Source organism: Ictidomys tridecemlineatus, chromosome 6, assembly GCF_052094955.1.
Source record: "Ictidomys tridecemlineatus isolate mIctTri1 chromosome 6, mIctTri1.hap1, whole genome shotgun sequence".
In the NCBI taxonomy this organism is placed as follows: Eukaryota; Metazoa; Chordata; class Mammalia; order Rodentia; family Sciuridae; genus Ictidomys; species Ictidomys tridecemlineatus.
Window position 1 is genome coordinate 69007794 of NC_135482.1, and position 72089 is coordinate 69079882.

At 36.6% G+C, this 72089-nt stretch overlaps 1 protein-coding gene and 1 long non-coding RNA gene across 2 annotated transcripts; one reads left to right on the forward strand and one right to left on the reverse strand.

The window, feature by feature from the left end:
* Positions 1 to 23043: 23043 nt before the first annotated feature.
* Positions 23044 to 23996, reverse strand: LOC120888324 (uncharacterized). The gene is made up of 2 exons (XR_005731864.2): positions 23857 to 23996; positions 23044 to 23685 (listed from the first exon to the last, which is right to left on the reverse strand). It is a non-coding gene; the product is annotated as an uncharacterized LOC120888324 (long non-coding RNA).
* Positions 23997 to 23998: 2 nt separating this feature from the next.
* Dbx2 (developing brain homeobox 2) lies at positions 23999 to 59244 on the forward strand. Its single transcript, XM_005324854.5, has 4 exons — positions 23999 to 24408; positions 37219 to 37314; positions 49403 to 49590; positions 54661 to 59244. Exons 1-4 carry the CDS (start codon positions 24009 to 24011, stop codon positions 54991 to 54993), a joined length of 1017 nt encoding a protein of 338 aa, XP_005324911.2. The 5' UTR covers positions 23999 to 24008; the 3' UTR covers positions 54994 to 59244.
* The last annotated feature ends 12845 nt before the right edge of the window (positions 59245 to 72089 follow it).

The window sequence follows — 72089 nt, forward strand, 5'->3', positions numbered from 1 at the left end:
TGAGTAAAATACTTGTAAACCAAATTCAATACCACATTAAAAAGATCAGATCCCATAATCAAGTTGGCTTCATTACAGGGATGTGTGATACATAGATCAATACAGATAATAAACTGCATAAATAAAATCAAAGATAAAAATAACAGAATCATCCCAATAGAAAGTCTCCAACATAATTCAACATCTCATCATAACAAAAGTCCTGAAGAAAATAAATATAGAACTATTTTACCTCAACATAATGAAGGCTCTTTATGAAAATAACCATAACTAATATCACATTGAATAGAGAAAAACTGAAAGCATTTTATCCAAAACCAGAAGTGAGACAAGGATGTCCACTCTTACCACTCCTATTTCATATAGTAGTTGAAATTTTAACTAGAGACATTAAGCAAGAGAAAGAAATAAAGAGAAACAAATAGGAAAAAGAAGCCAAATTCTATTTGCAGATGACGTATGACCCTATACTTAGAAGATCCAAATGAATTTAACAATACTTATCAAAAGAAGAAGTATAATGGCCAGTAATTACGTGAAAAAATGTACATCATTATCCATCAGGTAAATACAAATCAAAACTATATTGAGATGACATCTTACCCAAGTCCAAATAGCAGTGATAAAAAATGCCAATAGTAAACATTTCTGAGAATGTGGAGAGAATAAATACTCTGTTGGTGGGAGTGTTAATTGATACAGCTACTATGGAAATCAGTATGGACATTCCTCAAAAAATGAAAAATTGAATTAATATGACACAGCTATACCACTCCTGGGTATATACCTGGAGTAATTAAAGACAGCACACTCCGGAGACACTGCATATCCATGTTTATCATTGTGCATCTCACAAAAGCCAAGTTATGGAATCAGTATAGGTGTCTGAGAGTGGATGAACGGATAAAGAAAATTGTGGTATATATAAAATGTGTATGAAGAAACTGTCATAGAATACACAATGGAGTATTATTCAACCAAAAATAAGAACAAAATTATGTCATTTGCAGGAAAATGGATGGAATTAGAGACCATGTTAAGCAAAATAGGTCAGACTCAGAAAGGAAAGTATCACATGCTTTTCCTCAGATATGGAATCTATGAAACAAAAAGAAAGTAATAAGTAAAAACAAGTAATAAATCTATGAAAGTAATAAGAAAACTATTAGAGAGAAGAAGGGAATCAGGGGAGGGGAGAGAATAGGGCAAGAGAGGGTAATGGGGGTGGATATGATCAAGGTACAGTATTTGCATGCCTGAATATGCCCAATAAAACACATTATTTTGAATAATTTAAAATTCATTAATAAAAGAGGAAAATAAGCCCAGCACTATAGGGCACACCTATAATTCCAGCAACTCAGGAGGCTAAAGCAGGAGGATCTCAAGTTCAAAACCAGCCTCTGCAACTTAACAAGTCCCTAAGCAACTTAGTGAAATCTTGTCATAAAATAAAAATTTATAAGGGCTGGGAATGTGGCTCAGTGGTTAAGTGCCCCTGTTCAAACCCCGGTACCAAAAAAAAAAAGGTGATAACAGACTAATCACTAAATATACTAAATAGCTATTAAAAATGAAAATAAGAAAGGAAAGCTAGGTTATCTACAAAAGAATGACAATTAGACTTATGGAAGACATTTTTACCAACAGCAATGGAATCCAGACAATAGAATAATATCTCCAAAGGTTAGAGAAAATAATTGTAAATTTAAAATTCATATATAGCCACATCATTTAAATTCAAGGATGGCAAGGAACCAAAGATATTTTCAGGTAAGAGTTGCTATTCATTAAAAAAGCAAAAAAGGATGTACTTCTTAAAGATAGACTATAAACAGAAAAAGTTAATGATTTATAAAAAGAAACAGTAAGTTAAGAAATTTGTAGCTAGGTGAGTATTTGGAAATAATCATCACATTAAAGATACAAAAACATGATGAAACTAAAATAATGCAGAAAACTAACATGAAGAATTGTATTTAGACTTAAATTCTTCAGGAAAATCATAGAGATAATCTTTCACTTGAAACCAATGTTAAAACATTGATATTAGTCATTAAAGACATAGAAAAAACATACATATTGTTTGGCCCAGTAGAGAGGAAAAAGATAATAAATAAAACATTATTAATCCAATAGCAGTCAAAAAAGAAGGAACAAGAAAACACACTAAAGGGAAGGATAAGTAGAAAGCACACATAAAAAGGGTAGGAGGAAGTAGAAAAATATCAGTGATCACAGAGAATATAAATAAATTCATTAATTAGGTGACTGAAGTTGTCAGAAGAGGTTTCAAATTTCCAGCTGTATCTAGAACACACATGTAAAAACAAAGACACAGAATATCTAAACTTGGAAAAATGCAAAAATGTATACCAGGAAAGTAATAATACAAACCTGGTGCAACAAATAAATATTAATTCTAAATGACTGGAAGGAAGAAATACAAAGAGAAAACGATCAAAATAGAATAGGAGGAGGCTGGAATGTAGCTCAGTGATAGAGCACTTGCCTAGCACATGTGTGAGCACCACATAAAAAGAAATAAATAAAATAAAGGTACTGTGTCCATCTACAACTCAAACAGACAAACAAACAACAATAACAACAACAAAAAAAAAAAAACAGGATGGGAGATTTTAGTAAATCTCAATAATTGAAAAATCAAGCAGTAAATTATTCAGAAAGCTAGGAAGGATTTAATAACGTCCTGATTTTATAAACACACACAGGATCCTGTAACTAAAAAATAGAAATCACACACACACACACACACACACACACACACACACACACACTTTGGCCAACCAGGAAACAACATGTTGATGGCTAACACTAAAATAAAAAGCAGTTTGCTTATTTAAGATGGACATTGGAAATAGTTGGGATTGTTTCCTCGATCAGGCCTAATTCTGGGTATTCTTCTAATTTCTTCCTTTTTTGGTTTGGTAGGGGACTTGGGATATGTGTGTAGGGGTGTTACCCGGGATTGAACTCTGGATCATTCACACACTGAGCCACATCCCCAGCCCTATTTTGTATTTTATTTAGAGACAGGGTCTCACTGAGTTGCTTAGAGCCTTGTTTTTTCTGAGTCTGGCTTTAAACTCATGATCCTCCTGTCTCAGCCTCCTGAGCTGCTGGGATTATGGGCTGTGCCACCACTCCTGGCTAATCTCTTCTTAAATACATCTATGTAGATTTGTCTCACAGTTTTATGATGTCCATTGTCAGGCTAAAATACTTCTGTGCTGGTACTTTCCTGACAGATGACTTAAATGATTCCACACACATACAGGATAGAATCACCCTGATCAATGGTCACTCTAAAAAATCTCTGCAAACTATGTCTTGATTCAATAATCATAGTAAAATCTGGAAAGTCATTTGTTATCTTTTCTATAACTCTGTATGAATGAAAAAAAAAGAAAAAAGGAAGAACTGGGAATTTAAAAAGTTTCCAAAAGCATTTTCTAAGACAGATTGTTCTGTAACCAGGGTAACAAGTTGCCTCCTGAATTAGTTTGAAATCTTTTCAATATATGAATAGTTAATCTCCTCAGAAATGCCCTGTTTAAAATTTGAGCATCCTCCAAAAGCCCTTATCTTTGGTTTGTTCCCCAGCTTGGGGCTTTAAGGAGGTGGTAGAAACTTTTGAGAGGTAGGGTCTAATGGGAGACCTTTAGGTCGCTTGGGCCATACCCTTGAAGGGGATTTGGGATCTGGTCTTTCTTTTTCACTTCCTGATCATTCAAGGTCTTCCCACTATGCATTCTCCCATGATGTGCTGCATCAGGCCAAAAGGAAGGGGGTCAATTGATCATGGACTGAAACTTCCAAAACTGTAAACCAAAGCAAACCTTTTCTCTTTTTAAAACTTATCCAAGGTATTTGTTATAGTAAAAGAAAGCTGACTAATTCAGTGAACTGCACTTTTATAAGTCAAGCAAAGAGTATCAGCAATCTGCTTCAGAAAACCAGCTAGTGGGGGAGAGCTTCACTCAAAAAATATTACATATCAAGTGCCAACAAGTCAACTGTGGTCTTACCCAACTAAGCACATTACTACAACTATAGGTGATGTCAACTCCCTTATGTTTTCTAAAGTCTGCCAAACCCTGAACTTCATATTGCCAAAACCCCTACGTAAAATCAATAATTACTCCACTCTGAGAGATGCTGCCTGATCAGTAATAAACAGAGATATCTTTTTACACAATGTTAAGCAGTGGTTTCATTTTTTGACAAAGTAAATCCATATCCCAAACCAGACCCAAAAAGTAACTGCAGATGAATTAAATAGTTATAGGTGAAAAGCAAAAAAATTAAACTTCTGTGAGAAAATATAAGGTCATATTTATGAACTTAGATTCATAAAACAGGTTTCAGTCATAAAAATATAGGAAAGCGAGGATGTTTTTAATCACACAAAAACTCAAAGATTCACCAGGTACAAAGGTAAACACCTGTAATCTGAGGGACTGAAGGGGCTGAGACAGGAGGATCTCAAGTTTAAAGCCAGCCTCAGAAACTTAGCAAGACCCTGTATCTAAATAAAATATGATAAAGGTCTGGGGATGTAGCTCAGTGGTTAAGTGACACAGGATTCAATACCTGGTACCAAAAACAAACAAACAAAAAACTACAACAAAACAGGAAAACTCAAAGGTTTTACATAAAGAGACATTTAAAAATAAAAATAAAAGCTATCACCTGCATAACAAAATTGAAATATATATAACTGATTCATGATTATTATCTTAATCTGATTAAAAAGAACTGAAAACTAGGAAGATACAATCAAACAAAAACTAAAGTGCACAAAGGATATAAACAATCAGTACCGAAAAAGAAGTCCCAAAGATCAACAAAGAGATGGCAATATTCTTGACTTTACCAATAATTGGGGAAATGCATATAAAACAATAAGACATCATTTTATATATATATATAAAATGATGTCTTATTGTTATATATATATATATATATCAGATTGGAAAAAAGTCTTGAAATATCAAAGATACAAAGAATATGGGACTTTTACACACTGCTAGTGGGAGTATCAACATTAGAGGTAAACTTGGGAATGTTATTTAGAGGAGCACACATCTATCTTTAAAGTAGTCCATCATGAAATTGAAAAAACTATGCTATGTACATAAATGAATATGCCACAGTGAATTCCATGTTTATGTATACTTGTAAAGCACCAATTAAAAAGTAACGAATAAATAGAAGGAAGACCAGTAGAGTCTTATACCCCATGCATTATGATTAGGTAAAAATGAAACCCACTATTATGTATAACTATAATGCACTAATAAAACAATTAAAAAAACCATTCCGCTATCATATATAAATAAAAAAAATCTTAGAGGCACAAAGGTGAATAGTAGAAGGCTAGTAAGAATTGTTCTCCATTCATTCACTCAATAAGTATTTATTAACTGTTCTATTTTTAATATAAAGAAGTTAATAAGAGACAGATTCTGACCTCATGGAACATAAATGATGCAGTTCTTACAGTAGAACTGGCTGAAAATAAGAAAGGCTTGGATTAGGGTGCTATTGGATGCTGATAAGATGAAATCAACAATTGAAGAAATATTGAAAAGATGAAAATAAAAAAAAAACAGATTAGTGTTATGCTCGAATTTGGAACCCCCAAAGACCACCAGAGACCCAAGATTGATGTAAGCAGCAAAGAGGTGTTTATTGTGAGCTAGCTCGGTCCTTGGTCCTCCGGGCTCACACACAGCAACTGGAGACGCTGAGAGGCCCCGAGCCCAGGGTTTGCAGCAGTTTTATACATTCTTTGGAGAGGGCAGGGACTTCACATACATCATAGCAAATCATCACACACCTCAGGAAAATCAAATAACAACTCTAAAACATGATTAGCACATTCACTGGTGGGAACAAGTTGGGTAGGGGTGATTGGTCAGTACAAAAGGGGTATTCATTTGAACTGATTGGTTTAAGCCAAGAGGGGTGTATGTGCTGAACTACATGGTTTCCCAACATGTTATCAACCACCATAAACTACTGGGAGGGTCATCTGGCATCCCAGGTATTTCCCTGTCTCATGCTGATTGGTGGCTGGTAGGGGGCTGCTATGGATCCCCACCTAGCCTGACTGAGTCAGGGACACCTGATCTCTCCTGTAGATAAACAACTTAGCAGGGTGGGAATGTGCCTAGGGGTGCTCTGTGGGTTTTTCCAAGGACAAAGGTGATGTCCCTTCCTTGGACAGGCTTTCTTCTGAGGTAGAGGCTGGTTTTTTTAATTAGTTTTTAACTTTTAAAGGAATTGAATCAGTAGGTATAAATCTTCCCTTCAAAAAACACCAGGCCTATCAAATTATACAAAAAAGTTTTCACCCCAAATTCCTGAAACTGGTAGGGTAATCTCAAGCTCTTCACAGTAGTTCTTTTGTACAGCCAGGCTTGAAAATTATAGGGTTGGCTTCACAGTTTAGCTATTGTGAATTGTGCTGCTATAAACATTGATGTGGCTGTGTCCCTGTATGCTGTTTTTAAGTTTTTTGGGTATAGATGAAGGAGAGGGATAGCTGGCTCAAATGGTGATTCCATTCCCAGTTTTCCAAGGAATCTCTATACCGCTTTTCATATTGGCTGCACCAATTTGCAGTCCCACCAGCAATGTATGAGTGTATCTTTTTCCCCACATCCTCTCCAACACTTATTGTTGTTTGTCTTCATAATAGCTGCCATTCTGACTATAGAGTGAGATGATATCTTAGAATAGTTTTGATTTGCATTTCTCTAATTGCTAGAGATGATGAATATTTTTTATATATTTGTTGATTGATTGTATATCCTCTTCTGAGAAGTGTCTGTTCAGGTCCTTGACCCATTTGTTGATTGAGTTATTTACTTTTTTTGGTGGTTAGATAAAGAGTTCTTTATATACCCTAGAGATAGTGCTCTATCTGATGTGTGAGGGGAAAAATTGCTCTCTGTTCAACTCACAGATTGTTTCTTTTGCTGAGAAGAAATTTTTTAGATTGATTCCATCCCATTTATTGAGCCCTTCAGTGGATGAATGGATAAAAAAAATGTGGCATATATACACAATAGAATTTTACTCAGCAATAAAAGAGAGTAAAATCATGGCATTTGCAAGTAAATGGATGGAGTTGGAGAAGATAATGCTAAGTGAAGTTAGCCAAACCCAAAAATACAAATGCTGAATGTTTTCTCTGATATAAGGAGGCTAACTCATAGTGGGGTAGGGATGGGAGCATGGGAGGAATAGATGAATTCTAGATAGGGCAGAAGGGTGGGAGGGAAAGGGAGGGGCAGGGGATTAACAAGGATGGTGGAATGTGATAGATGTCATTATCCAAAGTACAAGTATGAAGACACCAGTTGGTGTCAACATACCTTATATACAACCAGAGATATGAAAAATTGTGCTGTATATGTGTACTAAGAATTGTGAGACATTCCACTGTCATTTATTTTTAAAAAATCAATAAAAAAAGAAAAGTATAGGGTTAAAAACCAGAGGAGGAGCACTGATTGTCCCTGTTGAATCTAAGCATCAACCTTACCCTCCCCTTCCTTATTGAACTTTCCTTTCCTTTTAAAGATCCTAAGTTTCATGATTCTTTTTCCAGTTTCATGATTCTTTTCTCATGTGAATCACTTTTTTATTTAGTACCATATTTAATAAAGGAAAAGACTCCCCTTTTTTTCTGAATAATTTAAAACCATCAAGTCAAACTAATTCAAAGTTAAACATGAATTCACATATAAAATGTCCCTTTACTGGTGATATTTTATGGAAAATGCTTATAAATGGTTAACATTGAAGCCAGATTTAAAGTTAGGTAGTCAGTGTAGTTAGGTAAATCAGGTCTAATACCGAGTGAAATCTAAAATGGAGGCCATGCTGGGAATGACTCAGGGAAAACACAGGACAACTCATGGAATGTTAATGAAGTCCTGAAGAGGCCCTAGGCCAAAGTCCACCTCAAAGAAGTATTAATGAATAACCCCCAGCAGATTTGAAGATAGCCCATCACAAAGAAGTGATAATGAAGTCCTTCCTGCTCAGACTACTTCTTTGGCCCACCTGTGTCCCACCCCTCGGGCCTTCCAACCTACATTCCGTCACCAAAACTATAAAAAGGGGAAACAACCGCACTTCCACGGATTCCACCTTCTGGGTCCCCTTCTTCCTCTGGGAGAAGTCTTCTCTGCTGTCCTTTAATAAACTTCTAATTTCTACTCTGACCTTGCCTTAGCGTGCTTCTTTGGTGTTATTCTTCAACATCAGGGAGCAAGAACTCGTTACTGGTCAACAGCCGTAACAACATCTCATTTAAATCTCCCCCCCCCCTCTCTCCCTCTCTCTTTCTCTCTCTGTATTGGAGATGGAACCCAGAGGTATTTAACCACAGAGCCACATCCCCAGTCCTTTTTGTATATTTTATTTAGAGACAGGGTATTGCTGAGCTGCTTAGGGCCTCACTAAGTTGCTGAATCTAGTTTTGAAATTGTGATCCTCCTGATTCTGCTGCCACAGCTTCTGGGATTATAGGTGTGCACCCAGCTACATTTCTCTTATTTTATAAGGAAGTCTCTACTTTCTATTATTCTACTGCTCTCTTACTATCAAAGTGGCCTGGGTTTCACTATGGACAAGTGTGATTCTCTGATTTCTTTACCCATTTTTAGCAGTCAGTGGCTCTATCCTATCCCAGCTCTTTGTACATGTTGGTGAAACCTCATTTTCTCTATGTACAAATATGATCAACTAAAAAGACTAAGAGTAATCAGATTATTAGACTGAATAATTAATGATTAAAAACTTGAACACAAGGCTCAAGTTTTTTCATAAACACTATTCCAGAATCTTAAAACATATTCTTTTAAAAATAGTTTTCCTTAAAATATATTTACTTTTCTACTTTCCAAAAAATAGCATTCTATTTCATATGTATACCTCCATCCTCAAGCCTCCCCTACCAGTTTGTTCCATCTCACATGTATCTGAATATATCAGTTATTCGGAAACTCATTTATCTTTCCATCACCAAATCAACAAAGTACTTGTATTAATTAATTTCTTTTCCAGAATCTGCAGAGTTACAATGGAGAGTGTGTTCTTCCAACAATCAGACCCATCCTTTCTCAAGTAATCTGGATCCTATCCTTCTCATATTCTGAAGGACAGAACTTTTCTTCATCTCTCTGACCTCAAGAACCTCTTTTGCTATTGAATTGTTCCCAGCAGTATGCAAAAATGCTCCAGTATTGGTCAACTTTTCTTTTAACCTTTCCTTATTTCATATTCTTTTTCAGCAACTTAGTTCTATAGCAAAAAAATTCTTGAAAGTTAAACTTCACAATTCTCATTGGATTCTCTTACTCTTCATTCTCCTCATTCTTCCTTCCAATCCCTTCGACCTAATGAATACTTTCCCATTCTTAGATTCATAAACGCTTCAGCAACATTTAATGCTTTGAACACTAACACATTCTGGAACCACTCACTCAGTCTCTGTGTGCAACTCCACACTCTCCAGTGCCTGGCTGGCTCCCACTGATTCACACTTTCCATGTGGCCTTGTAAGAGTCCCTCATTTTGATTGTGGGCTGGACTTAGGGACTTACTGCTAAATGAATAAAATATGGCAAAAGGGATGTGATGACATTTTTGAGATTAGATTACAAAAGACTCTAGTTTCTATCTTGTTCACTCTGTCTTGCTCTCTTTTTCGTTTTGTGGAAGCCAGATGCCTTGTTGTGAAAAGGTCTGCATGGTAGTGAGGATGATGATGATGAAGATGATGATGATGATGATGATAATAATAATAAACAAAATTGAAGGAAATCTTTGAGCAATAGCCAGTGAGGAACTGGATCCTGACAACAACCAACTGGTGTATTCAGAAGCACATCCACCCAAGTCTCGAGATGACGGTAGCTCCAGCTAATACCTCAACTACTACCTGTAATAATCCCTGGTCCAGAGGACCCAGTTAAGCTGAGCTTAGGTTCCTTATTCAGACAGGCTGTGAGAAAATAAATACTTGTTGGTTTACATTGTAAAATCTTAGAGTAATCTGTTAGTTAGTCATAGATAACTAAAATATGGGGCTACAGATCATGGACTAAATCTGGCCCACCACCTGGTTTTGTACTGCTTATAAGCACAGAGAGGCTTTTATATTTTTAAATGGAAAAAATGAATATAAAAAGAATAATACTACTTTATGAAATGTCAAAATTTATGTAAAATTTAAATTGTGTTCATAAAGAAAGCTTTTTTTGGAACACAGTCATGCACATTCACTTATGTTTTGTCTATAGCTGCTTTATACCATTACCGCAGAGAGAAAGCAGTTGTTAACAGAAACCTCTTATGGTTTGGAAAGCCTAAAATATCTCTACCAGAAAAGTTTTTTTTACTTCTTGTCCACCTTCTTTGCTAGTTCTACTTTCCTTTGTTATGGCTTTTATTGGGTGCATTATAATTATACATAATAGTGGGATTCATTGTGACAAGTCTATATAGTCACATAATTTGATCAATCTCATTCCCCCGTATCCTGCCTTTCTCTCTCCTCCTCCCTCCCAATCCTTCTATCTTTAACTCTTAAAAAATGGACAATGGGGGTGCAGTTAGCTCCTCTATTTTTAACTAAAATATTCTATTAAACTACATACTTTTAGAGAATAAGTAGTTGTTATAAATACTGAAGATGAAAACTAGCTAGGCACAGTGGCACCTTCCTGTAACCCAACAACTCAGAGTCTAAAGCAGAAGATTGTAAGTTTGAAACCAGCCTCAACAACTTCAGAGACTCCATATCAAAATAAAAAATACTGGAGATGTAGCTCAGTGTCAAAGCATTCCTGGGTTCAATCCCCAGTGTTCATCCCCCCCCCAAAAAAAAACAAAAGAAAGAAAAGAAAAAGAAATGAAGACTGTAGTTTATATAGAATAATCTACAAAATGTATAAAAGTCTGATGTAGCTGCCTCACTTCAGCCTTGCTGGTAACCTACCACACGCCTGCCCAGAGAGCTTTGATGTCCTAGCCCATGTGCCAGGGCCCTCAGCACCCACCACATCTCAGCACCCTTGGCAGGCAACCATGCTGCTAAGCAGGGAACTTCATCTCTGAGACTTGCCATGACCCCTGTGCTGCTCTCATGAGAGTCAATTCAAGTACCATGGAGCTACTGCTGCTGTTCTGCAAAGATGCAAAATATGACAATGAGAAACCAGAAAATAGAACTTTATATAATAACAGAAATCACTATAGTTAAAGTAAAGACATGGTTGAAACTCTTCCTAAAACACTAAAATCCAGACTTTTTTTTTTTCCTCTTCTTCCTTTTCATTACCTGATATATGGGTCTCAGGATCTTGATAAATTGCTGAGGTTGGCCTTGTATATGTAATCTCCCTGCCTTAGCCTCCCAAGTTGTTGGGTTTACAGGTATATGCCACTGTGCAGGGCTAACAGTAAGTCTGAAAATCTTCCACAGGAGTATGTTTGTCACTTATAAGAAATTTCAGAGTTAAGAGGAAAAATTTAGTATATGGACAAGTAGAATATGTGGTCTTTTTTATGAGTAGGTCAAGAACCTTTCCAGTGGCTAACCTAGAGGATGCAATAACCCCTATAATGGAAATTTTTTTATGAATAAAGTAGCAGGAATGAAGGATGCACACACATTTAAATCAACTTCCACGTGTGAGAGAAAATATTCAACCCTTGAGTTTGTAGATCTGGCTTACTTCACTTAGCATGATGTTTCATCCATCCATTTTCCAGCAAATGACATTTTATTTTTTTTATGGTTGAATAAAACTCTTGTGTGTGTGTGTGTGTGTGTGTGTGTGTTACTATAAATATTGGTATGCATATACTAATACGGCACTGTGAATCCTCACTATAATACACTAATAACATTATTAATATTCTGAAGAGCTTTTGTTTAAGTAGTTTGTATTTATTGATTTTTATTCTATTAGAAACTAAATATGAAATATTTAAAATACAAGCATGCATGGTCATATGTACCAATAGCCATTATGACCCAGGAATCACTAAAGCTATGATACCATGAGACATCACATATTTGAAAAACTTCACTGTGTACTATAATGAGAATAAGTGAAAATAAAAATGTTTAGTATTATTTGACCTCTTGGACTCAATGAATGAATCTTAAATTCTAGGGATTTTAGAACCATAGATATAAGTAATATATAAAGTTCATGGAATCAAATGATAAAGTGGACTTTAATGATGAAATGGTTCTGGGTGCAAAGTGATACAGAATATCAGGAAGGAAGGATTCAGTGGAGGAAAGCTATTCAGCTCATGTTGGACAGGAAGGAGAAGCGGGTTGGGGGAGACAGAGAGAGAGAAGAAAATGAATGAGAGCTGGATGGAGGTGTGTGTATGAGGAAGATCAAACCTTTCAGGGTACATCCCTAGTGATTCATCTCCAGATACACCTACCTGCATTTCACCTCTGAACATTTCTGTAATAACACAGGAGCTTTTGGGGGACACCTCATACCCCTACCATAAAAGGGGATTCATTATTTAGTTTTTGTTTAGTTTTGGGATGGGGTCTCTCTATTTTGCCAAGCTGACCTTTTACTCACAACCTTCCGCCTCAGCAACTTGAGTAGACAGTGCCCAGAGGGATTAATTCTTTTAATCTTCCTAAAAATGTCTATTATTTTGTACTTGGGACAAATTCTTACCAGAGAAATTACATTCTAAAGCAAAGGGAGTAAAGATATTAACACATCTGCATTTGGTTCAGAGTCTCCTCTTTAGAGCAGAGCTTCATGTGGGATTAACTTTTCTGTGTACACTTAGTAATTCTAGCAGATAATAGAAGCCATTTAATTTATGTTCATCTGAAAAGAATATTTTGGGTATAAATATTGGGGGACATAACAAAATTCATAATGCAATCCGTACTTTTGTCAAAGTACTAATTCAGGTGAAATTAGAAAATCTGGTAGGATTTCAGAGATACTTGTGACTCTGAAGACACTGAAATAATGAAAAACGGTTGAAAAGACTGCTGCTCAGCAGCATCCAGAGTAATTTCCTCAAAATCTTTCAGTAGTCTCACATTTCACTTTGGGCCAAGCAGCAGACATGGAAAAGTGGTTAGAAATGATCAATGAGCGAGTAATGCCAAAGAAACTGAATGGCCTGGAGAGAAACTGGGAAGTCTCCCAGTCACAGAAGAAAGTCAGTAAAATAGAGGTTGAGGTAGAATGCAGGGCACGGAGATGAACAAGGCCTGAGGCATGGCAAAATAATGCACAAGAAGGCCAACAGGGCCTGCCAGAAAAGACATGTGCAGGAAAAGGAGGACAGGAGCACGAGTCCTGCCCGGTCAAAATGGAGAATGCATTTATAAATGTCTTTCAGGTGAGCCAGCTTTTTAGAATGAATTTCAATGACAAAGGCATATTTGGGGGACAGGATGGGGTAGAGGAAACAGAATATTTAAGAAGGCACAGAGTTATATAAATTTAATCAAGTAATGATTCTTGAAATAGTTGAGTATTCTTCTTAATATGCTACTGTACTTTAAAATACGAGTGTTTTTTGTTCTTCAAAGAGAATTTGAGGATTACGGTATCCCCTGCCCACAGCCCTGAGCCGCAGTGAGGGTTGGGGCTGGGAGGGGAATTCACACAGTTAGCAGTCACTGGGAAATATCTCTCCCTGGGTAACTTTGCATCAGCTAGATTCCAGTGAGTTACTAAAAAGGCTGCTACAATGATTTTCTTGAACATTCCAGTTGAGAACAGAACCTAGCTCTTCACAATCTCATCTTCTTTTCAAGGGGGTCTGATTGTTGGAGTGGGTGCTCCGAGGTACCCAGCGAGAGGTAAGCAACCCATTATTGGTGTCACCTTTCAGAATTCATCTGAAAGGGTCAGGAGAAGGAGTCTCTCTCTACAACACACCAAGACATCTCTGCCCAAAGGGAAGAATTCATCTGACCAGGGAGAACAGGGAAGAGCTTCTTCAGACTTCTTTATGTAAGTCCAATTCCTGTGGAAAAACAACAAAAGACATACCTGCCTGTTGTATTTATTGTTTACAGGACTTGGCAGGGAAAGACTACATAGATACACACACACACACACACACACACACACACACACTTTTAAAAATGAACAAAAGATCTGAAGTCAAATAGAGAGGATAAAAATGAGAAAAATACAGACTAGGAGCATTACTGCAATTGCGCTCTAAAGTTAGCCTAATTTCTTGACAGTCAAAACACACCAGGAAACACAATGGACTATATATTTCTCGTGGTCTGATAAAATTGAGCATGCTAGTTCTCAGGAGTGACAATTTCCTCAGATTCTAGCTCAACTCTCAAATTCCGGCTTCTCTCTATCATCACTGATTCAAATCCAGTCCACTCCAAACTACCAGGATCTCTCATCTGGATTATTTTAACAGTCTCCAATTAGTGACTTCAGATTCTAGTGTAGTATCTAGGCTCACCAGTGCTTTTTAAAAATGCAAATATAATCACATCTCATTGCGTGAAGGACAGAATGTAAAATCCTAAGTGCTGCATACAAGGCCTGGCACCATCTGGTCCCAGCCCACTTCTCTAGCATAATGACAACATGAGTCCAGGCATGGGCTTTGCTTGGTGGGCACTCTCTCCTCTCCTTTAATAGCTAACTCACACCCCCATTGTTTTACCCCTGGATGCCCCATAGATTTTACTATCTGATCTGAACATCAACGATGTTCTTTTGGGAGGCCAGATTTCAGCACAGCCCAAAGTGGTTCTTAATCTGTAGTAAAAGTGTCTGAGCCTATTTATTAGATTATTATTATATTCTTTTAATCATTAGATTCTTTTCCTTGAATATCTGTAGCTTCTAAGAACTAATTAAGCTAATTAGTTTTTAGCTAATAATTAGTTATGAATCATTCTCATGATCCCACTAAGAGGTGTGAAAACAAGATTGCTGCTAACATCACGTTTGGTTTAAGCAACATGAGTTTGCTCAGTCAGCAGCTGAACAGAGGGACTGATATAGAATTAAGTGCTTTTCTCCACATCCCAAACACTTCGTATTTATCTAGTGAAATATCATTAATTATGTTCACTGTGGTAACAAAAATGTATTCTGGTGTTAATTGTAGATAAAGGTATTTGAAGTGCCATGGAAGTCTCTCTTTTTTATTAAATGCCAACTAACCAGCACTGAAGTATGTGTAACCACGAACTAAAAACACACTTCTATGGAGGCAGTTTCTTAGGCTAAAAAATTTTAAAGTAAATTGCTGACCACATTAAAGGCATGCAGCATTCCAGAAAGCTATAATAATACTGAAAGATAACTGAAATAGAATTTGGATGAGAGATAGATGAACATATTTCTTAGACATGTAATCAAATGTATAATTTTTCTTTACCTGTATTTTAATAGAATTTGCAGAGACATCAGTGTGATGGAATTTTCAAGCAGAATATTTCCTGTGTATGCTGAAAAATGATTGGTTTGCCTTTTTTTGGTGGCAAAATTGATATTAACTAAAAATACAGAAGCATTTTGGACAGAGGGCTGAATTTTAAGCTGTGAAATTCTTCTAGAGCAACAGTTGATACTATTCAGGGGCTGTACTAGGTATCATGCCGCAGTAAGATTTTCACAATGGTGTTCTGAAGCCAATTTTGGCCTGGGATATTTTAAGGTAAATATTCTGGCTTGGCCTTGATGAGAAAATAAATTTGCTGCACTTTCCACAGAATAACTTGTTCTTAACGTTGCTTCCAATGGGATAATTTGCAATCAAGTTGATTTTTCCCTTTCGGTCATTACATAGATTACTTAGGATCCACATTTTATCATCATTTACTTCATTGTCATCAACAGCACATCATGAGCAATGATATATTTCTCAAATTATTCCTAAGTGTAAGGCTATGTATAAGGCTTATATAGGGGTTCACAGAACATGCCAAACACATAGACTTTGAGGTTATTTTATTAAAAGTATGTTTAAATTTTATATCCTTAAGGAAATTATTTCAGAAGACTTCAAAAATCTTTTTTAAACATCTATTTGGTGAAGAGGGAGAGTGTACACTAGGCCTGTCTATCCATGACTCTAAAATATGTATTATCTAATTCAAAAATATATTTGTATTTATGGAGAGGGTTTTTATTGATATAAAAATATTTATATTATACTTTTAATATCACAGTAAAAAACAGTAAAATCTGACAGGCTAGTTTTATAAATGTCAAAATCTCCCTTCAAACTATTATACATATTATTATGCAGATATTCAGATTGTTTATATAACATAGAACAAAACTTGTGAGATTTATTTCATTTTATTTGATCTCATACAGTATGATTCCATTGTTCTAACAACTATATAAACTGATTGATCAATACATAAATGTGAATGTGCCTACATGTGCATGGAAGGAGTCTAGAAAAATACACAGGAAACTGTTAATATTAATAGTAGTTTCTTTTGGGAAATAATTGGTGGGTGATAAAAGAACTTTATTATTTTATAATGGAAATTTAAAAATATACAAAAACAGAACAGTTTAACCAACATACCATCATCTAGCTTTAACAATCATATATTTCCTGTTGTTCTTGTTCTGTTTCATTTATCAATTTCCATGTTTTTAATCTGTCTATCTCTTTTTAATCTGTAACAGTCCCCCCCCCTTTTTTCCATTTACTTATCAATGAAATTAGTTATTCATTGTCTAGAATGTCCCATATTCTGGATTTTGGCGATTGTATTCCTGATGAACCATTTAATATGTTTCTCTATTCTCTGCATTCCTTGTAGAGATGTGATTAGATTCAAGGTTTATTTCAAGTGTTTGGTTCAGGGTCTGGGATCTGTCAGGTCTGGGATGGCCCCAGTTGGATCAGTTCTCACTTTTCCGTGTGGTCCCTCCTTGTAGTAGGTTACCTCAGGTTTATTCTCAGAGATTGCCATGGCCCAAAGATGGAAGAAGAAACTCTCAAGCGCTTTTTCAGGCCTGTTCTAACTGACACAGGATAAAGTAGGTCACATGACTGAGTTCAAAGAATGGGAAGTCAGTTTATTTAGGCCTTTTTCAGGAAATATTACAACATTGGGTTGTATTATCATATTAAATTGATCAATAGATTCAGGTGTTATCTGTCTGATTCCTCTCTTTTGATTAATGATTACACATTAATTCTACCATTACTTCTGCATTTATTTTCCTGCATTTAGATTTTTCTGTAAAGGAATACTTACCCCCATCAATTATTTGATTATATTGAAATACAGGATAGATGCTTGTTTCTAGGTTTTTGCTTGTTTTCAGAATAGCGATCAGTACCTTACCATTCAAGCATTCCAAGGAGGGGACCAGTGAATTTTGTTATTTTTTTTTAGATGTCACTATTAAAATTCATGGATTTTTAACCCATTTAATGTGTCTTAGTTCACTGTAGTCATTAGTCCTTTTTATGTTCGGGTTGTCCTATATTTTCCTAGAAGGAGTCAGTGTACAAATCATTTTGATGTGGTTCCAGATAGTTCTGTTTCTCAGATGACTAGATCTTCTAAGAAGCTTATTGTATTATAGAGGTATACTTGGAATTTTTGTAATTATTCAGGATGTGTCTATATGTTAAGGACTCCTAGTTCCTTTTTCTAGAGAATAATTTAGAGACCACAATCTGGGTCCTAGAACTAGAGTTTAAAACCATAGGTTCTCTGCAGGGACAACATAGTTATTCTTGCATACATGGCAGACAATACACACACCATTTGTTGGCCTGTTTCAGTGTACCAACCTCCATCTCATTCTTCTAGGAACAGCATTCCATCATCTGGGGATGTGCTCCTTTTCTCAGCCCAGTTGTTTGTTTCCAGCCATCACATCCTGCCCTGCTGGGTCCAAGTGCAGGCATGTCACCAAAGCCCCTTGTAACATTATTTGAACTTGAAATAATGTTAATTTACAAAAAAAAAAAAAAGGAGAAGAAGATGAGGAGGAGGAAGAGGAAGAGGAGAGAAAGAAAAAGGGAAAAAGAAATGAAAAAATTCAGAGATTGAAGCTTTGTTGCTGTCACCAGTTATATTTTTCTACCACATATAAGAAGCTGGTTTGACATCCTTGGTGGCTTCAGTGTCTATGGGGATGTTCCCTCTAAGGCTGCGATCTCAGCTATCTCCAACCTTCTCAAGCTCCTTGGCTTGGATTTTCTTTTACTTTAACCTCTCCCTCCCAGGACCACACATTGAACTGTTTCATTAATTGGAAGTGTTCTACCTCTGAAATCTCGGCCCTTATAGCCCATCTCAATGATCACAATCATTTTCACCAGCACTCTCACTATGACATTTCTGAAATATAAATTTTATCTCCTACTGAGATCACTGGACCCTGACTGACTTCTCAGGATTTGTTAATTCTTTCTTATTTTCCTTTTCCAGCCTATCCTACAAGATCCCTGTCTTCAGCTGCATGAATTGTTCCAAGGTCCTTTTACCACAGCCTGCCTGAGCAACTAAATCATTATGAAAACAGTCTATTCTCTCCCTTCTACTCCTAGGCCTTTTTGGAGAAAATCAGACAACAGTATGTGTTTACTGAAAGGTCATCGCACAGATCTTTCTCTCCTCTCAAGGGCAGTCCCAAACTTCCCCTAGCTTCTTTCCTCACTTAAGCTGTCTCTAATCTCTTGCTTTCATTCTCGGCAGAAACCTAGTTTTTAAATTTGTGTTAACAATGACAAACTTGATTCCTAAGTAAATTTGATTCCTAACAATGACAAATTTGTGTAGAGCAAAAAGCTTTGAATGCTTTATTTTGTTTACACATGGCAATAGCTCAGTGAGTTAGAGTAACTATCCTTTTTTCACCAAAAAGGAAACAGATTCTGTGAGAAGTTAAAATGACTTGTCCCATGAGTGTACAGTATATTTCGAATAACCAATTACCCAAATTTATTGGCTTAAAATAATAATTCTTTACTATTTCTCAAGACATATGGGTTCACTGGCTGAATCTACTGCTCTGGGCTGGAATGACTCAGCTCTTGTCAAGTGGGATTTGGGGACAATTCAGCTTTGCTTCCTGTAGCTTCTTACCTCCTTCTATCAGGTTTATTCTCATAGAAATTACAGGTGCTCAAGAAAGGAAGGAGAAACACCCAACTGCTTTTCCAAACTCTATTTGCTATCATTTGAACCAAAGCAAAGCACATGACTGATCCCAGAATCATAATGAGAGGAGACTACAGAATGCTGGGCAAAAATAACCCATTAATTTGGACTATAAATGAAACTTATCTACCTCATATAGCTAATAAGTTGAATAAATAAGTTTCAAGATCAAATCTCTTTCAACACAGAGTTCATTTTCTTTACTATAACAGAACAACATAGACTAGGTAATTCATAAAAAAAGTTGAGCTATATCATGCCTCAGTTAAGTATTCAAAAGAATTAAAGTTAAATTATAGTATTCCATACTATAGCAATATATGCATACCTGTGTTTATAGAAGAACAATTCCAATAGCCAAATTGTGGAAACAACCTAGGTGTCCATCAATAGGTAAATAGATAAAGAAAATATGTATGTATACACAATGGATTTCTAGTCAGGCATAAAAAAGAACAAAATTACGTCATTTGAAGGAAAATGGATGGAACTTGAGAGCATCATGTTAAACAAAATAAGCTAGACCCAGAAAGTCAAGGGTTATATATTTTCTCCCATATGTAGGAACCAGAGGGATAAAAGTGGGAAAAGGGGGTGTGCAGGGGGGTTGGTCTTGTAGAATATTGAAGGGAGATGGTAGAGTAGAAGAAGCAGTGGGAAGGACAGGTACTGGGAAAGGAGAGGTCATGGGGAATGAAATGAAAATATAATATTATGTGTATGTATGGATATGTAACAATGGGGTCCACTATTAAGTATAATTATAATAATGTACCAATAAAAACAGGAAATTTATTTCTCACAGTTCTAGAAGCTAGAAAGTCCAATGTCAAGGTATCTGTATCTGGAAAGAGCCTTCTTCTTTTGTCATCCCATGGCAGAAAGGAAAAGAGAGAATAAGATTTCAAGAGAATGAACTTACAGCCTGAATCCCTTTTGTAATCAGTATTAGTCTCTTCGTGACAGCAGAGTTCTCGTGGCCTAATCACTATTCAAACCATGGCGGTTTCTGTCTCCAGATTCTGGCTGCTTATTTCCTTCATAGTTCCTCTTTTATCTGTCCCCTTAAGTGCTGGCACTTTTGCCCCCTCCTCCAGGATTTTGTTCTTGATTTATTTTTTTTCTCACTACATAGTCTCTCTGGAAGATCCCTAGAGGGCCAAAGCAACTATCTCCATCTTTTTGTTCATTCCTGCACATAAAACCTACATATCTTCTTGTAAGTTCCCATCTTGATAAGACAGCATCTACCTGGAAATGATCCTACATAACATATGTTATCCTCCATAACCAAGGTATTGACATTTTGGGCCAGATATTCTTTGTTGTGAGACCTATGCTGTGCATTGTAGGATCTTTTGCAAAATCCCTAACTCCATTTACTAGATGCCAGTAGAATATCCCTTCCCTGTGTTGTATCAAGGTCCAAAATCTCCAGATACTGCTAAATATTCCTTGGGGAAGTGGGCAATTGCACCTGGTTAAGAGCTACGCTATATCATCATCCACTCCTGTAGATTTAACATTTGTAGCATTTGTTCCTTCTTGTCATTCTTCTTATAACTCATTCAATTAAATTCCACATGGCTTTGTGTCAACATTCTCCAATTGCCTCCTATCTGGCTGTGGAAGACAAGCTAACTAACACAATAGTCCATATGGATTCAAATCTTCCTTGCTTCCTTACACACACACACAAAAAAAAAAAAAAAAAAAAACAAAGAAAGAAAGAAATACTTGTTTTTCAGCCTCACTTGCATCTAGGAATAGCCAGGTGACACAATTCAGCATGACAGTCAAACTGTGGAGTCATTCATCTTGTGTTGCAACTCGGCCTCATCACTCTGATAGTTGTGTAGCATTAGCAAAGTTACTTAAATTCTCTGTGCCACACCACTGAGACTGGGAATAATAATAGTACCAACCTTATAGTACTATTGTGAAGATAAATGAGTTAATATGTGAAAAACCAGCCTCTACCTCAGAGCAAAGCCTGTCCAAGGAAGGGACATCACCTTTGTCCTTGGAAAAACCCACAGAGCACCCCTAGGCACATTCCCACCCTGCTAATGGTTTATCTACAAATAACAGGAGAGATCTGCTATCCCTGACTCAGTCAGGCTAGGTGGGGACCCATAGCAACCCCCTAGCAACCACCAATCAGCATGAGACAGGGAAATACCTGGGATGCCAGATGACCCTCCCAGTAGTTTATGCAGAAACCATGCAGTTCAGCACGTACACCCCTCTTGGCTTAAACCAACCAGTTCAAATGAACACCCCTTTTGTACTGACCAATCACCTCTACCCAACTTGTTCCCACCAGTGAATGTGCTAATCATGTTTTAGAGTTGTTATTTGATTTTCCCGAGGTGTGTGATGATTTGCTATGATGTATGTGAAGTCCCTGCCTTCTCCAAAGAATGTATAAAACTGCTGCAAACCCTGGGCTCAGGGCCTCTCAGCGTCACCAGTTGCTGTGTGTGCGCGCACACGGAGGACTGAGCTAGCTTGCAATAAATACCTCTTTGCTGCTTACATCAATCTTGGATCTGTGGTGGTCTTTTGGGGGTCCCGAATTCGAGCATGACATATGTACAAAGTGTCTAGTACTGTGGGTGGAAGCAAACACTGGGTAAAAATGGTGGCTTTGATATGAAGATGATGGTGATCATGTAATCTTTTATTCTCTGTCATCTCAAATATCATTATTTCACATCCTATCCTCCATGACTACAATATTCACCTTTTGACTCAGTTCAGGTTAGACTTCCTCTAGAAAATTTTCCTCTCACCTATTCCTTTCTACATTTGAAGGCCTTTCTCAGATCTTACTTGGTTTCCTCCTGCTCCTAGGCTATGAATTCCTACAAGGCAAGGACCAGATCTTTCTCTCTAGGACCACCACAATGTTCAATACATATTGAATGTTCAGTAAAAGTCTGTGGACTAAATTAATGAGTGAATGAATATTGGTAGCATAGAACAATCTTGCAATTCACTGCACTCCCTTTTAAGATCAGAGGATAAAACTATCAGATTAAAAAACAATTCCAATTTTACTAACTTAGCAATCTATGGTCATTTTTGGAAAAGGTGGACTTTTAAACAAAACTTGAGACAAAGCTAGTGTAAATTGAAATAAAATCAACCAATTCTCTCTCTCTCTCTCTCTCACATACATACACACACACACACACACACACACACACACACACACAATAAATAAAAGAAAGAAAAAGAAAAAAATAATTTTTTAAAGGAAACCTATTTCATTATCAGTAGCCTGGTAACTCCGGTTAAGCTTTTAAGTAAACTGAAGTCAGAGACTAAATTATTTTTAGGGTAAAGAGAAAAACTATACATGTGACTTCTAACTTTGCAAACATCCTTACACAACATTATTCTAAATAAGTTCATCTAAATTTGGGCAGAAGAGTGGCAATTCTAAGTGTTAATGGACAAAGATGTCACAGTTTTAACACTCCATTGATATACTTTCCAAAATGAGAAAATTTTAAAGTTGCCTTTTAATTAAAAGCCTCTTACACACACACACACACACACACACACACACACACACACACTTTTCATCAGTTGTCTCCACTTAGCAAACTGTTAATAAATTAAAAATACTTAAATTTTCAGGAAACGAAGGGAGCAGCTATAATCTTGAATAATGCAGTGTTTTCATCCCCATCTCTTTGCAGAACAGTACCCAACCACAAATGGCTAAGAAGCTTTTCTTCCCTGGGATTAGACTTAACCATCTATCATTTGGCATAACCAACTCTGACAAGTGATTGATCTTCTCTAGATAAAAATTTATTAGATCATCTCTTTTAGGGCAAAGGAATTGTAGGCAGCTTTCTCCAAAATCCTTAAAACAAATCTTAAAATGAACTACTAAAACTAAGGAATTTCTCAAAAGATCCCCCAAGAAAAGTTATATTTCCTTTCCCCTTACAAAACAAGGGTCTCATATAACACACAAACAATGCACTCTTTAAAAGGTAATTTTCAGTGGTACAACCACAAGTCTCAATCCAATGTTCCACTTTCCCTGATGACAATAGCCCTTCAGCGACTCCTGTTTATGTCTTCTAGATGCTCATTGGTATCTGAGGTGACAACCAACACAGGGATGCCAAGGGTCATCAGGTGGTTGGTGGAGCGCCCGCAAGTCTCTCAGAGAGTTCCATGAGGTGTCCATGGGACCTCGCGCCCAGGCCAGCCGGGCTCCAGTGATAGGGCCACGATTTAGCCCGTCGTCGGGAGGAGGCTAGCGCCCCGGATTCACGTCGCCTCCACGCCCACCTCCTCCTGCAAGAGTCCCCTCCCATTGCCACTGCACGGACTCTCGGGTTGCCCTTATTGTTGTCCGCGTCTGTCACTTTGTGGGCCGTGTGACATGAATGGATGAGCTGGACACACCTTCTGTCCTTCTAGAAAAAAAAAAAAGAAAAAAAAAACCGTCCCGATTTGTATAGACACCCCCCCCCCCCCAGCGCTCCCAGAGTTTACGCGGCCGGTCAGGGGGACGCACCGCTTCCCCCTCCCACCCTCACTCCTCCCATCCCTTAAAAAAAGAAACGACCAACGCAAATAAATAATACCGTTCCAAGCCTGCGGCGTCCTCGGTGCCCTCTCCTCCACGCTGGGCTCAGCGCACTCCAGCCCGGGGGAGGCGGCGGTGAGAAGCGGTGGCCAGGTCCGGCGCGGGGCGCGGGCTAGAGGCGGGTGCAACTGGCCCAGCGGGCGCCGCACTATGCTCCCCAGCGCCGTGGCAGCGGGCGCGTACTGGGACGTGGTGGCTTCCTCCGCGCTCCTCAACCTCCCCGCAGCGCCGGGCTTTGGCAACCTGGGCAAGAGTTTCCTGATCGAGAACTTGCTGCGGGTCGGAGGCTCCCCAGTCCACGGGCTGCAGCCACCCCCACCCCACGGCCCCGCGGCCTCCCTAGTCACAGCTGGGGGCGCGCAGCTCCGGCCCCTGCCCGCCAGCCCCGTTCCCCTCAAGCTGTGCCCAACAGCCGAGCAAGTCGGCCCCGCCGCGGCACCCTACGGCACGCGGTGGGCATTTCAAGTGCTCAGCCCCTCGGGGAACGGCAGCCTCGCGCCGGGCCGGGCTCCGGAGGACCGAGACTGTGCTTTCCAGCCTTCTGCCCCAGGTGAGCCAGCTCTTCCTTTCTCAGCCGCGCCCAGGCGGGCGCCCCACTGGGCTCGCCAGCATTGCGCACTGCACCAAGGGAGTGCCAGCCTGGGACCTTCCTGGAGCATGTCGAGATTTAGTGGAGATGCCACTTGGGGAGTAAGAGGGAACCACCACTTTTTGTGATTATTATTATTATTTTTTTGCCCCATCTCAGCCCATAGTTTCTGTCCTGTTTCCTTCTTTGGACAGGTGGTAGGGCTACCTTGACTTTGGGGCTTTAACGGGAAAACCCTGAAGGCACCTCTAACCGGAAAGGGCATCTCAGTTCCGAGATGCCTGTGAGGCTGGACCAGTTTCCTGGGGTTTCCCAAGTACAGCGTTTTTAGTCTCCCCGCTCCTGTCCCGAAGGCCGCCTTCGGGAAAGTTCTTGGCAAGGAGAGTCCAGAGGTCCGCTTTGCGGGCTGTTGCCATCCACCCTTGTGACGGTCTGGGTTGTTCAGGAAAAGGTCTTTGGAAGAAGAGTTGAGAAAGTTTTGGCTCTCTTTCCCCTTTAACATTTTGGAACATTTTAGGCGCAAAGAAATCAAGGCCGACTTTTTTTTCTTCGCGCTGAGCTGAAAAACAGCTGAATTGGCAACTGGAGTAGGAAGTTCACCAATAAATGGGAATTTACCAAGAGAAGGACAGTTTGGGTTTACGTTAGTTTTACCGTATAGAAACTAGCTTTGTACCGTGTTATTTATTTGCGTTGGATTGGGACGAAGAATGCAGACTGTTGAGTCAAACATTAGGTAAAGTTTATAGGGAGGCTGCCGAAATTAGCGATGATAAAAGGATATGTTTCTTAGAGACTTGGAAACTGAGATCCAATTGGATTAATTTTTGGCTGCGTCCTTAGACGATCTTAACTCATTCTTTTAATCCCAGAGGGTTTGTTCAGAATGACTAATAGATGCTTTTTCAGCATTTTCCATTGTCCCAGCAAACTGCCGGATCAAATTTATTACTAATGGCTTTATAGAATTTAACATGTTTAGAACCTGTCCTAGTCTTTCAGCTTGAAATGATTACTAACAGAATGGAACAAATATAATTATATGAACAAATATAATTATATGAACACAGGTCTCATTCACATAGTGTAAAACCTAAATGCATTTAGGAACAGGAATAGATAAAGTTAAGGCAAGGCATAAGTGTGGACCGCTTTGCTTTTGAAATATGAGGAAAATTAGAAACACGTAAAGCAGGGTTACATAAACAAAGAATTAGTAAGTAATCTCATAAATTGTCAAGAAACTTTGTTGATTTGAATAACTTGATGGATTGGTATTGTGTTTGTAGAAATTATTTTTAAAGAATTCTTAAATTGTTAGTGATTGGCTTCTTAACCATGAAAAAATACATAATTTAAACTGTGAGGATTTTACCAATTAAATAAACCAAATGCACATCAAATTCAGATTGTTCAATAACTATTAAAATTATTTCATGTATGTATCCATTTCTTTCAAAATATCACAATGGGTGGGCAAAGGATTTTCTAACTATGTTGTTTTTATTTTCAGGAGCATATTCATTCTTGTGCACATATTAAAGTATAAAAACTCAAAAATTATTTTTTGGAATAAATAAGAGGGTACAAGAATATATATTTCCTTTTAAATGAAAGATTAAGCGTATATATTATTAAATGTTTTGGTCAACCCTCATGAAGACTTGATGTGTTCCTAGGTTAATTTTCACTTGAACAAACAACCTTTTGTTTCAAAGGGCATTTTTGTAAAGAATGCATCTAATTTTTGAAAGTGGGAAAATATCTAAAGAAGGAAAAAGCCCCATAAGTTTGTGCTACTTAAAACCAGAATTTACATTTATTTTTATAATTTAACAAATGATATAATTTTCTGAACATTGTCCTAGTTTTATTTAAGTGACAGATTCTTGTCTTACTAAATGTCATAGAAATTCTTTATGTAGTGTAAATTATGAAGTTATAATGAGTGCCAATGATTTTAGCTGTTACCTGGAAATTAGGTGAGTATGAACTAGTGATTGATGTTCTGTAGAGAGCATAAAAGAGCTATTGTTTTCAGAAAGATAACAATATTTCTTTTTGAAATATCAGTGAACAATTAGTACTAATCTTTTAGACACTAACTTGGGGTAAATTTATAAAATATGATTTTAATAATTTGTACATATTGACAACCCACTTTATTTCAAACTTAATTTGTTGATTGCATCTGTCTAGATGTTGAATAAGGACATGCAGAGTTATTTTTAAGTGCATTAATGAAATACAGCATTATTTAAAATTTAAGGGATTTATGCCACTATGTGTATTTTTGCTTCATAATTTTGATTACCTACTACTAATTATACTATATATTTAATTTAGCAAATGCTTACTGAGGGTGTCTCATGTATCAACTTCTGTTTTAGAATCTTGGCATAATAATGGAACAAAAGAAATAACTACCCATGTGGGGGCTTACATTCCATGTTCTATAGTGTTCTATAGGTTACCAATCAATCATTCATTAGCTTTTTTAATCTTCATAATGGGCCAACAAGTTAGCTGTTGGGATTCATCTCTTTCTACAATGAAAAATATTGTTTCACTTACTAATTTTATTTCCATCCCAAATATTACTTGAAATATCTGTGGTGTTGTGAAGCAGAAAAAGTTTTTTTCCCTCCAAATCTTCAAATTAGCACTTTAGTTTGCCTTCATTGACTATGATAACCTGAAAAGGAATGGGACAACCAGTTGTATTCCAGTTACCCTAATAAATCAGATTATGATTTTATATCTCAGCTTATAAGGAAAGAAATTGACTTTCTTGTCATAAGACATATCTGAAAGGTGGGGACAGGTGAGTGGTAACCCAGCTTTATAGGTCATGGATGAAAGTATAGCTGTCAGTGCTTCATCCTGAAAACTGACAGGTTTGAATATTTAGAGCAAGAAAAGGAACACTGCAAATTATGCATTGTTCAATTTTAACACATTCCTTTATAATCAAAGAATATCCTGGAAGGTTTGAGAGGGGCACATTTAGTGCAGTAGTGTGTAATGAATAGATTCACCTCCACTTTTTTTATCTGAGAAAAAAAAAGTCTCAGACCTGTTATAGTTTATTAGTGGAAATTTGGAGGCTTTCTGAGTAAAATCCTAATGGTCAAAGATCCTCCCTCCAAAGTTCGCTAATGTCAGTATTTGGAAAGTATTGTTATAGATTTAAATACCCACATGCTTATGTATAAAATTATTTGGAATGCGAAAAGCTGAGTATTTTTAATTTATCTTGGTTATGAGAATGCCATGAATTTTCAAATTGATGGTAATGACATCGGTGTTCTTCAAAATAAATAGAACAAATAGTTTTGCTTTTTAGTAACATTTGTTATTTAAAATATTTTAGAAATAATTGACAAAACCTATTTTGTATTAAATCTTGTGCTGCATATAAAATGATTGGAAAGACGATGTTCATTTTGGATAAGTAAGTTTGTTATTTTTTGTTAAAAAGTAATTTTGCCAAGTGAGTGGTACTCTATAGGACAGAAATGGAAGATCCTTAGTATTTTTTGTTGTCATTCAGCTAGGGTTGTTTACCTATTATTCCTTGATTTTGTCTGAAATTACATACACTTATGTTTTGTGTTCAAAATGGTACTTTATTCCTCATTTATTGAGATACACTGAAAATCGGAAGTGATATAGACTGTCATACATTTTAGGCAGTTGGAATATGGATAAAGGATGAATCTGTGTTCAAAGCGAGGATTCCAGTCTAACTGAAGACTTTGTGATCTAATTTAATTCAGTTTGTAATTTTTGTTGCCAAACTAAGCTCTAGATTTGTTTTGGAAAAATGAAATATTGCAATCTTAAATGTTAATGCTGACCCAGAACCAGGATGAGAGTGTCGACCCAGAACAGAACAATGATAGTACCCATGCTAGCAGTTTTTTTACTCTGGCCATTAGCCCAGCATTCCTTTGGTAGAATTTATAGGTAATATCAGAACCATATTTTGCTCTATCTGTATATATTTTTATTCTGCTTAATATATCTTTGTAGGTAACTTATATCAATACCTTTTACATAGTTTCTGAATAATCTGCTGTGAACAAATTGTTAAATGGCCTCTAAGTTCATCAATACCTTCAGGTTTGAGAAATTCTTGCAATAAATAGTACTGATAGAACTTATAGGTAGTCCTTTTATGTTTGGTACTGATGGAGTAAGCCACACTCCTTAGAAAATAATATCTGAGTTGCAGCTACAGTGGGACAACAATTTATGTACACTTAATTTGCCTTCAACTTTAGCATCTCTGTTCATCTCCTACCCCCAATACATGCTTCTCTACTTTGTTCAACCAAGTCAATCACAATATGGTAACTTATATTTAAGCTATTGAGGTTTAATAACAAAATAAAGGAGTAAATCCAGCAGTCAAATAGGAACATTTAGTATTTTGTACTAACTCTTATTTACTTTAGATATTTGAGGGGTAATTTTAAGAGGTAAAATGGGATTGAATGCCCAGAAATTTAAGTACAGGCTTATGTAGAATTTAAAAATAAAGATACTAAGTAAGGGTACCACATGTGATGGGCTATTTAAAGGGATTGTCAAGTTGACTTTATCTATTGATCTGCCTATCTATCTAGACTTTTTTTTTTTTTTTTTTTAGTGGTGCTAGGGACAGAAACCAGGGCCTTGCACATGCTAGGCAAGCACTCTACCACTGACCTCTGTCCCTAGCACTTTATCTATGTTTGCTTGCCATCATTGTGGCTCAAATCTTGGAACCTAAACTGTGCTTTGGACTTCCTCTTTGTATGTGTCACTTCATTCTTGTTCTTGTGCCCACCAGAAAACATCTCTCTTTGCTGTAAGTAGATATTTCATGGTTTTGTTTGCCGCTGAACAATGATAGAAATGATAACAACTTGAAAGTATCCAAGGAGACAGCCTCTCTGCATTTCTGTTTAATAGTTTTGTTCATAAAATGCTTTGAGATTCTTTGACATAGGAAAGGTTTTTACAGAAGTAAAATGTTCTGTTGACATTGTTCATAACTTGAGAATCCATCTTATTTGTTTTGAGGGAATTTTATTTGCTGCCCTTAAAATTTTTTCTTACAGTTTTTGTTTATTTGTTTGTTTGTTTTTTTTATGGTAGTGGGGCTTGAACCCAAGGGTGTTTTACATTGAGCTACACCCAGAGCCATTTTTTAAAAAAATTTTGAAACAGGGCCTCATTAAGTTACTGAGGTTGGTCTTGAACTTGCAGTTCTTCTATCTTAGCCTCCCTAGTCACTGAAATTACAGGTGTGCACCACTATACCAGCTCCTATTTTTTTTTCTTTATATACAGTGTAAGTACACATTTTAGACCAGTTTAAATAACTTAAGTTTTCATTGAAATGCACCTGGAGTCTGCCAGGAGTAAAAGGCAAATTGTAAAATGAAACAATATGATTTTATCTAGGAATGCTTGTTAGAATCCTCATTTAAGACTTCATTAGATCATGTTTCTATTTTATACTCTCTTAGTAAGAAATTGGATTTTTGCCTTAGCACATAATATGCTTACCAGACCCTTGTATATTTTATTCCAAAATATTTTATTTCACTTTCAGTAATGTTTCCACTTTTAATGAAATCTCTCCCTTTAATTCTTTTTAGCCTCCAGTCAGTTCTTAACTTGGCAATGCCAAATGATTCATCACTTTATATAAAGTTACCATAACTGATTTCATTTTTAATAGCATTATTCATTTTGTCAACCAGTTATTAGTTGTGAATATTTCAGGGGCATAGTTTTGTGAGTTATGTGAACAGTAAACTTGAGGCACTAAAATTCTCTCTGAAGTCAAAGATCAAAAAGCCTCTAGAAGTTTTTAGACTTTTCTTTCAGAACCAAAGAATCCAGGAAAATGAAAGAGAAAAAAAAAAAAAAAAGAAGAAGAAGAAAGAAAGAGGGGGGTGATGAACCTGTTTAAAATATATTGTGGGATATTTAATTGACTTGTTATTTATAAATATTCCAAAGATGAATTAGATTTTTCACTTTTCAATAAAACCTTAATCCTCATAATTCTAAATGACCATCAGAAATAAAATATACATTATATTTCTACATGTCTGCTTGAGAAGACGCCAAATTTTGTGTTCTTAAAAACTTCAAATCTCTAATATTTTTCTCAATTAAACTATGGGAAGGAGTTTGTTATTTTTTGAGAAAATTTATGTATATTCACAAGATAATAAAAGCATGACTGCTTGGCAAGTTTTTAAATAGACTAACCTGAGGCTGAGTTGAGTTAAAGTGCATTGTACCAATCCTGTAGTTCATATGGGGTCTGAAACAAAAACACAATCTGACTCTTCAATCAAGAATAGAATCATACCTTGTAATTTATGAATTCTTTATAGGTACTTTTGCATTGCAATTAATCCAAGAGACTTTGTGCTCACAAAGCCTAACATATTTACTTTTAGGTCCTTTATAATAATAAAAAGTATAATAAAAATAATAAACATTGACAATGCTTCCTCCAAAGCATAAGTGACAAGTTTGGTAAATTTTTAACAACCATATGGTTTTCTGATCTAGTTTTATCAGCATTTGTGTCATTTTAAGGTTTAAATTCAAGTCTAAGCTCTTTATATTACCGATTGAATAACCCTAAGCAATTCCTAAAACTTCTTTGAACCTCTGCTTTTTTAAATTTCAAAATGTGAACAGATGGTAGGGTCAGCACTTGACTTTCAAGCACATAAGTCAGAGCCCATTGAGAAGGAACAGGAAAAGATGTGAAAAACTTCTTCCCACTATTTCACCATAAATAAACTGTTAGAAAAAGAGGTACTGCTATACAAGAACCCATTCCAAAACTTGGTGGCTTAAAAGAAACCATATTATTTTTCCCTCACAGTTTTGTGCATTGACTGGGTTCAGTAGGGAGATTCTCACTTGGAATCTGGTGCAGTTACAGTTGGTTTCCAGTTGGGGCTGCAGTCATCTGGAGGATCTACTGGCTAGATGTCTAGGGCTACTCACCTGACTGGCAGTTGACATTGGCTGTAGACTAGGTGCTCAACTGGAGCTGTTCATTGCAGCATCCATGCTTGTATTTTCCTGGTGGCTTGACCTTCTTATTGTGCAGAGTCTGGGTTCTTAAAGAGAGCTTTCCAAGAGAGCGAACATTCCAAAAACCCCACACGGTTTTGGAACTGTCGATATTCCGGACATTCTGGAACTTCTGTGACATTCTGGAACCTCCCAGACCAGGTCTTATACTTTTTAACTTATGAACTAGTCCAGCAAATTCCAGAATGCCACTACTGTCATTTTTCTGTATTAAGCAAGTCACTAAGACCCTCCCAAATTCAAGAAGAGGGGAGAGAGACCACAGCTTTCAATGGAAGGAATACCAAATAATTTGCAGGCATTTAAAATCTTCTAGGGGGTGAAATAAGGATTATGAACATCAGAAACAGTTCCCACTATACCCATCTTGTTTTGACCAGGTAGGAATTTTAATCACATACAGTGATGTATAGCTAGATGCTCAGAGAGGAAAGCAAAGCCTTTTAGAAGTAGAGTTTCAAGGGCTACAGATACCATTTCTCTTCGGTGACACTGAATTTATAAATAGAGTAGAGCAAAACATTTCCTTAAATTTAGCTTTTTTGTTTCGGAGCTGCTAATGAAAACTTCTCGAAAGGGTGAGGCAGCAAAGCTGGTGACCCTAGACAACAACAACGATGGACAGTCACAATGACTAATGTCCCACAGCTGGAGGGGAAACCAGCTTCTACCCAGTAGTTGCTGTTGTGAGGATTCATGAGAAAATGTTGATGGAAGTGTCCAAACAAGTAATGCTTATGGTTGTCTCTTGCTACACAGTGTTACTATGGTCACAACCTTCCCTATAGACTTTCCTTTTCCTATTTCATCTCAGCCACCACTCCAGGTGAATTTTCCTGAAATGTAGCTTTCATCATATTACCCAGCTACCCAGGAAAACATAAATTATACTCGTTGATGACAATCAAAGAAAATAATCTCTTTGGCTTTCAGGACCTCATTCCCTCAGCAACATTGATCTCTTTTAGCCACTCTTGTCCCTTTGACCTTGTCCCAGTACCAAGACTGTTCTTCTTAAGGTTTTTCATGCATCCTAACCATTCTTACCTCCTTTCCTTTGTTCATATGACTTAACCCCCAATGAGGTCTTTTCTTTTCTTTTCGTCATTCCAAATACTTCCAAAATAGATAAAGGTCCTAATTAAGATGTTTCTCCTGCTTAAAGCCTTCTTTGACCAAACCTTCCTTATAATATTCTTTTTATTTGCTTCTATTTCAGTAGAAGTCTGGACCATATTATTTCTTTTTATGTGTTATGTTATTATGGATCTGGAATTACGTAATAATGGCAGTCTGTGTACCTGGTACTTGAAGGAGATCATTAAAACTAACCTTTCAAAATTATTTAATTCCCTGTTGTTCTTTCCCAGAGGTTTTTATTTTTATTTTTTTGACCTTCTGCAGTAGTAGGATATTTTGGAACCTTGTCTCATTTCTCCTCATCTTCCTTGAAATGTGCTTCAGTCTGCGTAGCATTACAATGGAACGCTGAAATTTATTTAAAAGTTTTATTGGTGATCTTTGGTATTTTGTCTTTGAAATGTCACCTCAAGTCAGTTAGTACCACAGTTTGCAGTGATAATAAAAAGAATTGGTTTCACACCAATTGATTTCCATGGTTCTTCTCCATCAATAAAGAAGAATGAAAATAACAAAAGTCAACTAAAATAATTGTTTTCTAGACAACAGAATGTTGAAAATAATTTCTTTATAGTTAGGCTTGTAACTATTCTTTGCTTGGGATATTTACATCATATAGCGATCTATTTAGTTTTGAAAAAGTAAGGCCAGTTCACCTTTAAGTTGGCTCTAAGTTCCCATCTAAAATTGATATTCAAAATAATTAAAAGACACTTTGAATCTGTTTCTTCAAATAAATTAGAACCTTTGATGAAGTGTGGAAAGTTTATAAAGTTTTCTGGAAATGCATGAATTTAGTCATTTGGTCGCAGGAAGATTCTGGTTTAGTCCCAAAAAATTTAAATCGTTTTGTTTGTGAGTTGTAACAACTTCCCATAGAAAATGGAAGTTTGATTTGTTGGTGGAATATGAAATTTGGAGTATCTTGAAATGCTGTACCAATAGGACCTGAGATCATGCTGTAGAACCTGTCCCATGGGTGCTCTTTTCATAGGAAAGGACATTCTTTTTCTCTCTTGGGGATCTTAGGAGGTGTGTCTATTTTTCCGGAGTCCAGCTTGGAATAACTAGCAGAGTCTGTAAATGAAATCCCTACCCCTCATGGCTAAAAACTAATCACAAAAATCCTTATTGTTTCTCTTGCCTACTTTTTTACTTTGGAGAAAGTGATCATAATCACATTCTGGACAGAGGCCCATTTGAGGTTGAATGTTAATGAATGAAGGAATGAAATGGCTTGTGTTAAATTTGTAGCCAGTCCAGTGCCTGACTATAGTAAACACTCCTTAAATATTATCATTATGACTCTTGTTCAGTAAGTTCACCATGAGTCATTCTTAACACAGTTGAATGATGAAGTAATTGCATCTAAACTGCATTGATGGGGTTTGAATGCTTATCTTCCAGTATTAAATGGCCTTTTCCCCCCCTGCATTTTTCAGAGTGTCTTCGAAGTAGATCTTAAGGCTTACAAAAGTTTTCACACATCTGTTCACTTGTCACTTCATTTTCATGAAGGTTGAGTTTTCTCTTTTCCTCATTTTAAAAAAAAGTATGTGGCTTACAAATGTTAAAAGTTCAAAATATATTTTAAATGCATTGCATTATTTTAAATAATTATTTCCTGTTGCCATTGAGCACCAAGGCAATCACATGCTCAGATAGATTAGCATTTGACTTATGTCAGAGTAGGAGCATGTGAAAAAAAAAAGGAGCACTTAATTGGAATTTCACAGTGATTTCCACATAAACCAGCTTCAACAAGGTGTATTTATGTATAGCAATCAGGAATTGACTAATCTCCTGTGTAAATATATGTGTCAAATACATGATTTAAAATGGTGAAGAACTTCTATACAATAGAACCTCAAGCTTGGTCTTGTCACAAAGTATGAAAGCCAGTTCTTTAGCCAAACTGGAATTGTTACTGTAGACTTTGACATTTTTTGTAATTACAGATTTTGAAACTGTCATTTTAATTACAACTTTCATGTAGGGTAATGGGCTGTTCCATTAAAACTCTTTCTGGAAAAATTTAATAATAAAATCAGACATCTTCAAACCACATTTATCACAAATGTATTTAATTGATTACTTAAGGAAATAATCTGTTTTCTTTAATCTTTTATTTTCCCATTTTTAGGGGAAATGGGATGGTAGACTCAGAAACATTTTGGCTAGAATAGAAATTATCTAATTTATATATACCTTGCATTATTATTTCAGTGGTTTTACTTGGGTACGATCTTATTTCCTGTATTCTATATTGAATAGCAAATAATAAGCAAATAGATTTTCTTTGGCATTTCCACCTAGCATAATAAATGTTTAATTTTATGTATGTAAATGCAACATTACTGAATTTTTTCCTTCTACCTAAAAAGAAAAAAGAAAGAAAGAAAGAAAGAAAGAAGGAGCTAACATAAATGCTTGATAATAAATACAATGAGGCAATTTTTATATTTAGAAACATAATTCAATTTTTCAAAGTACTTCATATGTCCATAGTAATTATGGAAATATAAATCTGCCTAAATAATGTCATGTTCTTGTAATATAATTCAAGAGATAAAATTTAAATGATTTTTAATTACTCTGATGGTTTTATAATTGATATTAGAACAATTTATGGTAAAAATAAAACTAAAAAAAGTTTTTGAACTTTTTGAACACCAAAATATTCTCATTTTCATACCTTTGCCTTAGTTGCCATATTTTCCAAATAGTGTTAAACACTATTCTCTGGAAATCCAGATACTTAAAAAGTCTGAGAACATTAATATTGAAACTCTCCACTGTATTAAAGGAAGAAATCTGCATTTATGACTAATTTGTAATTTTAGGGTTTTCAGGATCCTAAAATACTATAATTATTTTTAACTGGGAAATATGCTTGTGTTGACATCTGCTTTAAATAATTGATGAAAATAAGCATGCAATTTATCAGTTGATTAAAATGTGAATCTGAAAGTACTGTGTTCTTCAGAAAGGTATGTAGTCATGTCAAGACAATATTCCCTTGTGTAATTAAGAAAACGAAAGAATTTGTCACTTGAATATGACAGGAGAATAGCAAAACTATTTATTTTCAAGTCATGTTTTAAGTTCCAAGGTCATCGATTATGAAAGATACCATGAAGGAAGGTGTGTGGGGGAGCAAGCAAGGGCTTAAAGTTTGATCCTTGATTCTTCCCTAAGAACACGAGGGAAATGTCTTAGACTTGAAGAACATTCATTTAGTTACAAAATATTGATGATTTATGATGTGCTAGGCACTCTGCCTGGTATGCTATGATAAAAGCAAGTGCCCGCCTTCAGGAAACCTTAACCACATTTATATTGTATTAAACCCACTGTATTAAGGACAGTATATTTAAGCTACTTAACCAAAGCCTGGCATATGGGAAGTTCTCAATAAAGGAGAATTGTTGTTTAAATTCTATAACACCCTTATAACTATTTTTCATCGATTGGGGAATAGAGTTAAAAATTTCACTTAAAATGTTAAATTCAATTGAAGTGATATATAATTTCTATGATGGTATTTATACTCAAAATTTTAGAATGGTCTATAATGATAATAAAACTTCAAAAAATTTGTAGAATTTTTTGGACACAAAAATGGGTCTCCTTTACATACATTTGCTATAAGACTAATCATAACTGTTTCATGCATATCTCTTGAAATTTTTATGAGTAACAATTTAATAAAATGAGAACAGAATTTTTTGGCAAATCACTACACTATAAATACTATAAAGACTTTCAGTTTAACTGAATTTCTCTGGAGATAAAATAGGATTATTCTCAAATACTTAAAAACATGTACATATGATCAGAAACACCACTTTTTATTGAGGAATTGTTCAGTAAATGAATTATCACAAACTTGGGAATTTAGTTCAGTATATATTTCAAATAAACTTTATTCTAAAAGCAAGCAGTAAAGTGATATAATCTTTTTCAAAATTAAATGTAAGCACATAACATTTAAATTGTTCCTTGGTAAGTAGAATATTTTAGAGCTGTGTTATTTAATATCATAGGCCCTAGTCACAGGAGTCTATTTAATTTAAATTAATTTGGGTTAAAATTTCAGTTGCTTTGTCACATTAGCTACATTTCAGGAGCTACTAGATTTGGCTAGTAGTTAAGATGTAGGACAGGACAGACACCGCTGTTTGCGTCATCCCGGACAGTTTTTTCTTGGACAGTGTTACTCTAGATATATTAAATAAAGGAATATTAGATATTCACTACTTGTAATTATGACCTCACAGGACAAGAACTTATAATTTTGATATCTCCACTACATCTTCCAAATCTTGCTGAAATTATTTAGCAAGCACTTTGACAGATGAAGTGTACTTTAATGTGACTTTAATTTCAGTATGAGTTATAATGGAATAACTAAGAAAATGAAGGGCTTTTACTCAACTGACTTAGAAAAGTGGAATTTTGAATATTGTCTAAAAGAATGGCTGATCAGTGAGACCAATGCTTTCTCTGCAGGGCCTCCCAAACCTTTTCTTCTGAGTGCTCCAGCATTCTACTCTGCGTGCTGTGGTGGGTCCTGTCGGCGCCCTGCATCCCCCTCTGCTTTTCCAAGTAAGTTTTTAATGATTCATCAGCAATGCCTCAGTTATTCTGTAAACCAGAGCAGCAGGATTTAATGTGCTCAGGGAAGCTAATTGGTAATGCAATGGCAAGGAGCTAATTCCTCACTAAAAATCACAGCGATCCTATTCAGAAGGCTTCCAGAGATTTATCAAACCTCAGCACAGTGAGCAATTGTGAGCAGTTTCTAATGGCTTTGAGACCTAGGGCTGACATACCAAGGAAAGCAACTTGTTTTCCATTTGATATAAAAAGATCTCTGAGGGACCAGTTTGGCTCTTTTTGAAATGTGTAACAACACTCCTTTAAAAAAGAAAAAAGAAAGGGAGGCAGGCAAAGAAACTGCTGTGTAAAATTCCATCCAGTTTAAAATGTGACATGAAGTCATAAGGTGTCTGTAGAAAAACATTAAAAATTGCCAAGATTGTGAGAGAGGATAAATACCTCCTCTTTATCATCGCAAAGAAAACCAGCCAGAGCTATAGGACATGCTTTCAGGTGGACATTAAAAATCATACAGGTAAAAATTTAATAGCACGGGTGGAGGGCCTGGAAAGAGAAGGATGAACTTTCCAAAACTCACAGCGCGTGCACACACACACACTGTCACTTGCAAAGACAAATGTCTGGCTGCAAGTAGTTCACCTGGGTCTTGAGATGTCTTGATAAGGTAAGAATCTGTAGGTAGAGAATTTGTGTTGATGATGAAGAAGTCCAGTGGAGGGATGCGTTTATCTCAGCTGCCTAGGAGAAAACATTTATTCAGTTAACAGTTCTGTCAGGTGAAAGCGAAATAAGAGTTGAGTCAGACTAAAGTACAGAGCTCTATCACGGTTGAATTCAGCTCCCTGCTGCCTCAGTGCATGTGTTTTATGAATGTTTCAGGAGAGCAGTTGCTCAACAGAATGATTCCTGACAAGTGAGGCAGCAAATGCTGGCCGTTTAATGAGCTTCAAGCTTCTGAGCATCTCTTTAGGGGGCTGATACTTTCCCACAGAGCACTTTACATGGCTGGGACCCAGCACAATGGGTGACAGACCCGTGACCAATCATCACTTTCACTTGACTCATCCACACGCGACCTCACCACGATTTTTCACTCTGCAGATGAACTTTAGGAGCCATTTCACATGGAAAAGGCTTGGGCAAGGGTCAGTTGCCCTTTTGTATGGTCATAAAGCAAGGCTCTGTGTGTCAGTCTTTTCTCCTGTCTCACATTCCAAGTGAATTTCTGGACACCATTTAAAGCACTTGACTGAAAAATAAAGCAGTGAATGAAACTGACTTTTATAGACTCATTCTAGCTCATCTTCCCATATAACCCTGTCCACCTGAAAAGGGATTTAGTGGATGAGCTGAGTGTATACAGGGACTTGCTGAATACATAGGGCCCATTATCAACTGTGGGGATTGTTTATTAACCAGGACTGATACACTACTATTTTGGAAGTGACCTATTAATTGTCCATTTAATTAGAATGTATTGAATTCAAATAGCAAAATAGAAACCATGACTAAACCTTTTACTCGCTCCTTCAAGGTGGTCTGCTCTGAAGAAGATTGAAAGCTGTTGTGCAAATTAAGGAGACATTTATCACCATATATTAGAGTAGCAGGCCAAGATTTCGGGAGCGGGGCCTTAAAAACCCAAATATCTGATACCATGCCCACAGTGGCATCTCTGCAAAATTAAATCTTTGGTGTTACATTCTGGGAGAGGAGGTTAAAAGGGATCCCACACTTCGTTTCATTTTGTTTCACCCTGATATGCTACTATCTTCTGCTTTAGAAAATCTCTGGTGGTATAGTTCAGGTAAGTAGAAGTGGGCAAAGAAAAATGCCACGTAACAGATGGACATTCACATATGTCTGTGAATGTGTGTGTGTGTGTACGTGTATTTATTTTATAGTGGCATTTTAAGAGCCTCTGAGCCATGGAAGTTTGGGCCAGTTTAATAAATAGAGCAAATAATAGTAATGCTAACAACACTTCCTAGACAACTTCATCTCCTTGACTGCTTGAGAGGGTAAGATGGCCTTTCTTCCATCTATTCCTTGGTCTTTCCTATTTTATATCCTTTGCATAATTGTCGTAAATTATTGTGTTTATCCCTGCAGGTTGGAAGTCTTGCATTTTATATTTTTTTTTAAAAAATAAATACAAAGCTAAAAATCAGTGCACCGCTGATCTAGGATAATAAATGATGCATTTAGTTTGCCTGCCTTTCTAAAGTTGGCATTTAAGATGGTTTAGAGATGACACAAGTGTTTTTAATAAAGACTGGTGTCTCATTATTAGTTATACACCAAAATGAATTTACTTTTTTGTTTATAATGTTCACTCATATTGGCAGCAACTAATAATGAAATGGTGTAATTATGCAGTCAGTAAAGACTTTTACATAAATAACCATGATACCAAGAACAGTTAATGGTGTATAATCTGCACAATCCTTTTTACTGAAGGCGTTTACTAGATTTTCTTTTTTTCCCTACTTCTTTTAATAATAAGAACAATGTTTATGCCCAAATTTTAAAATTATTTTCCACTGTACAAAGGAAGGAAAATGAACTGTCCAAGTGAACTTGTATTAAGTTTTGCTTGGTCAGCCAAAATTAAGGTTTATACTAAAAATTTTAATAACTGATGAAATCGATGGCCCTCATCAGTTTCACAAGTTGACTTCATTTTTTCCAAATGTCAAGGATCAGATCAACCCAGTTGTAACTATGAAAGTGGAATATCCTTTTGACTCTGAACATGATTCATTTGTTTAATATTGATTTAATTTTTAACTTCTTAGGTTTACAATTGACTCCTTGTTGTAATGTGGAAACAGTCATTCATCCAGTGCCCTTCTCACATGCAGTAAATAGTTTAACAGGCTATTTAAGCACAACCCTTATGGGGGAGGGGGAAATTAAAAGGCAGTGGTAATAGTTCTCTCCTTCCCCAACCCAATGAATGGAAAAATCTTTGATATTACATCCATGAAGTTCTTTTCAAAATAACACATTTCTCAGCTAAAATAAAAGGGCAAGTTCCAGATATGATGTGGAGAATGACTTTTTGAAAACTACCTGAGAAAAATAGGAATCTTAATTATGTAGGTTAGCTAATTGAGTTAATCAGGTAATTATTCCATTTTTGTCTTCAAGTACCCAACTTGAATTTGACCTTTCAAGAATTTATGCCTTAAAAGACAAAGCCTCAATTTTGAGCAATATGCAAGTCTGAACAGGGGAAACATTTTTTTTTCTGACACAAACCACTCTGCCTTTTTCTTAGGATAGGAACTCACATTTTGTGTTTTGAGATCATTTTACCATCTTACCTGCCTTGTTGAAACAGAAGAGAACATAATATACTTTCTGAGTTTGAGTTTAGAATTTAGTTGAAGGTGACAGGGAAGGGACACTATTTTTATTGTTGCAAATGTAGATTGGTTCTGTGAGTTTAATTGTCAACAATGGGCTGTATTCTGATTAGTGATCTCATCATCTGACCTGTTAGTCTTTTACTCTCTCAGCTGGAGTGGTGAGCGGGCTGTGGAAGTGAACCAGGACTTATGGAAACTCACACAAGGCTGCATATACAAACACACATAATTTTTTAAAAATATATAGAATGTTTAACTTTAGCACTGTAGGATCTTAAGAGAGAGGCAGCATTTTTTTTTCCAATAAAACAAGAAGCCTAATTATATTGTCTAAAATGTAATTGAGTTTGTGCAATAGTTGAATATGGGTATTGTCTTCTCAAAAGTGAAGGGAGGGGTATTCCATAGATAAATGACATTCGGTCAACCAAGAAGAATGTTTAAAGAAGTCAGAGGCTCAAAGACAATGGGTTTTCCAAGTTGATGACTCTATTCAGCAGTTCAAGAGAGCAGCGAAAGTGTTGCAGTTACATTCCTAGAGTGGAGTTCCTTTTCTCTCCAAATGTTTAGTCCAGAGGGTGATGATGGGAGTAACTGCTTGGAGATATGAGTGCTTGTCCCTGATCTTATAGGTAGTCCTTGCCTGAGCAGAACATGAAATCTAACAGGGCTGCTTACACTGATTTGAGGTTCCCCAGAACAAGTATGCAAGTACAGGGTAGAGGAGGGAGAGAACTGCTGGGTAGAGCAAAACTGGGAAGGAATGTACAAGGAAGACCATAGTCCTAGTGGACACTGAAATATTCAGATTGCCTACCCTATTCAGTTCTGGAGACCCACTTTGAAAGGTATATTGAGCAAACTCTCCTATAAAGACCAGCTTAAGAAATAGGCAACAACTGAAATAGTGAAGGAATTTTTAAAGTAATTGAATATCCCTGGCTTGAAAACACAAATATTATTTCCTTCTGAAATATGGATTTAAAGGGTAGAATTAAGACCAATGAATAGAGGAAGGTAAACTTGGGCTTAATATAAGAGACATTTATAGCAATTCAAGGTATGTGATAAGTATTATAGCATTCCCAATCACTAGACTATGTGGAGGTTGGAGGACAGGTTTTTAATTTAAATAGACAGGTTAGGTAAATACTATGTCTTCTCCCTCCAAATTTCAAATCTACCAGAATTATGTCTGACAATACACAAGTACATATGCATGCATGAGTACACACATCAAAGATAGAAAATAAGAAAGGTGAGGAAGCTTTTCATGGAAGAGAAAATCCTAGAGGAGAACATTGAACGTAGGAGACAGGAAGTTGCAGCTGTTAGAATGCTTCTGTAGGAAAAGATGAGCCCACCAAGGAGAGCTCCCTCACTTTTGAGGGACACTGATCCCAGAAGAGTGGAACAGCAATGTGAGGTTTGAAATGATGTACATTTGAGTAAATAGTAAATGCTGATGGCATCTTAGCTGGCCTGTTGCAGAGGCCTAGATTAAACACATGACCACTTGTCTGTTCCATCTCTGAGAAGTTATTGAATCCACTAAAAGGATGAAAGGATTCTCTTTCTGAAAGGGTTTTGATAGCCCTGAGCTTCAGTTGTCTTGAAATAATCATGAATTTTTTTTTTTTAATAAAAGTCGGGATAGATTTGGATTTGGTGGTACTTTGTAGACTAGTGTTATCACTTTTATTACAAAGTCAGGGGTTTACTGCGATAGGAATTAGTTTTTAACATGAGAAACTAGAAAGAAAACCTGAAGTTATGCAACTTATTAGGAATGGCAGGAGAGAGCACTTCTTGGCCTGCTGTGACCCCAACACAGCATAGATTGGGCATAGAGGCCTGAATAGAACAGGGAACAGAGATCAGGGCCAGGACCACAGCAGGGGCTAGAAGCTACAATGGGACAAAGGGCAACTTGCATGATCCAGAAACGTTTATAGGACTTCCTGAAGCAATAGGTAAAAGGATATGGGACAAAGGGTGCAGCCCCAAATGGGGGAAGTAATCTAGAGATTCAGATGAGCCTAGGTGAGTCTAAAGGCCACTCAAATTGCTGGCATCCTACTGTTCTTGGGATAGGATTCTGCTGGATTACAGTGGGAAAGGATAGGACAGAGCTGCAACTACTTTGTCTTAGGCCAATATTTAGAAAATGACAGGGGCCCTTCTTTATTCTATAGGGCTGTCCAGTTGGTAGGACAGCAAAATAACAGAGTTGTCATTTTCTAGAGGTCAAGGCCAAAGTGAAAGGCAATGAACGTCACTAGAATTCTCTAATGCTGGTTTCCCTGTCTCTCCCTCCTCTTCTCCCAACAGTAGCAGCACCTAAGGCACACCTCCATTTGCCATGCCCTTCACTAGGCCCTTCACACAGCGCTTATCTGGAGGAGGCAGTAGGGGAATGACTCAGGATCCATAGAGTCGTGCCTCTGAAACGTTTTCTACCCTAAGTCTTTCTGCCCTTTTAATGGTTCTCCCCATCTCTTTACTTCTTTCCCTGCTCACTTAGAACTTTGAAAAATGACAATGTAATTTTGAAGAACATTGCTTTGCTTTATTCTGCTTTGATGTGTGCTCTCAAACACACAATTTCTTTCTGGAGCTTCATTTATTTTCTGTGGAAAATGAGGATAGTAATATCTATTGTTGTAAAGATGACATGACATGATGCATGTAGTTGGCACACACTTGGGCCCCTGTTGAGCCCCACATGTGTATGGAAGATACAGTATTAAATAACACTAATACTAATGATTTCCTCAAATAGAGGTGCCTAAATACCTTGTGCCCTGTATCTGTTTATTTCATTTTTGCATTATTTATTTTTTGTCACTTGGAAGTCTTCATACAAGACATTTGTCATGAATTTAGGAACAGTTGGAAGTGTTTGTTACTTAGAGATTTTCAGTAACTTCTGAGTGACTTTTGAGTCACCAACAAGTTCTTGAAGTGTTTTGCAGGAGTAAATTTTGGGCACTTATTTACAGGGTATGAAAATGTTGTGGGTTCATCAATGTGATTTATGATTGGATTCAGATATAGCCTGTGAAAGACTCATGGGTGAGACACGAGGAGGAACATTGTAATATAATTTGGGGGGGAACTCTGGGCACACCACTTTAGGAAAACAAGAATAATTTATATATTGAGAATCACAGTAGGAGAGACTTGGCAATAGCAAAGCAAGGAAGAATGCAATATTCTTTATCTTTGTAGCATTTCTTGCTTATTTACTGAATGTACTCTTGTTTATTTTAGGGCACTAAAAGCTTAGAACCAGACCCAGAAGTTAATACTTTAACCGTCACAGTTGTACCAAATCTTTCTTTTAGAGATTGAGATCTGGTTTCTATTCATGCCTCTGAAATGTTAAAATTATTATCACACTGGTGAGAATAATGTATTTGTAAATCCCCTTGTTTGATGACAAGTCAAGATGGCGTCTGGCACTTTGCCAAGAGGAGTGGTTTGAGAAGTAACACCAGCTAGCCATTAAGACGATGGAGATTCTTTAATGACTGATTGCTGTGTCTAGATTATGTCAATTAAGTTAAGCTGTATGTAATTATTAAGATGATGAGGATTCCTTATTGGTTGACTGCTGTGTCTAGTTTATGTTAATTAAGTTAAGCTTTGTGTAATTAGTTGGGTATATACTTCTCTGTCCCATAATAAAGCGGCTCCCGCTGTATCAACCTTCACAAGTTGCTTGTCACACCCCCCCACCCCCACCCCTGTTATTTTGCCCAGCCAGACTGCAGCACTTGATGGGAACTTGGTTCTCTTTATTTAAAAATAACTTATTAGGGCTGAGATCGTGGCTCAGTGGCAGAGCGCTTGCCTAGCATATGTGAGGCACTGGGTTCAATTCTCAGCACCATGTATCAATAAATAAAATAAAGGTCCATTGACAACTAAAAATATACATAAAAAACAAAAATAACTTATTAGGAAAACCTACAGTTTTCAATTAAGAGTTTTAGGGGCACTTATATGAGCTTCATTCCCCTTTGTTTTATTTTAACCCATCGATCTTGGTGAAGAAGGGGTTAAATTAAGTGGAATCATAGTGATGAGCCTTACTTAAAGCTCTACTTAGAAAAAAAATAAATGTAGATTTTTTTGTTACCTTTATAGGTCTATAAATTTGTTTTGGATCCTATATAGAGATGTAAAATATTTTATTAACTCAGAAAACATTTGCCTTTCTGAAATACTATGTTAGTCTTGTCTTCTTGAAAAGTTGCCCTTGTCAAATTATAACCCACATTTGTTTCATTTGCCATTGGCCCTTATCTACCCTCCCACTTTATCTCCTGTGTCCTTCCAGTCAGACCCTGCAGTCTGCAATACCAGGCTGTGTGATTCACCTCATCCCCAACCTGCTTCACGCTGGTCCACACCTGGCTTCATGCCTCTGCCTGACTTTCCCAAGATTGCCAGCTGAGGAATTGCTTTGAGCGCTGCTCTTTTAGGACCTCCCAGACTCATCAACTTCTTACCCAGCACTCTGATGCCTTCTCTGCTGTCGTCTACCATCCTCATCTCTCTATATTGGGTTGTCTGTAACCTTCGTGGGCCTCTTCTTATCAACTGTGAGTACCTTAAGGATGGATTGGTTTCACCTTTGCTTGTCACTCAACATCCACTAAATGACTGCCTAATTATTCCCCCAAAGGTTGCTATGCTATTTATTTGTTCCATTTGAAAATAGAACCAAACTTAAAATGTAGATAGCGGACATGAATTATTTGCCCATAATTCTGCAATAACCTACCTTAATATTTATTCTTGCCTTTTCAGTCTTTTCCTTTGCAATTTTCCTTAGTTGTAAACCTAGCATATCTCTTATGTATCATGATTTAAAAATTATAGTGTAAATATTTCTTTGCTGCTGCCTGGCCTTCATAGTCCTCATCTTTAGCAGTTTTTTAAAATGTCACCAAGTGGATAGTTTATGCATTTGTTTGCCTTTAAAACTTTAGTGTTTTTATCCTAGTTGTTAAGATGTATGACTATGATAATGATAGATGGGATATATTTACAAATTAAGAATGCCAGAATGTGGAGGAAAGTGCCAAGTATTGAGTTCAGAAGGTCTTGGTGCCAATTAAGCTGTGTCCTTTGTGTGGCTTTGGATCTTCTTCATCTGTACTGATAAATGTGGCATATGATTCTTGTAATGAAATCTAATAAGGGGAAATGAAGGAGGTTTGTGGGATTCTTAATATGTGCTGGGCACTCAAATATTGTTATGCTATTTCATTGAATCCTTGGGGCAGCTTTAGAAGATTGACTGGAAAAGGTTTTCAACTTATTTCAGGTCACACAATAAGTGCTAAGATCCAAACCCAGTTCTTCTGTACTCCATAGTCCTTTATCCTTAGGCTTCCTAGAGAGATGTTGTCCCCACCGGTGAAGATATACTCTGAAATAAAAGCAGAAGGAGCAATTCTAGGATCTTCATACCAAAGAATATTCAGAGAAGAAAATCATTTATGAAAAAAGGAGCATGTTGAGATATTCACAGTATTTTTTTTATAATTGACCAATATTTTATAAAACTTCTAAAAGCAACAACAACAACAAACTTCTTAAATCTCTTATAAAGAACAGTGAGTCCATTTGTCAAAACCTGACTTCCATGTATGTTCTTGGCACAAAGAATGAGCACAGTAGGAAATAGTCAGGATCCTCTGTGAGGATGAATGGAGAGGAACATCACTGAAAGTGAACGTTGGTGAAGCGTGAGGCTTGATTCCATCCCAGAGCTACAGTGTTTCTGTGGAGATGTAGAGTTACAGGCAGAAAAGAGGCAGTATGGGTCTTCTTGCAGGGTGAGGATGAACTGGAATGAGAGATACCTAAGGGCAGAGAGAATAGCCAGGAGATGTTTATAATCTTTTAGATAAATAGAAAAGGAAGTGATCACATTGCAGAAGTAGAAGTAACAAGATTTATTGGCCTCTTTTTTTTTTTTTTCCTAAACTACAAATCCGATCATATCAGTATTGTTAAGAGCTTTTGTTTTGGTGTCAATCTTCCTGGGTTTGAAACCCTAGCTATGTGACCTTGGACAAAGTCCCTTGACTTTCTTAAGCTTCATTTTATTTCTGTAAGATGGGGAGAATAATAGTAGTATTCATGACATAAATTTGTTGTGAGAATTAAATGGAATATTGTGCTTCAGTGGCTTAACATGGAGTAAATGCAACAGTTCAGTTCAGTGTATGTTTATTATCATTTCATGTTCTGCTTATTCATCTTCCATTGATATTCACTACCTCCTTGCCCCAAACCCTTGCAGTTCTCTATGATCTGGCTCCATTCCACTCCATAATCTCTTCAACAAAGGTCCAAAGGTCTTCAAGGTCTTGGAAGATAAAAATCAGACTATGGTAAGCTGAGGACTACATGCTCCATCTAAAGTGGGCATATGACTCTCATATTTGCATTGGAAGATGACCTTGGTATAGTGAGTTCATCACCTTTGAAGAGGTGTCAGAAACCCAAACTTCGTGTGAAGCCCCCCAATTATTAAGTTGGAATTGTTAAACAACACTCTACTACTGAGCCACAACCCCAGCCCTAAAGTGTGTATTCTTTATAAAAGCCACTTTGAGAACACAAAACAAGGTGTCTGATCCAAATCTGTGATGTCACAGAAAGTTTGCAAGAGTCAGAGATGCTTAATCTAAGAACCAAAGGGAGAGCTGGAGGATTCTCAGAAATTTAAATGAAATTAGAATTGTTAAATAACACTATAAGACCAAACAAAGTCAATCTGCAGGCTGGTTAGGGTTAGTAGCACCTGGAAACCCTCTGCTTCATGCCTTTTCCCACTCTTGCAGACTGCTCTTTTTCCCTAGATAGACTTGATTCCCCTGTGCCTGATGCTTTCAGACACCCTGGCCACTGTGTCTGGATCTTTCTCTAACTGTTCTTTTAGATGTAGCTCAATCTTATATTTGCTGAACTCATTATTTCCTTCATTGTCATATCAGAACATCTTGTGGCCATTTTTATTCTGTTAATACATTTATTCACTTATTTATTCAGTAAATAATTATTAAGCACCAAAACACAGACCAACTACAACCATAAACCAGAGCCCCTGTTCTACTGGAACGTCAATTTCGGAGTGAATGATCATGTGTCAATCCTCCCATGAGAAGGTGAGAGCCTTTAGGGCAGGGATTGGGTGCTGTTTGTCTGGTTTCCTTAGCAATTAGTCCAATGGGCTTGATACCAAGTGCCTTAGTGTTCTAGTGATTCTGTAACAAGTTGTCACAAACTTCATGCCTTAAAACAACACGTGTTTAACCATCTTTCAATTCTAGAGGCCAGTAGTCTCAAATGGGTCTCACTAGATTAAAATAAAAGTGTCAGTTGTGTTGCTTCTAGAGAGTCTGGAGAAAATCAATTTCCTTGTGTGGTTTTTTTTTTTTTTTTTTGAGGCTTACAAATTGTATCTCCATTTTCCAAGCAAGTCATAGAATCTTCAAATCTGACTCTTGACTGTGACCTATTTTCCTTTCTCTTCTACTTACAAGGACCTTTGTGATTACATTGAGCCCACCTGAATGATCCAGGGCACTCTCTTCAGCTCAGGATTAGTTGATCAGCAACCCTAATTCCATTTGCTGCCTTAGTTACCCCTTGCCACACGTACAGATTCTGGTTTAGAACACAGACATCTTTGCAGGCACAGGGGGTGCAGGGTGTATTACTCTTGCCTGACATACCTGGCAAGCAGAATGAGCGAATGGCTGATGAATGCTTGCAAACACACAGAGGGTAGCAACCAGTGTTGTGCTAGCCACAGAAAGGGAGAAAAAGGAGAAAATGTCTCTGTCTTCAAGAAGTTGTCAGTGGAATCAATTGGTGAGGAAGGTTACTGAGAATCCTTCAGCTCTCCCTTTGGTTCTTAGATTAAGCATCTCTGATTCTTGCAAACTTTCTCTGATATCACAGATTTGGATCAGACACCTTGTTTTGTGTTCTCCAAGTGCCTTTATAAAGAATACTCACTTTAGGGCTGGGGTTGTGGCTCAGTAGTAGAGCACTTGCATAGCACGTGTGAGGCCCTGGGTTTGATCCTCAGCACCACATAAAAATAAATAAATAAAATAAAGGTATTGTATTCTCCAACTACAACTAAAAAATAAATATTTAATAAAAAAGAATGCACAATTTATTGCTTGTGTGATGCTAGTTTAGTAAGTTCCCATCTATTAGATTTTACAGGTAAAGAGAAAACAGATATGGTTTATTTCTCAATTTGTGGTATTGGGCAGAGGATCTGGCATATGGTAAGAATTCAAATAGTTGTTGAAAAAAAAGAATGAAAAAATAAATAAGCAAAGATTAGATGAAAATGAAATGTTTAAACCACCTAGGACTTGTTCTGCATTGGGGCTTTGTAACCTGAAACCGTGGGCTTTCCTGACAAGCACACAAAATCAGAGGGCAAGCACATGTGCCCCTCTTCCCTTCCTGTAGGAAGCAAAGAGTATTCATCAGATTTTCAAAGGAGTCTACCCCCCAAGAAGAGGTTAGGAAGCACTGCTGTAAGTGTGTGGAGTTGAGATGAAATCCTTTGGCCAAGGCAGAGTAGGAAGATGCCAGACTGATTTTTCTCCAATGCTAACTGGGCTTTTGTATCTCATCTCTACGTTCTGCAGGAGAAGAGAGTGTGCTGCCTTTGCTGACCCAGGACTCTAATTCCAAAGCTCGGAGGGGCATTTTAAGAAGAGCTGTATTTTCCGAGGACCAGAGAAAGGCTCTGGAGAAAATGTTTCAGAAGCAAAAATACATCAGCAAAACAGATCGAAAGAAACTTGCCATCAACTTGGGACTAAAGGAGTCACAGGTACTAATGATCAGGAAGATGTCTCCTGCTTTTCCTTTCTGAAGACATACAATGAAATCCATTTATTTGGTAAATATCTCTTGTGCTAGGTACAGGGCAGAACCCTGAAGTGTTCTCAAAATGCTTTTCATAATTTGTTAGTGGGTAGAAATAGATGATTTCTGTTTGGAAATAGAACCATTGCTGAGAGGTTTAGGTCTTGCCATTGGACTGATTGATTCTTCCAAAATGAAGTGAAATGCTAAGGATGTAGCATTTATAGCATTTTTTTTTGCTTTATATTCAGAGAAGCAGGCTAAATAATTTCTTTCAAAAGCAGGAACCAATTTTCTTGTCTTTCTCTTCATTTTAAATCCAAAATCAAAGCATGAATAAGTGACTTATGAATACTCATTAATGGGTCTCATTATTTTGCACTTTGGGTTTATGTCATGTACAGTTTAGTCATTCACATTTGCAACTCTTACACACCTTTCTTGCACTTCATGTAATTGTGAATGAGACTTTCTGCCTTTTTGACAGTGAAGATTACTCTAAAGTATGACCCATTTACAAATAGTTAATACATAAGACTGTAACATTTTCCTATTTAATCCTTTTTCTCATCACAATGCACTGTAATAAGCCTCTTTTCTAGATGAATAAATGTGCAGAACTGAATATAGGTCCTGTGTCATGTAGCAAAGCTGTTTGGGAGTTGGGCTTCTATCTTAGGCATCCTGACTTTGGATTTATGTTTTCCTCAAACTAGAACCCCTGTATACAGTTATGCAGGGTGTTCACTGTTCAGAGGCATTTGGCTAGCGGGAGGATGGCAGCGGGAATAAGTTTCCTGGTCAGGCCTACATCCACCTTCATTTTGCCAGTTAGTGTAAAGAAACTGAAGGGCTAGCGGAGGCTCTGTCTTAATCTTGCTATTCTCCTCTTCCTCACTATAGATGACCTATGCTACATTTTGGACCTTACTAAAACCAGTTATTATTGTATGGCACTCTCTTCAACATTGCTTTCTTTCTCTAGGGATGTGCTTTGTTTCCATAGACTGCCTTTCATGTCCAAATTTTGGGAGTGGTAGGATGCAGCACATGGTGTGGTACAGGGTAATTGACCTAGATCCATCAGTCTGTGCCCTTCTTGAACTGTGATACTAATGAGTCCACAACCTCAACTGATTGCCCTGTGCCTTGGTTTCTCACTTAAAAGAAGAGCAATTAAGGAATTCTGTCTAGGTCTCAGAGCAATTTTGTGTATGTAACAGATAAATTAGTAGCTGCATCTTGATGGTTGGTCTCTTGTGTGCAAGATACTATGTGAGATAGGCAGGAAGAGGAAATATGGTGAGTACTGAGAAAGACATACTTTTTTTTTGTACCCCAGAAACTTGTACACCTGGTAGAAGCTCATGAAAAGTTAGATAACAACACAAGACCATATGATAATTAAAGGGGACATAGCTGTTGAAAGATGGAAAAGTAGCAAGGTTCCATCTTACAGTACTCTAAGAAAGTGTGAAAATCTGTTAGTGTGTGTATTGTGTTCCTATAAACAGAATCTTATGCATATATTTTGTCTTTTCCTAAAGAACAGTTTAGATCACCTGAGTAACACAGTGCACAGATCAAACAGTAGATACGGGAAGACCCCAAAGATTTCCTCCCAGTCATCATCTACTTCTTCCAGGGACATCTACTATTCCCATTTCTAACAACCCAGATTAAGTTAGCCTGTTTTTGTACTATAACTTAAGCACTCAGTATGTATTCTTTTGTATGTGGCTTCTTTCACTTACTATTATGGTGATGAGATTCTTCATGTTGTTGCATGTAGTAGCAGGTCATTCTACTCATGCTGGGTTTGTATTATCACTACATGGTATAATATGATTAATTCATTTTACCAAAGGGAGCATATGTATTCTTCCCAGTTTTGACTATTGTTAATAACACTACTGAGGATTGTACTGTTTTACTTTTTATTTCCCTGCATTCAAATGTTACAGGATGCATCCTTGCATGGTGGTACCTATCAATCAATTCATTCTTTGATGTGTGTCTCATTACAGATCATAGTGTAGATATAGAATAATTCAATTAACTACCATCAACTTTTAAGTTACTTCTAGTTTTCACTATTCCATCTATTTATGCACTTTTAAAATATTATTGCAAATTAGGGAATTCGGAGTGGGATTATTTGTTAAGGTATATGTATATTTTTAAAGTGTGACAGATTAAAAATTTCTTTCTAAAACAATATTATATAAAATTAGATGGTGAATTATGTAAAAATTTCACTCTTATTAACAAAAATGATTTTTTGCAAACCCTTTACCATTTATCATTTTAAATAATATCAGCAATATTATGAACAATGGTATTTATTATTTTTTAGTTTGAATTTTTCTAACTTCTAGAATTTGAGGTCTTTTCGTCACTGGCCTTTCTATACTGCATTTTTTCTATCATTGTGTCTCGTTGATGTATAGCAATTATTTTGGATATTAATAAACATATTTGGAATATTACAGTTACTTACACTTTCCTGTTATAGATGCTATAAAAATCCCTGAGTTAGTGATTTTTTTATTGTGGTAAAATAAATATAAGATTTATCACTCAGTGGCATTCAGTAACTGACATTATTGTGCAACCATCAGCATCCTCCATCTCTAGAACTTTTAGTTCTTATGAAACTGAAACTGTGTCCAAAAACAACTCCTCCTTTCTCTCCTCAGCCCCTGGCAACAATCTTTATATTCTCTTTTTCTATGAATGTCTACTCTTAAGAATCTCATATAAATGGAACCATATAGTGCTTAGCTATATGATTTGTGATTAGCTCATTTCACTTAACACAATGTCTTCAAGGTTCATATGTGTTGTAGCATGTGTCAGAATATTCATAATTTTAAGACTGAATAATATTCCATCTTATGGACATACCACATTTTTATTTAACCATTCATCTGTCAATGAAAACTTGGTTGTTTCCATGTTTTGGTAATTGTGAATAATACTGCTATGATGATAGACATACAGATATCTGTTTGAGTCCTTGATTTTAATTCTTTGAATAGCTTTTAGCTTTTTCATATGTTTCTGATATATTTATTTATATAGAAATTTTGCATTTTCATATAATCAATTCTATCTGTCTTGTCCATTATAGCCTTAGTAATTTATGGCATGCTAACATTCATCTCTCCAAGACTATAATGACAATCTGTTATGTTTTCTTCTAGGACTTTGATAGTTTTGTTTTCTTATTGTTTCTACCTGGAATTTGTTTTTGTATTTGTTGAAAGAGGTAGAAATTTAGTGTCTTGTCACAAATATATGTATGTGTCCCAAGACCACTGATTGTGAAAAAACTCTTTTTTTGTGTGTGTTTTTTAATTTTGATAGCACTTAAATATTTCTAAACATACAGAATGATTAAGAGAAGAAGAAAATAATGAATATGATGAGAAAGACCAGCTTCATTAATGGGAACAAATAACTCAGTGAAAACCCATTAGAAATATTTTGCTTGCTTTGTAGAAGTAAATGCCAACTTCAAATAAAAAACAAGTTCATGAGTATAACCAAATGCTCTGATATGTGTACTTCAGAGCTATTTTCTTATGAAAAGCCTTAATCACAAAGTTATAACTGGGCTGGCAGTATTTTACACTCAGTTGTCTGGGTAGACATATTTTGCAGCCATTCTAAACATTGTCAATCAAGTTGAAGGAATAAAAAAATTATTTTGTCAATTTGGAAGGACCATTTCAGATAGAATTTTTTTTCTTCATTGAGAGAAATATTTGGTTGATATACTTTATCTAGGTAAAAAATTTCCAGTTGTGTTTTTAAAATGAAAATCTATGTTGTTAGTGTAAGGGTAGAATGGGAAATGGGAACTGGTAAAAATAATGTGATTGACTTTCAGAATATCAGGAAAACCAATTGGGAAATCTTCTGCTCAGGGACCACTGAGTACACAGTGGATAAAAAGCATAGCTAATAATAGAGTTAGTAGTAGAGTAGAAGAAAGGAGGGAGGGAGAGAAAGGAAGTCGTGGTACTAGAAAATGAAATTAGCCAGATTATATTGTTACATTGTGTGCATGTATGAGAATGCAACAAGAAATCCTACTATTATGTATAATTATAATGTACCAACAAAAAATATATAAGTAAAATAATATTAATAATATAAAGGGCATTATGCTGGGTGCCTTGGGGGACGCTGTGGCTCTAATCAAGAACCCATCATAAGAACTTTGGGCTTAATTACAACCAATTGTTACTTATTAAACCTAATTATCATGGTGTGACAAGTCCAAGGAATACATAAAGCCTATAATTTAACAAAGCATTATAAAATATATTCTCTATTTAGTCTCAAAAATTTGATGAGGTTGCATTTTTTTTACAAGAGCCTGGATACTGGATTTGGATAGTCATCCATTCTAGTCTAAACTCTTCCTTTATACTAACTATTTAATCTTGAGCATTTAATCTCCCTAAACCTCAGTTGTCTTATATGTGAAATGAAGACTTCTTATAGCCATGGTAAGGATCAAAGTGTAAAATCCACCTACAGTGCGTGATCTGATGCTTGGCACAAAATACATGCTCATATGCTATGTGAGTTCATAAAGTTCCTTGAATAAATAATTTAGCACAGACCAAATGATATGTTTAAATACCTGAGAAAGTCAATCTTGAAAGACATGAGGCTTATAGAATGTAACAATTTACTACGGTTATTTTGTTTTAGAATATATTTGAGGATATTATGTTAAAGTAATTTCTTAGATATTTTTGTATAAGCCAATGTGAAAAGCCACAGGGACTTTCTAGGTTGGGTCTCATAATAAGGTGTCCTGTAGAATGGATATAGAAGCAAGTACAGTTTAAAATGCTAAAATAAGAGGATGGAGGTACAGCTCAGAGGCACAGTGCTTGCCTAGCACAGTTGAGGCCCTGGGTTCCATCACTAATGCTTCAAATAAATGAATAAACAAAATGCTTATGTGGAATAACATAGAATAAATTATTATTTTTTCCAATTATTTTATCAATAGGTGAAAATTTGGTTTCAAAACAGAAGGATGAAATGGCGGAATTCCAAAGAAAAGGAAGTGCTTTCCAATAGGTGCATCCAAGATGTAAGCCTTCAAGAGGATCCTCTTTCACAATCTGCTCTGGGTTTCTCTTCTCCATGTCCTTCAATATGGGAAGTCTCCCAACAGCACTCAAGTCCAAGATGGAGGGAGAATTCTCCAGAACCTTCAGAAAAACTAATCCAGGAGAGTTCAGGGGCACCACCCCCAGAAGCAAATTCACTGCATGGTGCCTTGTATTTGTCTTCTGAGGAAGAAGCTGGAGACAAGGGTGCACTTACTAGGGCCATATGAATGGAAGCATTCCTCCATGTTAATTTATAAGAACACTTAACCAACAACATTTGAAATCTAAAGCCAATTAGCTTGTGCCTCATCATTGCCTAAAACCTAACACCTTCAGAATGATGCATGAACTAATGCTTTAGAAAAATCCACTCCAGTGTTCTCTTATTTAGCCCTATACTCAGACTTAACTTGTAAGTGGAATAGAATCTTCCAGGACAGATGATGGAACTAAAAAGAATAAGAGCAAGCATTGGCTCAGTCCCTTCTCTGAGTATGTGTATATATGCATATGTCTGTATGTGTATATTTATATATGTAAATATTCATTACAATACATTGGTAGAAACTCAATTATCTTCAAATACTGCATTGAGAAAATTCATTTCCTTTTTTTATGAAGAAAAATAAACCACTGACAGAATGTTATAAATTTTTTGGAAATAATGTAAAATTTGAACTTTATCCAAACTTTCATACCACAAGAATATGTTTTGATAATTTCTCGGGGCCTAGGGCTGTAGCTCAGTAGTAGACTGCTTACTTAGCATACACAAGGCCCTAGGTCAATCCCCAGAATAGCAAAAAAAGAAAACAAAATTCTCTTATTTTATGACTTCTTTTAGTATCCAACTATAAGTGAATTTTAGCAACTCAGCAATCCTAATCAAATGAGCCACAGTTACATACACTGAAGATATACATTAAAATGAACCCAAGAATTTCTGAATATAACTGTTAGTATGCTTAATTTTCAAGTCTCTGGACTTTATCAGGCCATCAGTGAGAGAGGTATCCATTTAACCAATAATTATTTTTTTATTCTTTCTCAAAGAGAAGAAAATCAAAAATAGAGAGAGAGGCTTAGAGCAGGGTTTGCAAAATGAAATGGATGCCTTTGAGGGCCTAGTAGATAAACAGAGGTCATGGTTTACCTAAAGGTAGTTGAGTTCAATAATTTTCCAACCCTGTGTTGGCCAAACAAAACATCTGTGTCAAGTAGTTTGTGACCTCTGGCCAAAAATAAAGAAAGCTGCAGTGTTATGGCTCTTAAAATGTTCCCAACTGGACTTAAAAACACAATACTGATGGAATCTATGATGATTTCTGTTTGCACTTCTAGTTACAGGCTCAATTTTCCACTTAGTTGGCATTCACTATGTATATTGGGTTATTTTATGTATTAACAAACACCGCACAGATGTTTTATGTTTTTGACAACCCCGAAATAGTGTTTTTATAAAATTACATTTCTGGTAACGATTTGCTTAGTTAATCCAGCAATTTTAATTTCATGTCCAACAAAAAATTATGTTTCACTTTGAAGGAAATGAAGCAGAAAAAGGAAATGATGTGGTTTGGAACCAAGCTGTCATTGATCTGTGGATAAGAAACATTCCTAGAAGTTCATTATGTGGCATTTTGTTAGTGAACAAGCTACGTAATGATGGTGGCTTCTAATGTACTTACCTTCTCAGCTATAGAAGCCTTTGAAGGGTTGACATTTAGAAAAGGCACTGTTTCAAAAGATAATGGTTTTAATCAACATCAGGAAATTATTTTTTATGAAAGGATTTTTTTTTGTTGTTGGTATATGTCTTTATTGCATGATCTTTTACTTTCACTTAAGAGTCATCTTGGAAGCTCATCTCAATGCCTCCTTGCTGGGTGGGAGTCGGGGGCAGGGATTTGCTAACAACGGTTTAAATTTTAAGAGTTGTTTTAAAGTACAGTTTCTTTATATGATGTTAACCTCATTTACATTTCTAGGGTCCTCTCTAGGTTTTAGACCCTGTGCTAAGCATGTGGGTGTATTAACTCATTTAATCCTCACAGAAATAACTCTATAATGTAGACAGTATTACTATCAGGGTTCCGGTTGCTGGACAAAGGAGCTTAGGCAGAATACGGTTCAAGTGCTTATATAAGGTCCTGAGGTGAATAAATGGTATTTGGACCCTTCCAGTCAAGTTTCAAGTCTCGAGGTTTTTTTTTACCAGACTCAAGGGGTCCATAGCACTATGGGATGTATTCACATTGTGTGGGATGCTTTATAAAAGATACATTCTGCCAATTTTGGTGAGATTTATTAAAGGAATTCAGAAGCACATGATATTTTATAATTTCTTTCTTAATGATTTTCTCTTTAGTATTCTCTTTTCTACCAGATTTTGAAGTTTAGGGAAAGTAAGTGCCATGGAAATGTTTAAGTGTGCAACGGAAATGCTTTTTTTTTTTTTTTTTTTTAATCTCTCACTGCCCAAAATCATGAAGTGCTTGTCTGTGGTCACAGTTTCTTGAGAATAACTTGAATTTTGAAAGAGAGAAAGTTGTCAAGGCCGTCTTATTACCTAGATCGTAGAAATGGGCTAATCAGTGCTTAAATGACTTTCATCAGAAAGCTCTGAGGCCCAGCCGAGGCTTCACTTTGTAAAACTGGCCTGATATTCGAATATACAAATCAGTCTTTTAATTATCTTTCATTCTTTATGCTTTGATTTTGCTTTCTGTTGCCAGAATTGCTGGAGGAAAGGACTGAGCACTGATATTCCATCCACAAGGCTCTCCCTTCTCTCTTAGCTCATGTTCCTGCTAACTGTCCCACCCTACCGACTCATGGCCTGGGGTGTCCATTTTCCTGTTATCTTGTTACAGTTCCTTTTCTGCAGGTGATCATGCATTAGCATATTTGCTGTCTGCTTTTCAAACAAATGCTGTTTTAATTGGCACCAGGGCTATAGAAGGAGGTCAAAAGAAATTATCAAGTGGCTCTTAAGCAGATGAGAAGAAATAAATGATGAGCATTATCTCTATTTTTTTAAAAGTATTTAGGGTTTTAAATATATGAACAGGTATAATCACTGGCTCTGGAAACATTGAAGGCCATGATCATTAAAGTTTAAAGGATATTTCTTAGTAGTCAGATGGTTTGCATGGGAACCCAATTATATAAATAACTCAGTGGTTCTCAGAGTTTAAAAATCATATACATGATCATGTCATACCTTCCACCAAGGTTTGTATATACACACATATCTGAAAATATATACTCCTTCAACATCCATACCTTCCAATCCACCCTTAAAAATCAATGCACATTTTTTTTAACTTTTCAAACATAAAACCATAAAGAAACCCACATGGGGTTCACTCCCTTTTTCTGATGCATTTTGGGTGTATCAACTCTTTTAATGCACTTCCTTTAAAAGCTAGACATGCCTCAATGTGTTCTATGCCCCATCCATCCCTCAGTTGTTAATGATTCCATCAATCTCTGTTGGCCTTTAAAAACCATGAAGTTCATTCCGCTGGACTCAGAAGCTTGTTAAACACTGCATTTTCAGCTGTCTGAAATTGGTTTCTGGAATTCAACACTTATTGGGCACTTATGAGAAACATTGTCCTAGCCTTTGTGCCAACAAATATGAGAAAGAGCATAGTCCTTACCCTCTCAGAGTTTATAAGTTCATCTTTTCACCACGCAGCTTTTGAAATATTCCCTGCTGCTGTTGACAGGATCTGTTGAATTTGGGGCAAAAGTAAACAAACTTTTGATATCCTCCAAAAACCCTGCCTCTCTATTTGCAGGAAGAGAATTCTTATGTGCTCTACTGTTCAGAAAATACAAGCTGCTCAACAGTGCTGGTTTTCTATGCTATCCCTTCTCCAGGCCATAGTAGTCCAGGAGGAGTTAGAAAGAGTCCAGAAATGAATTCAGCAGTTCCTTTTTGTTTAGGTGGACACTTTCTCTCTCTCTCTCTTTTTTTCTTTCAGCCTTCTCAGCCTTCGTAGGAAGACAGAGGAAAAAGCAGATAATTGAAGCAGGGAAATTCAGGATGATGAATGTTCTTGAATATATGAGGGAAATGTTGCAAGATTAATTTATATCTTTTTCAAACCATTTCTGAATTATGCAACTACCATAATGATGTATAGAACTTATGCCACAAATATGGTTCTTAGCTTCCAGTTATTGCCTGGGTTATATTACATTACATTGCATTATTAGTTTGGGGTTATAAAGAAATAGACTAAAAAATACACTTAACAAAGTAAAATTCATATGTAATTCCACTTTCTGGAGATAGCCAACTTAGCTCTTTTATGAAAAAATTTTAGTCATTTTAAAATGTATGTTAATGTAAATACTTGTGTCTCAACAGATTTGAATCGCAGTGTATACCCAATTTTTCCCAATTTTTTTACTCAACTTTGTATACAGAAACATTTCCCCATGTCATTAAAAGTTACTTGAAACTATTTACTGTGACTGCATAATATTCCATTGTAGATCCTTTACTTTTTGAGGTGGACCAGAGGCTGGGGCCACGAGATAACAGGGCATAGAAAGAATGGCCATAGGATCCTGTACTTAAGAATAATAATTTATGGTTTTGAACTATATAAAACCTCAGCAAACTAAACAGAATGAAACTTGTGAGGGAGCTTGGAGTTATGCTTTCACTAGTGTTGGATATAAAGGAATATTACACATGCCAATGGGAGGGCCTCTTCAGAAAGCCACCAAGAAGCTAATCAAAATGTACCTATCCACTCCAAGTTCAAGGGCATAAATACTCAGATTTTATAATACTCATAATCCATAGCAAACATAATCATTTAGTGTAACAGTCTATCTAATTTTAGTTTTCAGTCTGATTAATGCATTATTCAGCTTTTTTTTTTTTAGTTTATATTTTGGTTTACAAAGTGAGCAGCAGTCAAACAAACTCTTGGAGATCGGTCATCTATCACCACTTTGAAGACTGAAATGAGAATGCCAGTTTGTGCAACTAGTCTAGAATTCTTACAACTTCATGGATATTTTCTCAAAGTTACTTAAATGATAAAAATTTGAGGGAGCATCTTTTGGGATAAGAATATTCCAAAGTTAAAAGGGAACTGGAGAACCTTTAACACATTAGGTCCCAATTTTTTAATTCTGCAACTATTTCAACAAAATTGTCACAAGTGTATTAAGAAGGTTGAAAATCATAATATAGAACTTATAATGCTTTATATATGTGTGTATATACACACACACACACACACACATTCATTCACTGCAGCATCTGCTTTTCTCAAAAGAATAGACCTCTAAAATAGTAAATATTTCAAAGTTATCATAAGTTCATTGTCCAATTTAAGTTTTTTTAAGTGTTACACATCTGGAATGATGGGACAAAATTTAATGTTATTTAAACCTAAAGCAGAACCATCAAGTCCTTGATCTTAACTGAAAGCTAAAAAATCAGGCATGTCAAATCTAAGACACAGTAATGTCATTATTTCATTATATATAATATATATGTGTGTGTGTGTATGATATACATATATATTATCCAATTGCTATGAATTCCATTTCAACCACACACTGAATAATTGTTGCAGTTTCTAGGGAGGCTATAAAAATTATTACAAACTGGATGGCATAAAACAACAGAAATTTATTCTCTCACATTGTGGAAAAATTCAAAATCAAGGTGTCAGCAGGTCCTTGCTCCCTCTGATGGATCTAGCAAATGTCTCATCCAGTTCCCTGGAGGCTCCATGGCTTGAGCTACATGACTAAAATCTCTACCTCTATCTTTATCTCTCTATATACCCTCCCATGTTTCTGTGGCCCAAATTTCCCTCTGCCTTTTTCTTATAAGGACACCTGTCATTGGATGAGAGCCAAATCCAGCCATGGTCATGTAGCAAGATCCTTAAACTTAATTGTATCTCAGTGTGTATGTGTGCTCCTCAAATAAGGCCACATACATAGGTTTCAGGGGTTAGGAAGTGCAATATCTTTTGGGTGAACATGGTTCAATCCCCTTGGTTGCATTCTACAGTTTCAGAGTAAAATTCCAAAATAAACAAAAGAAAAACACTTAGATTCCCTTGGCACCCCCTGTAATGGAATTTGATGTTTGTTGCTTTGATTTAAGCTTTTGTTCCAGCTAAGAGATTCACTAGTTGCAAGAATATTTGGAGCGGGGAAATTTTTGTGAAAATGGACTCCATTTAGCATTTCTTTCTATGTGGAAAATTTTAAGAAAATGCAACACTAATTTTTTTTAAAGGTCTCACATGGGTTCCAGATGTTGACCATTTAATCCAAGAAGGTGTTTTCTTATTATACAAATGTGGTACACATCAAAAAATTGGCATTGTTTAATTTGTGACTCACACATGAACCATTGTTTTTTTGTGATGTAGTTATTTTAAGTAATTCATAAACTAAACAATGCCAATACTTTGGACACATACTGTATTTGTGTAATGAGGAAACACCTTCTTGTATTAAATGGTCAACATCTGGTATCCATGTGGGAATTCCTTTGAAATTTTAAATAAAGACAAATTTGCATGGCATACAACTAGGAAGGCAACACAGAGACGCAACTAACTGGTAATCAAAAAGACTGGATGAACTTTGTACTATATTCTAGTTTAGAAAATGGGGATGTTGACAAATATCCAATAATGTTTTTACAGTACAACTTTGAGGACAGGGTAATGGAGGTGTGCAATAGGGGCAATATTGAGTCTGGAAATGAAAATTGAATCAAGTGTACTATCTGAGTAGGGGTAAAAGTCATTAAAAACTTTCTGGAGGGCTATTTGGTAACATAAAGTTGTTATGAGCATGTCCTTTGATGAGACATCTCCATTTGCTGGAATTTATCATAAATTTGAATATAAGGATTCTGTCTCTCAGTAAATACATCAGATTTTATTTTCTGAGCAGTTTTGGGTTCACAGCAAAAATGAATGGAAGGTACAGAGATTTATCATACAATCTTATCCTTCATATACAGTGTCCCCCACTATGAATATTTTTAACCAGAGTGAAATATTTAATACTAAAATTGACCAACCCATATTGATATATCATTATCACCCAAAGTATATAATTTACATAGTGTTCTCTCTAGGTATTGTTCATTCTATGGGTTATGACAAATATATAATGACATACAGAATAGCTTTACTGCCCTAAAAATCCTCTCATAATATATTTTTATAACAAAAGAGAGTTATTAAGTCAATTTTAACAAATATAATGAAATCCTGGACACCCATTGAAAATAAAATTGTACAAGAATGATACATACAAAAATGAGCATGGTTTGTTGTTAAGGGGAAAATTATATGTTAATGACACTACTATTGTGTGTGTGCATGTGTGTGTGTGCTTATGTTTGTGAAATTTTAGAGATTATACACACTCATATATTAACTATGGCTATCTTTGGGTAGTGGGATTAAGGATGAGTGCTTTCTTTTCTATGTTCTCTATTTTCCAAGTAATTTACTATATATATATATATGTACATATATATATATATATATATATATATATATATATATATATATATATATATATAACTGCTAAATCAGGAAGTGTACACTTTGCCTCAGATGATTGCTTGACATCTTAAATTTAAATAAGCTCTTCTTTCACGTTAAATCTTCACCATTTTTTCCCAGCAAATAACAAAATAGGAGACCACTTGTTGAATTTAACAACATGGGAGTCAACTTGATTCTGTCCTCCCTTTCTCCCTTAATATAAAAGCAGTTACTGAGTCTTGTCCATGCATCCCCCTAAACACTTCCTCTGTCTATTCCTCATCTGTTCAGTCTGCTCCAGTAGCCACTAATACAATCTCCATCACCATCCTCTCTTGCCTGTGCTTCTTGTTTCTTAGAAGTCTCTGCATTCTTTCTAGCAGCCTTCCAACTCTTTCTTTGGACTGTATTGAATCCTTCTAGTATGCAAATCTAATTATATTAGTTCAGGTTCTCCAGAGAAGCAGACAATTGGATCCATCCCTCCCTCTCTCTCAGGAGATTTATTATGGGATTCCCTCATATGATGACAAAGGCCCAGAAGTATCATGATATGCTATTTTCAGGCTGGAGAACCAGGAAAGAAAGTTATGTGATTCAATCCAAGTTTGAAGGGTCAGCTGATGGTATAGCTCACAGTCTGAGTTGGTTTCTGGTGAAGGCTCTCTTCCTGACTCACAGGTAGGAGACTCCTCACTGTGTCCTCACATGGCCTTTCCTATGCAGATATGTGGAAAGAGAGAAAAATAATCTCTTGTGTCTCCTCTTCTTTTATAAGGATACCAGTCCTATCAGGTTATGGCCTCACCCATAGGACCTCATACATTTTTCCTCTTTCCCCCATATAGTCAATTCACAACGTATAGTTAGCTTTACATTGTCAACATTTGCCCATTTTCATCCATATTCCATTTCAGGTCATTCTCTCTCAGCTGAACTGTCCTTCTAACTGATTTCCTTAAATTACAATAACCTCTGTAAAAGAAACAAAGTGAGGATGGGTAAACTTGGGGTGATAACGTTTCAGGTTCCTCCTGAAGGATGAGAAGAAACTAGATATGCAAAGAGTAGTGGTAATGATGTTCCACTAAAGGAAAAATCATGTTCAAATGCTTTGAAGCAAAAGAGCATTCTTTGTTTAAGGAACACTGGCAAGGCCTCTAGGACTAAGCATTGATCAGCAAAGGGGAGTAGTGAACAGTATTGTGCAGGCCCTGAATCAGACTCAGTTGTATAAGGTGGGGGGTTTGGATTTTATGCTCAGTGAAATAGGAAGCCCTTTATGAGTGACAGGATAATCTATTTTTAAATATCACCTACTACTGTAAGGAATGGAGTGGGAAGGGATGTGTAAGAGAAAATAAGGACTCTAAAATGGGAAATGATGGTGCTCTAGGAAAAGCTGATGGCATTGTAGATGGAAAAAACTGACATGGTTGAGGTAGATTTTGAAGCTAGAATCAGTAGGACTCTCTGATGGATTAAATGTAAGGGATGAAGGAAATGAAGAAACCAGGAAGATTCTGAGGTTTTCAGTTTGGGCAATAAGATGAACAACAAAAGCATTTTATAAAATGGTGAAAGTATGTGAACAGATTTTGATTGGAAATTGGATTTTGTACTCAAGATAATGAGAAATTCAAGAAGATTTTGGTCAAAGTTAGTTATCAGTATCTGGGCTTGAGAGGAGACATCTATATGGGAACTATCAATTTGGGAGTCATCAAAATACAGGTGATGTTTTAAACTATTGGATGTGACCATTCTAGGAAAACTATAGATAAAAAAGAGACTAGGAATGTGGAGTGACTCAGTAATACCAACTGTTTGCAAAACATGAAAGAAATAAAGATAGAAAGGAAGGAAGAAAGAAAGAATCAGAGGAGTTAGTGAAATAAGAGGAAAAGCAGAAATGCTGTTGTGTCAAGATAGTCAAGAGATTATTTCATGACGAGAAGGATAACATCCACTGAAATATGGCTGAGGTGTAAGATAAAAACAAAGAAGAGTTCTTTGAATTTGACAACCATGACTTTGACATATCAAACAGTCTTACCTGGAATGGTGGGGAATAAAACCAGACTGCAATGTGTTGAAGAAAGATTAAACGTGAGACAGAGGATGGAACTGAATATTGAAAAAGTTTGGAGCCGTTTTTGTCTGAAAGGAAGCACAGAAACAGGGTGAAACTTGGAGGATTTTATGCAAAGAAGTGAAACGTTTTCCTTTTTTTCAAGTTGGGAGCTAGTGGAGAATACCAGAATAATAGTGGGTAGGTCATTTAGCTGGGAAGGAATGGTGACAGTGTAGAGAGGGGAGATCAGGATCCAGGTTCCATGACAGCAAGAGGGACTGGGGAAAGAGTCATAGCGGGGAGTGGGGGCCCTTCCTTGGGAGGAGAGAGCTCTTCCTCCACAGACTTGGACTTGTGGAGAACAGGGTAGATACCAGGCCCTTTGTAGGAAGAGGGTGAGAAGAAGAGTCTCTGCTTGTAGCTTCTGAGTAAAGCATGAAGAGTGAAGGTGAAGGCTGAGGAAGGGATTTTTTTGGGGGGTGGGGGGAGGATGTTAGAGGAAAAAATAGAGAAAATGAGGGGGTAGGAAAGTGAGTCCATTAGAGAAACAGAGTAAGATTTCTGGGTTTTATTGAGTACCCATTTGTGGTCTATGATGTGAATTTAAATTTTTTAAAGAAGTATCTAGATAGAGATATAGATCAGCCTGAACTTCCAATGCTCCTGCCTCAGCTTCCACATAGCTGGGATTATAAGTGTGGGTCTCAATGCTTGTCTTGAATTAGAATTTTAAAGGTAGAGCAGGGTGTAGTGTTGATGGAGTAAAGGATGGATGGCTAAGAGGGTCGAGAAGAAGGAAAGTCCTTGGTGACAACGAGGTCACAGAACTGGGATAATTCCCATTGCTTTTATAATGAAGTCTAAATTCTCTAGTAGATCCTACGCAGATCTGTGTAAACTGTCTGTACTTAATTCTGAGCACAACTTCATCATTCACCACCATCTCCTCACTGGACTTTCTCTCAGCGCATCTTACTCTTCATACTGTCTCTATTGCCTTCAGGGTTTTGGCTATGTTTTTAAATTCTGCCCAGAACCTCTGGCACCTTTGGCTTCATTGCAGCATACTCTGTAGTCCTGTAGATATCAGAGGGAAGAGAACTGAAGGCAGAGGGGATAGTCAGTGCTAAGACTACCAGGGGAGATGGTCAACAGATTCAGGTGTTGGTCAGCGGGAGTGGGTGTGGTACACTCAGTACAAAAGGCAGCAGGGAGGCAGTGTAACTGCAGGGGTGTGAACAAGGGGTGTAGGAAGAGATGAGGTCAGATAATAAGGGAGTAGATCATTATGAGGTCTTTGGCATTTACTCTGAGAAAGAGAGAACAGAGATATGACATGATGTGTTTACAATTTAAAAGGTCACGGAGGCTATTGTGTTTAGAATAGACTAATCGGCAAGGATGAAAGGAAGAAGCCCAGTTAGGAGGATGGTAGAATAGTCCACAGAGGAGCTGACCATGGCCTTAACCATGGTAGTGACAGAGAGAAGGGGATGAATTCTGAATGTATTTTAAAGATAGAGCCAAACAGATCTCCTGACAGAAAAGTGGTGGTATGAGATAGAGGTGGCATGGGACAGGGAGGTCAAGGATGATGTCAAGGTTCTGTCTGAGTTCATGGAGGGATACGATCATTAATAAGGAAAGAGAAGTGTGTGGGTGAGTTAGGTTTTCACAAGGAGACATTGAGAGTTAAGTCTGTTCTTTTCCCTTCTTTCTTTCTTCTTCTCTTCCTCCTTTCCTCTCTCCCCCTCCTTCCCTCCCTCCCCCCTTCCTTCCCTCCATTCCTTCCTTCCTTCCTTTCACTGAGAATCAAACTCAGAATCTCAGATATACTAAGCAAGTATTCTACCACTGAGCTACATCCCTGGCCTAGAAGATTTGGACATGCTGAATTTGTAATGTCACTGAGTTATTCAAGTGAAGGTGTTGAGTAGGTAATTGTATCTATAAACTTGGACTTCAGGAGAGGATCCTGGGCTGGAGACAGGCTTTTGGAAGTCGTTAGCATATGAATGGCATTTAAGTTCTGAGGCTGAATGAAGTTGCCAAGGAAATGGATATGGAAAGAGAAGAGAATAGAACCAGTTGTTGAGACCTGAGGCTCTCCAGTGTTCAGAGGTCCAAGAGGAAACCATGAACCCGTGAGAGACTGTGAAGAGTAAACTTTGGAAGTGAGAGGAAATTCAAGGGGATTAGTGTACCAGAAATCAATGAAGAAAATAAATAAAGGAGGAAAGAGTGATCAACTGGGTCCATGCTTCTAATATTATACAAAGATGGGAACTCAAGAAATAACTATGGGATCTAGCAATGTATAGAACTTGACAAGAATAGTTTGAGTGCATTTGTGCCTATAAAAGCCCACCTACACCACATTTAAGAGTACAAAAAAGGAGATATTGGGAGATGGCATGTAGTTTTACTAGAAATCTTGTAAAGCAAATGGGACCAGAGAACAAAGTTTTAGACATACATATGTTGGAATAAACTTAGTAGTATTGCTAAATCCACACTTATTAATTTGGGGGTTAGTTTGATCTAGCTACTGAGACAGTTATGGTAAGAATTTCACTAAAATAGAGGATTTGCTAAGTTGCTTGTATAGTTCTGTCAAATTTTGGTTCTTGTATTTTGAAGTTACTTTATTAGCTTCATGTAAGCTTAGATTTATTGTACATTTCCAGTGGATCAAGACTTTTTTCACTGTACAATAAACCTTTTTAACTTTGGTGATGCTATTGTGCCAGGGGTCCCCTTACTATATAACCTTTCTATTGGGTAATATTCCATACTTGTACTTTTAATTTTTTATGTTCTTTTACATTAGGACATCACTTGTAAATAGTATGTAGCTGAACTGTTTTGCTTAATCAAGTCTGGCAATCACTGTCCTGTATTTGTCATAATTCCTGATATATTTGGGGTTATTTCTTAAGTGTTGTATAATTTTCTGTGTGGTGTGATTTCCCCCCCCTTTTTTTATACTTGCTTACCACTTCTTTAACAGAAATGTCTAGTCTATGAGCCTGCCTCTGTAAGGATGAAACTGAAAACTTGCTTCCCTAGTTTCCCTTTTGCTACTAGGGTGAAACAATGTTACCTGGACTTTCCTAATCATATTCAGCCCTGTAAAACTTCTATTGCTCCAGTCCCTAAAGGAGGTGTAAAAATAATCCATTTTGTTGCTGAGGGTAGAGGCATAAGAATCTGACTTTTCAAGAGGGCTGCAGGTGCATGATAACTTCCTTTGCATGCTTATGAAGACACATGGTGGTTTCTTCATATCAGACCATTCTGGTGGCCCTGCCATTGGTTCATTGGTGATAAATAAAATAAGCTAATGCCAGCTGAGTCATAGGCATAACTCGGGGCTGTCAGGGATGTATGGGAACTCCATATTTCCACAATATTTGCTGTAGACCTTAATGTGCTCCAAAAATCCATTAATTAAAATAATCAATTAACTAAAGATGTTGTATTGAATCAGTTTTGTTCCACTGATATAGAGGTACCCTGACCTTGGGGTCTACTCTATTCAACTGTGTAGTATGGTGCATTTTCAAGCTAAAAAAAATATGAACTATCTCAAATCCTAGATACTACTAGCTGTTCACCAAGGTTCATATTCTCCTCTGGCTTTTGGGGATAGAAGTAGGCAGCATTTTCCTGTCAACCTTGCAATTTCTATGCCATGTGACTGAGTTCTACCCAGTGGAACATATGTCACTTCCCAGCCTGACCTACCTACATGTCCTACACATGCTTCTCTGTATGCTTCCTTCTTACAGAGTGGGTAGTAACAATCTTGGAAGCTCCATTTTGAAGATGATAGAATCTCCACCAGCCTGATTCTTGAGTGACTATGGAAAAGACCACTCTTCCCCCTCTCTCTTTGGCAATTTAAGATGTTCAAATTGTTTTTTTGTTTGTTTGTTTGTTTGTTTGTTTTTTTGTCATTTCATCTGGGTGGGACCCTAGAGTATTTACTTTTGCAATTTTCCAGATGATTGTGATTCTTCAACAGGAATGGTCCAGCATTTAGCCAAAGATCTACATAATGGCAGGGATAAAAAAAGCCAAAGATCTACATAATGGCTGGGATAAAAAAGAAAGGCATATGCCTGGTGAGTTCCATTTGTATAAATAAAAATGAGAAAAAAATCAGTAAAGCTTCCAGTTAACATTTTTTTTAAAAGTGAAGAAATATAAACCAGTGAGAAAATTGTGAGGTTTTTGTAAGAGCATAACTTTATCTTTCTCCTCATTAAGTTACTTTTGTAATTTTCTTTTGTTTTTTTTCCATTAAACAATTTGAAAAACACATTTAGCTTGTTGTGGAATAGGCCGGAAAGTTGTGTGGGGGTTGGTAGAAGAAGGGTGCTTGGGCCAGATAATTCCTTGTTTCTGGGCAGGGGGAACTATTTAGTAAGTTGTAGAATGTTTAGCATTATCCTCAGTTTCTACCCACGAGAAGTCACTATGAGCCATTACCAAAAAGAACTCTTTTGAACTAAGCACTAGGACCAGGGGACTTGGTACCTGGGCATGTGCCCTCTTCTGCATCTCCCAAACAGAAAAGAACACATGTTTCAATACAGCCCAAATTGTGACTCTCAAAAATATCTCCAGACATTACAAATATCTCTGTCAGAGTTAGATTTGGAAAAGAACGTCAGATAAACTGGGTGTTGGTAGCAGTTTTAGGGAGAGAAGTTTTGTTGTTGTTTGTCAGAAAAGGAGAGCATGACGACTACCACATACTTCCAAGTGTTTCTGTGGCACGATACCATGCATAGCTTCTGGGATAACTGCGATCTGCACATGGGTCCAAACCTGCACCAATCAAAGAGGAAATCTGCTGCTAAAGAATCCGAGTTAATGACATGGAATGGGCTCTGTTCTCCCTGGGGTGGATCCATGAAGCAATAGGTTTAAAGTAAGTAGAGAAAATCGGGGCTTTGGGAAGCAGTTACTCCATAACGACCTTGTTCCTATGAATCTTTTAATTAAGAATAAACACTCACAGATGCCATGGGTTTCACAATCACTTAACCAAATAACACGTTGATTAGATGAGTCAGACTCTGAGTTTGGTGATGGGGAAGCAAACCAAGATGAAAAAAAATGGGATACCTGACTTCAGCCAATGTGGGATGTGTATAAGGCTTCTTCTCCTTCTTCTTTTCTTTCTTCTTCTCTCTCTCCCTCTTTCTTGTAATGGGAATGGAACCCAGAGACACTTCATCATTGAGCTACATCCCCTGTACCTTTTATTTTTTTTTATTTTGGGACAGGGAATCACTCAATTGCTGAGACTGGCTTATGAACTTGAGATCCTCCTGCCTTAGCCTCTGGGGTTTCTGGGATTTCAGGTGTGCATCATTGTGCCCAGCTAAAACTCTTCTTCTCTAAACATAGTCCTTAGACTTTCTGAAGCCATTTGGCAACTGAGAGATCTGAGACAAGGAAACTAATCTTTAGGTGATACACTTCTCAAGGGGAAAAAGTGGAATGGGAGGAACCCATCTCTCTTCCTGATGTGAGAGTATTAGCAATGCATTTTATTTTAAGATAAAACCTGGGAAAATACTAATTAGAGCATCCAAGTTCCCTGGTAATAACTCATAGTGACTTCTAGTGGGTAGAAGCTGAGGATGATGCTAAACATTCTACAACTTACTAGATAGTACTCCCTGCCCAGAAACAAGGAATTATCTGGCCCAAAATTTCAGTAGTTCTAAGGTTAAGAAATGCTCCTCTAGATAAAGGCATGTCTGCAAGACACCTAAAACATTGGCAGTTTCAGGGATTTCAGGGACTTCCTGAGGCCTATTTATAGATCCACTTTGAGTCAGCTGGTCTCAGGTCAAGACTTCCCGCTGAAAGGTTGTATCTAGCCTTAGAAAGAAAGATTTCTTTTAGTTGTATTTCAAACAACAAATTAAATTTTAGAAGAGCATCAAAATGTGTTTAATGGTTTACATTCTTTGAAACAAAGTACACATCTTTAAAACACCTTTCCACTTCATTTTCAAATTAATGTATATGTTAAGCCAAACATGAGAACAGATGCTTTTCATTCATATACTAATACATCAAGATGTTATTTTGAATGGGCCATTTGATGTTAGCAAAGTTGGATAAGACTTCTTTTTTTAGTAAGTCTCAAAGGGTTATTTAATTTTTAGTGGTAGGAGGTCATATTTTTCCATTAGGAGATTTACTAACATGGGTTCAAACTATGTTCATATACACAATCCCATCAGGATTTGGTGAAAACATGTAATCTCTTCCTTATTTTATCATGCTTATTCAATATGCAAATGCTTGAGAAATGACTTAAGTGATGGTTAAATGGATCTTTGTTCTATTAAATTGCTAATAAAGCAAAATTGTAACTGATGCCTCATTAAGGCAGTTCTGAATTTCAGGATATGGTGTAAAGTTCTTTGGTGAACAAGTGTGCTAATAATATTCATAAAAATATCACTAATTTGAAATTTATGAAACTTTTTTCTGTGGTCTGGGGACTCATTAAGGAACTGATGATGTCAGTGCTGTGTATGTTAAAAGGCACATTTTATTCATCACTGAATATGTGCTCTGACTTCAGAAATGTTTTGTTAAATGCATGCTATTTGCTATTTATTGTTCTGAGATTGAAAGGAAGACAGCTTTAAGACAAATGCAATCCAATTCATTGAGCAATCTTTATATTTTACTGCCATTGAACAATAAATGTCATTCCTTATGCTTTTAACTTTGGTTTGCATGTGTTTTTGATTGAACATGATGGTGTGTTATTGGTACTCTTTTCTATTTTCTTATGATGCTGGGGATGGAAGCCAGCATGCTACACAGGTGCTCTACCACTGAGCTACCCCACCATCCCTTTTTATTTTGAGACAGCATTGCACATGTTGCCTAGGCAAGCCTTGAACTTGTGATCTTTTTGCTGCAGCCTCCCCAATAGCTTAGGCTACCGGCAAGAACCACCATGCCCAGTTATTTGTACCCTGTTTTCCCTCTTCTTCTTATGGAACTTAAACCCTAGATATTATAATTATGATTGGCATCAAAATGTTCATTAATGAATATATTAGTGCTTAAGAAGTGAAAATGGAAAACTGAGGCAATCATTTCGGTTTTAATTCATTAAGCCATTCACTCAACAAGCACTTCAGGTATGTTCAACAAGGTCTAGGCTATGAACTAGGAATATGGGGTAATAAGAAATGAATTAATCAAAGTCCATCTCTTCAATGAGTCAACAATTTAGGGTAGAACATAAGGCAGACCACTTCTTCTATACATACCTATTGAGCTTTTTATTGTATTGCAGGCACAGTTCTGGGACCTGGGGATCCATCAGTAGGAAAAAAAAGAAAGTATTGAAGGATTTGACAAGGGAATAATGGGAAGAAGGTTATTTCTGCTCAGGAAATATATGAGCACTAATACTAATGAAAGACTCTCTACTTGTTGAATATCTACTATGTTCCAGATACTGTGATAGGCTCATTTAATTATACAGTACCCACTGAAATAGGTGTTACATTTTAATTTTACATCTCCCAGATGCAGAGGACACATGTCCCAGATCTGACTAATTAGAGCATCCCAGTCCAATGGCCCTAGTGTTGAGTTCGGGAATAGTTGTTTCATAATTGTCTTCCAGAACTAATAG

Bases quoted from the DNA above. Each gene is read 5' to 3' on its own strand.
- Dbx2 (XM_005324854.5), top strand. From the start codon at position 24,009: ATGCTCCCCAGCGCCGTGGCAGCGGGCGCGTACTGGGACGTGGTGGCT. The intron at 24,409-37,218 runs GTGAGCCAGCTC...CTTTCTCTGCAG, and splicing joins TTTCCAGCCTTCTGCCCCAG to GGCCTCCCAAACCTTTTCTT. The intron at 37,315-49,402 runs GTAAGTTTTTAA...TACGTTCTGCAG, and splicing joins ATCCCCCTCTGCTTTTCCAA to GAGAAGAGAGTGTGCTGCCT.